The 72089-nt window shown below is 39.2% G+C and overlaps 2 protein-coding genes across 2 annotated transcripts; both read right to left on the bottom strand.

Annotated features, from left to right (window-relative positions):
* Nucleotides 1-23961: 23961 nt before the first annotated feature.
* Nucleotides 23962-25666, bottom strand: LOC121950294 (N-acetyltransferase 8-like). Its single transcript, XM_042496242.1, has 2 exons — nucleotides 25578-25666; nucleotides 23962-24810 (listed from the first exon to the last, which is right to left on the bottom strand). The coding sequence occupies exon 2, from the start codon at nucleotides 24796-24798 to the stop codon at nucleotides 24127-24129; it is 672 nt and encodes a 223-aa protein (XP_042352176.1). The 5' UTR covers nucleotides 24799-24810; nucleotides 25578-25666; the 3' UTR covers nucleotides 23962-24126.
* Nucleotides 25667-28214: 2548 nt separating this feature from the next.
* Nucleotides 28215-71772, bottom strand: LOC121958228 (voltage-dependent calcium channel subunit alpha-2/delta-3-like). Its single transcript, XM_042507103.1, has 40 exons — nucleotides 71642-71772; nucleotides 69000-69081; nucleotides 65301-65528; nucleotides 63741-63857; nucleotides 59906-59965; nucleotides 56812-56926; nucleotides 54399-54560; nucleotides 53688-53819; nucleotides 51893-51953; nucleotides 51612-51762; nucleotides 51330-51404; nucleotides 51144-51233; nucleotides 47025-47138; nucleotides 45706-45784; nucleotides 43253-43386; nucleotides 42851-42868; nucleotides 39532-39603; nucleotides 39106-39186; nucleotides 38930-39004; nucleotides 37942-38025; nucleotides 35740-35811; nucleotides 35563-35624; nucleotides 35396-35463; nucleotides 35199-35244; nucleotides 34990-35087; nucleotides 34745-34838; nucleotides 33228-33323; nucleotides 32984-33105; nucleotides 32293-32370; nucleotides 32146-32207; nucleotides 32014-32058; nucleotides 31861-31923; nucleotides 31062-31132; nucleotides 30858-30933; nucleotides 30652-30692; nucleotides 29685-29740; nucleotides 29440-29557; nucleotides 29175-29287; nucleotides 28896-28978; nucleotides 28215-28375 (listed from the first exon to the last, which is right to left on the bottom strand). The coding sequence occupies exons 1-40, from the start codon at nucleotides 71770-71772 to the stop codon at nucleotides 28283-28285; spliced, it is 3618 nt and encodes a 1205-aa protein (XP_042363037.1). The 3' UTR covers nucleotides 28215-28282.
* Nucleotides 71773-72089: the final 317 nt, after the last annotated feature.

The raw sequence follows: 72089 nt of genomic DNA, 5'->3' as shown, positions 1-72089 counted from the left end.
TTGTTTTTAATTGGTTTGAATCAGATCTTACTGACAAAATTTTCATGTAAGTATGGGTGAATACTCATCTAGATTTTATGAAATGAAATGTGGTGTTCTCCAGAGTTCAATTTTAGATCCTAGACTTTTTAATCTTTATATGTTACCGCTCGGAAATGTCATCAGGAGGCACAGAATCAATTTCCATAGCTATGCTGATGATACACAACTCTACATCGCAGTGTGTCCTGATGACACAGGGCCTACTGATTCCCTTTTTAACCGGATGGCAGATAACTTTTTACAGCTCTAAGACAAAATTTAGGCTTTAGTTATTGGTACAGGCACTCAGAGAGAGAAACTGGACAGCAGACTCCAAGCACTTTCTTTTAATCCTTGTGAGAAAGTTAAAAATCTATGCGTAATGTTTGATCCAGACCTCAATTTTGATGTTACACAACAGGCATTTTATAATTTAAAGACCATTGCCAGAGTGCATCCTTCTCTCTCTCAAGCCAATGCAGAGACACTTATTCATGGTCTTATTACCAGCAGAATAAATTATTGCAATGCGCTTCTTTCCGGTCTACCTAAAAAGAATATTTCACAGCAACAACAACTCCAAAATCCAGCTGCATGAATGCTTACAAAGACCAGAAAGAGAGCTCACATTACGCTGATTTTAAAATCTGCATTGGCTATACCTGTTTCTTTTAGAATTGATTTTAAGATACTTTTATTGGTTTATAAAGCTCTTAATGGTCTCTCTCCCTCTTTTTTAACTTTTACCTTTTTTTTTTAAAACTAATTTGCTTTTACCATACGAGCAAAGCAGAGCCCTCAGGTCCTCTGGAAGTGGTCTTTTATTAGTACCCAAAGTCAGGACTAAAACTTACAATGAGGGGCGGCCTCTAGGTCAGAGAGTAGAGCGTGCGCCCTATGTAGGCTGAGTCCTTAGCAGCAGCCCGGGTTCGATTCTGGCTTGTGGCCCTCTGCTGTGTGTCATCCCCGTCCTCTCTCCCCCTTTTCCATCACTCGCTGATTGCATTATAATAAAGGCATGAAAAGCCAAAAAAAAAAAATCTAAATAAAAAAAAAGTGGTGTGAGGCATCTTTTTATTACTACGGCCCCCCTTTGTGTCACACCTTACCTGAAGATCTGAGGGCAGCACGTAATGTTGATATTCTTTAAAGCAAACTCAAGACCTACTTGTATAATCTGGCATTTAACTGAATTTTATTTTATTCTTAGTCTGTTTTACTGATTTATATATTATCTTATTCTATTTTAGTTTCAGAATTACCGATAGCGCATATCTTATACCAACACCAACAAATACCAACAAAAAACATTTATGCTCTATACTTATATCCATTGGCTGCATGAAAGAGAGAATAAATAAGTAAACAAAATAAGCAAACAGAATTGTAAGCATTATCAAGTTATTGCACTTTTGGCAGATTTTTCTTTTTCAGATTCACATCTCTAGTGCTACATGTGCCATTCTTTAATGCTAATGACTTGATGATTTATTTAACCCTCTAAAACGTAGTTGGACATCAGTTTTCTTGTGCTGCCTTCAGATGCCTTTCACAAGCTTAACCCTTTTAAAACCTGAGCAAATGGGTTTGATTTCTTTCAAAAACATGGAGAAAATGCAATGTCTAACTTGGCAAGAAATGTCACACAAATCGCAAGAAATTAGCCAAAGGTGATGAAGGAAGTGACTTGAAAATTAACTGAAATTTAGTTTTAAAAAAAGAGGCAATTATTAAAAAATTATATACATATTAAAAAAATATGGAAAAATGTCAGCAAACTATATTTATATATATTTATATCTTATTATCTAATTTCTTGTTTGCTTTTGCTTTTTTACTTCCATGTGTTGTTAAATTGCTCACTGCCTTCTTCCCATGTTTTTGTAAGAAATCAAACCAATTTGCTCAGGTTCCAAAGGTTAAAAATGAAACTGAAGCCTCCAAAATTGATTTAAATTCAGATTCTTGACCTACTGAGCGCTTTCGTCATCTCGTTAGCTTTGCGAATTCTCTGTTTCTTACACTAAAAAATCAGTGAGGGCTTTGTAGTCGGGACAACAGCGGCAGAGATAAGTGATGAACTGAGATACGGGGGGCAGCTGACCTTCTGATGCAGCAGCGGAGTCATCAGCACACAGGGCAGGCAAACCTGATGACTCAAACTGTCCAAATTGACTGACAGGTCAGTGGGTTCGGTGATCAGGTTTGAAGTGGAGGCTGCAGGTGGGGGGATGCAGGCACATGCAAAAAAAGGAGAAACACAGGCACACAAAGATGCACATTCATACAAAAGAAAATACGTTGTAAAATAATGTAGGAGGGCTCAGAAGTTAGCTGTGGATCTATAATAGAGATGGAAAAGCTCTGTACAGTCACATCAGCCCAAGCGCTCACATAATGCCTGACCTAGAATGTGAGGTGCCCCCTTACACTAAGGAAGAAAATATTTACAACAGAGCACGAGTGGAGTTAAAAGCATAAGCACCCCACCACCTCTACCCTCCAGCAGCGTGTTTTTGCCCTACATCACACCAGCTCCTGCAGCAGTGAGGCTCTCACAGAGCTCACAGCGACGCTCTTAAACAGTCTCGACAGTGAAACAACAAAAAAAATCTCCTAATCACAACTTTTATCTGCCATTCAACAATGTTTCAAAGCATCCCGATTCGCTGCACATTCTGTTTGGTGTTGATTGAGCATTAAAATTCTTGACATAAAGCCAAAAATCAGAAAACATAAATATTTGTGTTGCTGACAAACAAGGGTTTTATTTATTTGATGGGGGTCTAACAAAAGCCTATAGATTATTGACTCTGGCCAGAAAGTAGGTCATTCCTATTGATAGAGATGATGGGGAATAACTGGAGCTGCTAGTAAGGAAGGAGATCTCCGTGAACTTGCTGACCTCGTCCCTACACACACTGAGGCTGCTGTTGCCTGGAGAATCTGGGTCAGGATTCCCTGGATGGAGAAGGGCCTCACTCCCTCCTCTCTGACAGCAACATGCTGAAGGAATGGAAATTGTTGGACTAGAAGTGAAGCTTGTTCCTTGGAGAGGGGAATGTCAATAGGCAGTACATAAATGAAAGGGTCATAAATTTGTCACAGTTAAATGTTTCCTCACAACAACCAGTATTGTTGACCGCCCCCCCCCCCCAAAAAAAACCCAAAAAGTTGTGTATTGGTGATTTTAGTGTTGCATTGCTCCTCTTGTAGAGATTAGTGAGTTGAAGCAGGGGTGACTGAGGTGAACTGCTGCTAGTGAGCATGCAGAGTTCACTGAGAGAGTACAGTTAACAAAGGTCTGTGAACTAAATGAACTACGTGTCCTGGAAAACTCACGCTAGCACTCTGTAGAAAATTAGGACAGCATCTCAGACTCAAAATATCATCTCAGCAGAAAATTCTGATTTCTTTAAAAATGTTATTGATGGCTAAAAGGATAATATGTACAGAATTATAATTTAAAAAAAAAAAAATTATTTAATTTTTTTTTGAGTATTACTTTTCTGAGCTTACTTTTCTGTCAATAAATTTATAAAAAAAAAACCACAAGCCTTGCAAAAGGCATCGTCACTATCCAGGTGGCTGGCAGATATAAATGCACTGAACAGTCCAACCTGAAAAAATGCCTAAATTTCTTTCAAAAACATGGGATGAAGGCAAAAGCAACAAAAGAAGAAATGACCCCAAAAATGCCAAACTCGAGGATTTAAAACAGAAGTCCACAAACCAATGGATGACATCACAGTAGCTACACCCTTCATTTATGCAGTCTATGGTTAATATTATATGTAGTTTGTGGACTGTGTGTAGACTGTGCTTCATAGACGATCTAGCAACTTGAGTGATATAAAACTTGTATGTAAGACGAAAATTGTCTTATGTATGATGATTATTCATAATAAAGTTGGAGGGCCCTGTAAATCAGGAGAGTTTCCCAGCAGAAACAACAGAGGAGTGCTGGGAGATTGCCTTGAAATACCATCACGTTCTCAACCCAACTTGTCGAGTGTTGCAGCGTTGTCACTGGACATAAATATATTACACTCTAGGTATCCTTCTGCATCTTCTTTTTACATTCAGGGATGCTGCTACCGTGATGTCAACAAATGCACATATTGGGATGACATGGCAATTTGTTATGTTTAGGCAACAACAGCACATAGCAACCAATGCTGTAACAACAACAAACGCACATGCTGGCACAGATACTTTAGGGTAAGGGTTATTCACACCCAGACGGGAGGCAAACACTAGACTCTTAAAAAAAGTCTGTTGTTTGTGGGACCCATCCACAACCCCAACCGCCCTATTGGCACTCTTGCACTTCTTTTAATATGTTGTTAATGTTCTCGAGTGACACTACCTGTGCCAAAAACACTGACAAAGCAGCGCTCTTATACGAGTTTGGAAAGAGAACAGGCTGGAAACGCGGGACAAACCCTCAAAAATTGGAGTGCTGGCAGGAATGTGCCCCCTGTGTGTGATGGCCTTTAGTGTTGTTTTAAGATACCTGAAAAATGTTGTGCATATCAATTGTCTAGCTGCACTAAAAAGTCTTTGTGCAGTTTTACTCTGAATTTGAAAAGTAATCCAACAATCCTGAAATAGATCCAGGCATGAAGGAGCATCCCTGTACATATTTCTGTGTTTCAGTGTATCTTACTTATTCTTTTCTGTGTGTGTATGGATTATATATTTAAAAGGGAAAATGGGTCATCCCTGAGAGGAGCTTTAACAGTCATTGGCTGATTGATCCACTGATGCTCCTTAAAAGAACAAAGAATATCTGACCAAAGGTGGCAGGTATTTTGATCCGTTATGCAACGGAGGACACTGACTTACTGTATGGGCTGCTCTACTTTCTGCAGCCAATAGGTTAACAGGTGTGTTCGTCTGAAGATTTTGAAGAGCAGTTAGTGAAGAAGTGCAACAAGTTCAGTATTTAACAAGGTCACCTGTTACGATGAAGCACTTTTTATGTGGTGTTTGTTATCGGTGAAGTTACTTCTGTTCAGCGAAGTGTTACAGTGAAATCCATTAAAATCCATCTGATCATAGGACACATCTGCAGGCCCTGTAATGGGATTTTTGATGATTACGATGCCAAAAACATCTTTGGTATTCATGTTTATTCAAGTGGTATAGTAGTATGCTTCTCGTGCTGCTATTAATGTTGACCATTTCAAGACAGACCACTGCAGCCGGTGCTATAAACCCTTCTCAAAAACTGCAAACAAATAAACAGTTCTTACTCACCTATGTGTTATTGTGATGGAAAAATCCATAATTGTTGTCATTTTATCCGACAGAATGGCTGCACATAAACTCCTAAACGTCCAGATGGTCTAAATCCAGTGAAATATTTGGTCCAAACCCATTATTACATCCATAGTTTTCCAAGAACTGCTGTTGCATCGTTTCAATGATTCAGCTTTTCCTAAATTACATTCTTTACTTTTCTCCTGTTTGATTTAGACAGCAGACCTCACCGTCGTCTTAGAAAGCTGCCCATAAGCTTCCAACAGAGCGCCTACAGAGTCTACAGGAGCTTCGAATGAGGTACCAGTTGACCTAAAGCCAGTCATGGCAGGAGTTGAAGAGCACAAGTTCCTGTAGTTTTAAGGCAGATGTCTATGAGAAAAGCTACAGGAGCTGCATTACATGCACACTTTTTCTCAGTCTGATTGAAATTAATCTGATTGACGATTTCGGGACAACTGTTTACATGGGGTGCCCTCTAAAACCATCTGGTGTTTACACGTGCATGTGAACGAAGCAGCTAATACCCCCTAGTTCTGGTCATCTTCAGCATCTTATTTTTTCATGAAAATATTTAGGTGAACATGAAAAAACATTGTGTTTCAGTGTGTTCAAGCTGATATAACTCAATGACAGACATAATTACAGTGATTTTGTTTGAGAATAAACTTCGTAATTTTATCTTTTAAATAAGCCCATGCAAGCACATGTTCAAAAAGGAAACAAGAACTGCAGTCAGTTTATTTTGGGTAAGGAGGATAGGAGTTTTAAGTGAATTTTACAGAATTTAATTAAAGTCTTCTCCAAATACAGTAATAATGAGCGAAAGTGATAATGTACATATGAAACTATGATTTCTTTGCTGCAGTTATGTCACAACAGCAGCCATGGCCCCAAATCAACTCGTTGATTACATCGTTGGCACACTCCGTCACACTTTGACCTCTCCACTAACCTGAGCCTCAGAGGTAAATTTGTCAAAGTTTTGACCCCCAGATACAGGGTACCCCCATGGCCGCATCAACTCATTGCCCTGCCTCTGTTATCTTATCATTATAAACAGGAGCTCTTTGGATGTCATCATGCACCAATGTCCTGTCAACCTGCCTGCTGGTGGGCTTTCAAAGGAGACCGTGCAAGGCAGAGCACAGATAGGTTTGCATGACAAAATTCGCCTCAAATTGCCTCATTTGAGCTTCATGGTGGTTAGGCCAAAGAAACCATTATTCAACTGGTAATCACTGCCACTGAGCAAAACAATGAACCTATGACAGCTCCACAAGCTGTAGCTGAGTTTTTATGGGGGGGAACAAAGAGTGAATTTAACTGTAAATTAACCAGTGATCGCGATGCCATAAAGGTCTGTATATATTGTGTTATTTTTTATTTAAGTGCATTAATCGCCGGACCGACATTCCTGTCTTTAAGAGGCTGAGTTTTAAAAGCTCCAGAGATGATACTGGTATCATATGAGTCTAGAAACTGAAACTATGGTACCAGCTATTATGCAATGCCAGCTTCTCAGAAAGGAGGTTGAATAGCGCTCCAAATTTTTTTGTAATGCAAAATAATGGAGCTGAAAATATGCAGTTAAAAAATGCAGTTAATCACAATTGACTATGAAAGTTCTGTGAAAGAACCCTACTATTAAATAATCTAAACTAACTTGTATGTTAAATTAATTCATTCAATATATCAGTTGTTACCTAACTTGTTTTTGGACTAACAGCCCACAGCAACATGCCAAAGTGCATTGACAATACATGGATTTTTCAGCTGAAACTGCTTTATTTGGGTTTTGCTTTGTTTAAATCTCCACTTCTGCTTGTTTTGGAAAGATAGAGACCTCTATGGATAATTCGGCTTAATGTAAAAAAAAAACAACAACCAAAAACCGAACATCTGGATCAGAAATAGGTGAGCACACAACGACTTATGAGAGCAAAGGGCTGAGCATGCTGTGGACTCGCAGCCCGTCTCTGAAATGCCAAACCGCATTTCACTGATTTGTTATGTGAAACTACTTTCTTCAGTGTTTACAGCTGTTTTAATCGCCTACTTTGTTTGTTTTGGGGAAGACGAAGCCTCTATGGATGAATCAGATCCCAATAAAGACCCTTCTGAATAATGAAAACTGAGGAAATTCTGGCTGGAAAAAGTTTAAGCTGGTTGCAATCTACAGGTCACCGCTTGACGCCACTAAATCCTCCTAAATTTTACAAACTTTACCTTTAAAGAACAAGAAGCATTCAACAACTGAGCCAAAACTGTCAAAAACATGTAAAATGAATAGGAAAAAGACCAAACCAGGGTTTCCTTTCTCTTTGACTAATGCTGGTTTGGGTCTTATGCTAGTTTATGGTCAAGCGTCGCAGAGATAACTGATTCTAATGTGGTTTTGGGGGTGAAGAGTTTACTGTACTATCATCTCTCCCCAATCTCTTCTTGTTTACAGGGAGTGACGAGGTCAATGCCTAGATGGCAAAAACCTTCTCTGTATAAAGTGTACATACAAATAAGTCTGTTCCACATGATGGATGAGTGATCACACACTAAGAGAGACGGAGTAACATCTTCAGATATTGTTGTGAGTGAATGTTAAGAGATAAAACACAAAAACATAACTGTGTTGGATAACAGTGTTGTTTACTACGGTTCTGCACTCATTCAACATCTGCTACTACAATCACCAGAGCACTGGGCTGCAGAGAAATACCCAAACGTACACTTCCAGGAAATGTTATGCATTCATTCTTGCATGACATGTGGCATGTGTTACTTCTCATTCATAAAGAGAGAGTGAGCAAACAGCGGAGCCTCAAAGGAGGCTTTTCAGGAACGAGCAAAGAGATGTGAACACACCCTGCCTCTCACCGGGTTGAAAAACATTCCTGAGCCTACAGTCACAATATCAGGTTTCATTGGGAACAGAACTATATTGCTCAATGACGTAGTAAACGCGAGGAGAGAAACTCGGAAACGGGGATAAAACCATCAAAACAAGCATGTTGAGACACTCCAGTAACTCAAACTAAACTCCCTCTTAGTAGAAAAGTTTGTTTGTGTCTTTTGTTAGTGGGTGGTGATCACATGTGGGCAGAGATGAAGGCAGAACAAGTTAATACAACTACTTTTTCCACTGAAGAAATTAGTTGCGCAAGCCATGTTTTGATCACTCTTCATGAAGATTTATTGTCCTTATTAGGCTTAATGCCAGGGCCAGAAAATAAAAAACAACGTATCCATACTTGCTCATTACGTAGGCTATTGATGATGTTTACTTGCGTTTCCTGCTGCTCAGACCACCTAGAAAGCAACTTTCAAAGCTCAGACTGAGGCACATTTTCAGACCAAGGAAAAAACAATACTTTCAGTCGAATTTGACAGGTTTACGAATCATTTTTACCAATGATGTCAGGCACAATTGCAAAAAAAGCTTTTCATCTGTTAAATACCAACAGGGATAAGCAGCACTAATGTGTGTGTTGCATCTGATTTCCAGATGTTGCGGCACCATGGGTGGCAATGTCGGCCTGTTGGTCGTAATATCTCAACAACTGCTGGATGAATTGCCATGAAATTTAATTCTGACATTTATGATGTCCAGAAGCTGAAAGCTGCTGACTTTGGGGCCACCAGTACATTCACATTTGAGGTTTTGGGTGCAATGTCTCGACAACTGGTGGATGGATTGCCATTAAATTTGGTTCAAACTTTTATGTTCCCTTAAAGATACAACACAATAAATCCGATCATCTCTTAACTTTCCATCCAGCTCCATCGACTGCTCAAAATTTGGCCAGTTCTCTGATTTGTAAGCAAATACCTGCATTCCCATCAGCCTCAGCTATACTTTGTGGCGCCCAATGTACAGAGGATGTGTCCTTGCCACAGCAGCCGCAGGTTCGATTCCGGCCTCGGCCCTTTGCTACACGTCACCCCCTCTCTCTCCCCCTTTCATACGATCACTGTCCTATCACCAATAAAGGAAAAAAAGGCAAAAAAATAATCTTAAAACCCCCCTCCCAAAAAAAAAAACGTAAGCAATATTTTCTAAATTTCAATAAAACACATTTTCAAGAGGATTTTGTTTCCATTGAGTGATCTCTCACGATGCTGCGCAACTTTCCTCTCACAATAACACTCCATGAAGCACAGCGATGGATGTTCAAAGCATTGGCAGGGTTATTTCTTTTGAAGCCACTAATATCGCCGCAACTTGTTTGTCTAGTATAAGAGGTAAGAAGATCTCACATCTCTCACACACACCGCGCCATGTTTAACAGAATGTCATGTGACTTTGTTGTACTTCTCATCCTTCTTCTCGTCCTTGTTCCCAGGGAACCCTGGGAGGTACAAGAACATGAAGAAATCTTGGCCCCACTACTGTGGAAAAGGGGGGAAAACTAGTGGAGCTGCAGCGTGAACCAAGAAACTGTGTATTGGCATGTTTATGATCCAACAACCAGCACTTGAGAAATCCTAATTTTTGAAACGATTCGCCCCTTTTATTCCCACAGTTTCCTCCTACTAAAATAGCGTAGCTAACCAACAGTGGCTTGTCAGAGTTGAGGTGACAAAATCCAAAATGTGAAGTTTGCAGATAGACATAATTTATCTTTATGGATTATACTGATCATACAGTGTAACGACAAAAACAAGAGTTATGTACTGATATCATTGGTCTAAAAAAAAAAAACGCACATTAACAAAATGTCAAACTTTAAGTGTTCTTAAAATATGAGTTCATCATGATGATCAAATCATATGAAAAAAATCTTGAAAAGGTTCAATTTTTCAGCACTAATATGTCTACTTTTTTTTAATTTGTTGTAGTTTTTTCATTATTTCTGTGACACCTATTCTTGAAAAGTAAGATGCAGAAGAATCACAAATGCACGTTCTAACGTGCAGGTGAGGTGACCTGTGCGTGACTTCTGGATGTGATTTTGCACCATTCCCAGGCTTTCTCCTCTTGTTTTTTCCATGTGCCTGTTTTTTTCTCTATCATCTTCATTTGTGTTTACAAAGTCTGATGTGGTTTCAACCAGATCATCACTCACGCTGGTTGTTACAACATCTGTCTGGCTTTTGGTGCCAGGGCGCAAGCCGTGCCGACGTGTGTATGTGTGTGTGTGTGTGTTGTCGTCGTAGAGAAACGCAGCCCCGAGGTCATCCAGCCTGATCAAAAGAGGGTTTTTAAATGCTGTTCAGTACGCTGGGCAGGGCTAACCCAGTTGTTTTGGAAAACACGGCAGTATATTAACCTGTTTTTTATGTGTGTGAGTGTGTGTGTGTGTGTGTGTGTGTGTGTGTGTGCGAGGTAAGGAGGGCACGGACACTCTGCTCTGTTATGAGATGTGCAACTGAGGTGAGATATTCGTTGGAAAGGAGCCAACTTGTTGAGTTCAGAGGGGTCCTTGTGTACCCTGCTCTGAACTCTTACAACCTCAGTGTATGTGTGTGTGTGTGTGTGTGTAAGGGGTGAAAGGGGTGGTAAGTAAATGAGTGAATGAGCTAAAAAACATGCACTGGTCGACCTCGCCTGTGCCAACAGGGTGGAAAGTGATGCCCCCCCCAACCCCCCCCCCCCCTCCAGCACTTGCGTGGATGTGACAGTGATAACATGCAGTGCCTCCCGCTTTGAAACACCTCTTACCCTCAATAAACTCACAGAGCACATATGTCTGAGTTATCATGTTTCCCGTAGAAACAAACAACACCCAAAGCTGTTTTTGCAAGCAGCTTATTACGACCAAAGACTGTAAAATAATGGACGTAGCTACCATGACATCACTCATTTGTTTGTGGACTCCAGTTTTGAGGCCTTGAGTTTGAAATTTTGGCTGTTGCCATGTTGGATTTTTTGGAGCCTCATGTGACCATATTTGGGCGTGAGGCTGGAGCTGTGGAGGACTGAGGGGTGGATCTGACTGAGAAGCTCAGGATACGATCTGCAGCCAGCCTGTAATTCAAACTGGCCTCGCCCTTGGTTATGTGTGACTTTCAGGCTTAATAAAATGTAAATAGGTGAGTTATATAAAAATTCAACGCTCGTAGAGTTTTCATGAAATTAGCTAAAGAGACCTGAACCATTTTTTGCTCCAGGCTGTAAACATGTTCATTTCTCCTGTAAAATTATACATTGTAACATGGGTGTCTATGGGGATTGACTCTGTTTTGGAGCCAGCCTCTGGCGGCCGTTCAAAGAGCGGCAGCTTTTTGGACTTCAAGTTGGCTTCATTTCAGCCCTGGAGGTTGTCGCTTGATTATCACCTATATTTACATTTAGTGGAGGCAGTAACCTCTGGTGACAGGAGCAATTATGACAGGACAAAAAGAGGAAGTCAAGACATGTAGTGAAGAGCAACAAATGCCGTGAAGGGAGACGATCTGGTTGGTGGACAGTTCAAGCACTTTCACTTTCCTCATTTATTTCAGGTCTCTCATCACACATGAGCAGACAACATAACCACCACCTAAGAGTTGAAAGTCTTCTCATGTGGATGTCCGTCAGAAGAGTGTAGACACTGTATGCTCAACTCTTGTGTATCACAACAAAACAAAGGTAAGGCACCACCTTGTGGCGCTATTCAACATTGCTTTAATACTAGAACTCTGGCTGTTACAAACTGCAAAATTAAAAAACTTGGTCAACCGTTTCGACTAGGGCAGCCAGTTTGCAAACGTTCTCATTTTACAGATAAACAGTACACTAAAATATGTTTTTGACAGCATTTGAGGTGAGAAATGACAAATGCAGGAACACAGCCTTGATTTATATTTGTTCAGTGTTGCCTCGTTTGTAACATTTCCACAATGAAACATCTAAAAATGACTATACCTATCTTATATATATTTTTCGAGTTGTGCACTTATGTTATCACAAATGCTTCCGACCATGTTTGAATCTTTATATTGAAGACATGACATTTGGTCACCTGTCAATGCCCCCCTTCCTACCTCCTCTAACCTCTTAGTCTATTTGCCAGCCTATGGAGCCTTATTGTGAACGAATCATGAGCACCCCAAAGTTGTATGTTACAAAGGTATAGTATGGGTCCCCAACATTAAGAAACTGCCAGATGCTAACTTGTATATGTTGGGCAATTATGCATAATTTAATTTGCATACTTTTTAAAATGTAATTGCATATCTTGACAGTACCTCAGCAACTGCTTGGCCAATTTGGCCATTATCTCTGTGGTTTAGGGGGTTATTGCAGATGCTGAATCCATTTCTGATATTTTCAAAATTCAAAATTGATTTTTTAAACCAGTGGTCTGCATAGCTTAACTGCAATTGGGCTGATTTTGATTAATTTGTATTTAATTTAGATGTTTCAGAGGAAACTGAATTGAATGAATTGACTACAAAGGTAACTTACTCTTTTGATCTATTTTATCTTGTTGAAATAATTGAAATGACTTCAAATCAGTTAGAAACCCTATAATTCAGAAATGGATTCAGCATTCTCAATAACCTCCAAAACCACTGAGATAATGTCCAAATTAGTCAAGAAGTTACTTGAAGTACTGCCAGTATATGCAATTATGCAAATTATTAAATCATGCAAGTTGGCCAACATACACAAGCTAGCATCCGACAATTTCTTAATGCTGGGGACCCATACTATACATTTATACAATAAAACTGTAGGGTACTTAACATTTCCAGGCTGACTTTGCTGGCTAATAACTTATCTGGGTAACCACAGGAAACATCAGACGATTCAGCAGCAGGACTGGGTCTAACCTGTGTAACAGCAGCAACAGAAAGTTTGCTGATCCAATGGGGAGTCAGGGCTGTTTGGTCCCATGGGGTTGGGGTTTTCATTGCCTGGATGTTGGCTGCTACAGCAGCTAAATGAAGGTCCGTGCCTGTAAAGAACGTTGAGATGACACACTGTGATTTGAGGCTCTAGCTAAAGGTTTGGATTTTTGGAGTGGAGTTGTATCAGGTACTTATCCACAGTTAATGTGTTACTCACTGTAGATGTCAGGCTGCACGTGCCCAGATTGGAAAAGCAGGCTTGGGTCGAACATGGAAGCTCAGCGTTGTACTGTGTTATGGGTCCCAGAATCAGATCCACAGCAACAATAAAGAAATCCTGTAAAATACAGACAGAATGAAGTGCTCAGTTCGTCATCCAGATCACATCAACTCAAAATTCACAGACAACATACTCAATGCAAAACATTTCCCTTCAGTCCATAAATCCAGACGTCCCATGATATCTCGCATTCCTTGTGTACTTACTGTATTCTACTTCAAGAAACATCCTGTCACCCTTATATCAGTGAGTCACAACCACTATAATAATAATATAGTGCAACTTACAGCAATACTCCATTTTACTAAACACATACAGTGTCTACTCTGCAATTATTCTGGACTTACACACTTTGCAAAATAACAATCATTCAGAAGAATATAAAACATTTTCAATAAACCCCTAAAAGCATCAACTGAACATCACATAGACTTTACCTTTAAAATGCATACGTCACAATATTAAACCTTTGAAACCTGAGATCATCACTTTCCTTGTACTGCTTTCAGGTGCCTTTCTCAAGTATTTAAAACCTTTGAACCCCGGGCAAAATGCAGCATTTTTTTCCCGAAAAACATGGAAAAAGGGGCATTAAGAAACTTGGTAAGAAATGTTCTACAAATTGCAGAATTATTTTAAACTGTTTTTTAAAGCTAGGGAAAATGTCTATGGAAAAGAAAAATAAAACAATTCTGATAATTAAATATTTAAAATTATGTTATAAAATCATCATATTTTCATAAACCTTTTTTCCAAGTCTTGTTTAACTTGTATTTTAAACTAATTTTCTCTCGAATTTTGACAGTCTTCTTCCCATGATTTTGTAAGAAATGACAAGGAAATCAAGGCAATTTGGTCAGGTTTCAAAGGTTTAACCGCTGCAGGCACCTCTGTCTGTGCTATGTTCATTTGTAACCTGGGAGTGTTGGCTTTTGACCTGTTTCACTGAGCTAAATTATGCCACAGTAACATGCATGTAGCTACTGATTTACCCAGTGAAATGTTAACCCTTAAACCTGGACAAATTGGCTCAATTAAAAATAAAAAATAAAAAAAATACGGGAAGAAGGCAATAAGCAATTTAAGAGGAAATTAGCCACACACAATGGCCGTATTTTAAAGTTTTAAAGAAACTGGTAAATTACACCTACTACTGACCTGTAAAATACAGACAGCGTGCAGCAGCATTGGAGGTATGAGGCGCTCAGTTCGTCATCCAGGTCGCATTTTTGGTGCGGGCGGAAGTTTTCCCCACAAGACAAACCGGGGCGCACCGCTCCCATAACCTAAGTTCCACCTGGGTGCTGATACAGTTATTATTTTTCTCCACATTGCACACGGAAAATAACGTGATTGTCTCGCACATTATCACAGATAATATCACAATAATATTAGGCTCTGCAAATAACAGAAAATCACTGTCCAACTAAATAAAAAAACAACAACACAAAAGTTGTTGCACAGTTTTGAGGTGTGGGCTATCACATGTGGATGGGGTCAGCAGTCATTAAAAAATATATATATTTTGCCACCCAAAACAATCACTATCAGTTTAAGTGTATGCTACATTGAAAGACATTAATATACACAACTGTTATCGCCACCTACGTAAACTATAATATTTGCATTTAATAGTCGTTTACATGCTATCATGAATTGCATTTATTAATTTTTATGTCTCTTACTATTGTTATATGATATATTACTTTTACTAATGTTGTTGCTGTGCATCTCTCCCTCTTTCTCTCTCTTCCTCCCTCTTTTTTTCTCTCTCTCTCTCTCACTTTCTTTCCTATGTATCATTTTGTCATCTACTCTAATCTAATTGTTGCTTATGACATATATTGTATGCCTGTCCATCCTGAAAGAGTGATCCCTCCTCAGTAACTCTTCCTGAGGTTTCTACCATTTTTTTCCCTGTTATAGGGTTGGGTTTTTTTTTGGAGTTTTCCCTTAGTCGAGTGAGGGTCTAAGGACAGTGGGATATCATATGCTGTAAAACCCTCTGAGGCAAACTGTGATTTGTGATAATGTATTATACTGAAAAATAAATTAAAGAGGATGAATATTGGAAAAATGCTCCTTCTTTGTCTTTGGCAAATCTTTGAACAACAAAAAACAAGCTACATGTGCACAGTGTATGCGTGTCTGCGGCCTCACTCTGCGTCCACGTCGGATGATTTTTCGGGGGCCAGCAGGGCCACAGAGTGACTGACCTCTCCTCAGATGTTATTACACATTGATGAGGCCACCCATCTGATCAATAACTCCTCACTGCGTAATCACACTAACATATGTGTGTGTGCATGTGTTTGCCCTCTCTCTGTCTCCATCTGTCTTTCCAAACTCTGTTTTTGCGACTGTATTTCATTTAACCGGATCGATCTCTCCATGAACCACCTCCTCAAGGTCTCCTGCCCGAGGACTCTGATCTGTAGCTGTAAACTTGTTGTGTTCGAACTGTGGACAGAAATTTAAGAAAAACAAGCTGGAGTTTCACGTCTCTGTGGTCTGAACTTTCTGTAATCACAAGAACATTTTGAGCAGTTCAGCTGCTAGTAAAAGTTTCTTGTAAAAGTTGTGAGGTGTAGTTACTCTTAATAATGAATCAGTAACAGTTTATTGGGTGGTAAATATTATTTCACCACAGCGGAAGTCATTTTCTCTGAAAGAGTGCCGTAAAATTTTAATTGCCTCTGTTCAGCATTAAGTTAAGCCTCTGTGGGATTTAACTGCTGTCTTTCGTGCTTAGTTACAGTAGCTGACAGTACTGAACAAATCTGTTAAAGAGTTAATTTTTTATTTTTTTTTTAAATGTGGGTCTTTAAGAAAAGAAAACCAGGAGTTCAGGTAAAAAATGTCTACATTCATTGAAAAACACACTCAGTTCTAGGTCTTTTGACTGTATCACTGCATGGTCTTCATCCACACATGAGTTTGCTGAAAGCTGAAAAGAAACTGTATCTCATCTCATTCATGTTGGCTTAAAATTGAAAGTCAGATTTGCTCAGAAAAACATTAAGCTTAAACATCTAAAGATTGGTGATATCCCCAGAAATTTTTCGATAGGGGTGGCTAAATGGGTCTCCTTAAAATTTTGGGGTGACACATCAAAACCAAAAGCCATGACTGAATTTCAGGAACTCTGTTATGCTGCTGTAGTAGTAGTAAATAGGGTAGTTTAAAACTGTCAATATTTAAAGTTTAGAAATCGCATACAGATACAGTACGGAGGGCAAAGATCCACCACAAGTGAGCAAACTGCAACAGCTGATGAAGACTGTATGATGTGTTAAAAAGCTCCAGAACAAGGCAAGTTTAACTGTATGCTACCTTTGAAGAACAACGCGATTTTAAATACTTTACATAAGACAAGATAGAAAGAGACATATAAGTAAGTGGACCTTGAGTTTAGATTTTTGTTTGTTGTTTCCAAAGTCGCAAATCAACTGTGAAGCTCAAGAATTTTATTTTTTGTTGTTGTTGTTGTTCTAGATATTTGTGAGATTGTAAAATTAAATTCAGAATACAATAAAATCCATGTATTTTTTTCAATCATAATAGTGTAAATCGTAATTTCCTGTCTCTTGCAAATTGAGTTAAAACAACAAAATCAACAGTCTTAACTGAGTGCATCTATGAATAAACAGTGGCTTCAGAGATATCAAACCAACTTTTTGCACACTTAATTGGCTAAAGAAGACATTTAGAATAAACTAAATGTAATGTTTTGGCAATTAAATCCCCAAGCAATATTCCATGATGACAATCATTATCTGATGTTTAAAAAATGTTGTGATGTTTTTTTTTTTTGTGGCAAATTTGTAAAAATAAATAAATAAATAAATAAAATCCCAAATAATTTTTTTTCCCCAATTTGTTACTGCACACTAAAGTTCAGATTCACCCTGTTTACTCTGATGACCTTTTATTATGTATCAAACAAGATTTTTTATTTATTTACTAATTTTTTTAGCATGTCTTTGCCTTGTCATTATGAGTTACCCACGGTAAAATGAACAGAGCAATTTTTAAAGTTTTTATTTCAGAGAATCAGTGTCTTTCATCTCTACAGAAACTGCGTAAAACTTGTTTAACTGACCTCTTTTTTAAACTGACTAATGCCTTATCGAGCTTTTGGCTCAGAGGGTCACAGGGTCAGAAAAACATTTTGTTCTTGCCGTCTATTTACGGTAAGAAAAAAAAACCCCACAAATGATAAACGTGGTGATGGGAGGTTTGTGTGCGTCGTCAGTAGCATGTTTATTTGTTTGACCCAAGCCGTGTTCTCCATTAATGGCCTGCAGCGGAAGTCAGGGCCCTGCGGTCTGCTGCGTCCCGGGGAGCACAGAGGAGATGTCCATCTGTTTATCATTAAAGGGTCAATCTGTCAACATGACCTGATCAAATTACTGCTACACATTTTGGCAGCTGTATGTGTGTGTGTGTGTACCTGGGCATTCGTCCTCCGGTTTTGTGCAATTGGAGACTTTTAGCCAGGACAACCAGCAGCTTCTTGTGAACCCGCTGTTCCATTTGTTGAACACGTGCACATGTGTGTCTGTGCATGTTTACCTGTTGTGTAAGATCATGCTACAGCTGCATTACACTGATCAAAATGGCAGATTCAAACTTATGAGGCTGTTTTCCCAATCCTTTCAATCATGGGATTACCACATTTCATCTAAATGAATTGTTTTTTTGCGTGTCTTTGTTTTCTGCCAACCTGCAGACATTAGATGATGATGAAGCAACTGCATCCCTGCCAGGTCTATTAAAGGGGACCTACTCTGCTTTTACACATTCTGTGTCTCATATAATGTAGCAATATTGGATGTTCATATTAAATGTGGCCAAAGTCCATTGACAAGGCTGTGGTATATGACAACTTGGGATGACAGCATGCTGGCATTACTTGCACAGAGGCAGAAAGAAAGAAGCACTCTCTTCTAAAGAAAATTAGTAATCGACGTATTAATTATCTCCTCCATCTGAGGGATGTTAATAAAAAACTAGAAGGGATGTTTATTCTGCCACAGGATGTTTAAGAAAAGGAGTGCTAGTTTGCTGGATATGTCTGTTAATATTAATATTGCCTCCTGATCCTTGAGTGAGTCAGTGGTCACAAAAAACTTCCAAACATAAGTAAACTTTGAGTCAAGTGTCGAGCATTGACGAAAGTCATGATGAAAACTATTTCTACTGAAAATCATCTGTCACAAATAATAAAACGTAGCTGTCATCCAAAGGTTTTACATTAGGACTGAATCACATCATGATCAGTTGAAACTATTATTATTATTATGATTGTATTCAATGTTGCATGTGCATCATTATATTAAAACATGCAAGATGAAAGCTTTTATTATGCTGACAATATGAAATAAACTACTTAAGATTATTTTAATAAAACATGTTCTGTCAGTAAAAGAGGAATATAAATTCATATTTGATTGCCTCAAAATGAAACATTTACCTTCTTGAAAACATAAGTTTTGTTTCATTAACTTCTGTCTTTTACTTCTGTGTCAAATATTTAAACATGTGTATCATTTATCAAATGAAAACAACTGACATCTAATATCAAATTTCATCCACAGCAAACAAATGACAAACAACGACAAATTAAAGAGCATAATCATTTGCATTATTATATTATTCACAAGCACAAACATCATTTGCCATGTTTATGTTAAGGCTACAACCATCATTGCTTCTTCTTGTGTTCCTGATTTTATGTTTCTGTTTAAGATTAAATTAGTTTTTACTCATTCAGGTGTCTTCTTAATTAGATTTTTTAAATTTAGAGTAACCTGTTTGTATTTTCAAATATTTTAGTAAACATGCCATTTAAAGATCAGAAGCTGGGTATTTCTAACGCATCTGTAAATGCACAGCATGTACAGTTTGCTCTTCTTTAGATAATATCACACAGTGCACACATGCTGTGTGTTGACTCACATGCGAGGCTTTTTAACAGTACAAACCTTGATATGTTTGTCCCCTCAGCCTCTCCAACGACTGACACAGATTAAATATTGCCATCTTGTTTGTCTTTTTTCATAAGTGTTGAACTCAAAGCCTTTCACGGACAGATAGAGCACACAAAAACACTGCCAAGTGTTATAACACAGGCAGGAGTAACTTTACCTCTGGTTTCTCAATCTCACTCTTTGCTTTGGAAAGCTGCCAAGTGTCATTCACCTGAAATGTGTGTGGAGGTGAACTCAAAACAAGTGTCATGTGTTAACTTTGTGGGTACATGGATGTGGAGAAGAGGGGATTCGGAAGATCAGAGAGATGAACTGAAGATGCGCTGAGAGAAAAGGACTTAAATAATCAATTATCTTTATGAAGGTGACGATTTCTGCTGTGTGCCCAAGAGGAGAAAGTGGACTAAAAACTCTTTTGATCATTTATTCATTTACTATTTCTATAAAGCACATAAAACTGGTTTAAAAAACATAAATTACAGACATTTATAAAGACTTCTATTAAATATTCATACAGAAATTCTTTGAATAAAGTACTAAAATTTGAATGGGCCTTGCATTCTTTATTTCATTTAAAGGTACAATTGAATGTCTTAGGAAATATGCCTATGCTAAACATAAAATTGCAGCATGCAATTTCTGACAATATCTACAAAAAATGAAAATTATACACCCAGATTAGATTTTAAGGGTAGATTTTATGTTAGAGCTGCTGTATTGAATTGCATTTGATTGTTTAGGTGTACCTAATAAAGGGGCCACTGAGTGCACATACATCACTCTCATGCCTCTATGGCAAACATGAAGTACAGCTGAAGCATCTGGTTAGCTTAGCACAGCACGAGTGCAAACAAGGGGAAACAGCTAGCCTGGTTCTGGTTCACATTTTAAAACCACAATATGTTGTTTTAACACATTCGTCTTTATATTTTTTAAACAAACAAGACATAACGTGTTCATTTCATTAGGTGGAGGAAACATGTATAATCAAACAAGTAAACAAGAATAATCAGGAACATTTACTTGAAGTATTAAAGGTAAAAGTACCCAATGGTGAAAAAAAACATCCCAAAACTCAAATTTATTCAAAATAATCAGAAAACAACTTACATGTTTATCAAAACTAGCTGACGATTAATTTTCTGCTAATTTATTAATCAACTTTTATAAATGGTTGGGTGGTTTAATTTATAACAAAACATCATATTGTGGTGACCCACATTATTGAGACTTTATAGAGACATTTACCAGAGACTGCTGCTCCTTTAAGAAGCAGAGTTCAGAGTTGACAGAAGGGGATTCTGGGAGATGGAGTTTGAGGGCTTTGTCGTAGCCTTCCTGCTGGTTGACTGGGAGCTTGTCCTGAGCATGTGTTGCTGCTGTTTTGAAGTGAGAGTAAACAGACTCAACTTGACTCAGTCTCTTCATCTCGACATTCCTGCACTTCCAAATTCGTGACCCCGAATGTTGACAATAATGCTGACCGACAACAAAAGCATCAACAACTTTAGTGGTGTGGGTGTTAGTGGATGGACAGTGCTTCCTGCAACGCCAAGGCTGCACTGGCCAACCTTGCCTTGCTGGCTCACCTGTCCCCTACTACTCCGGTTGCCCTAACAATGCATGCCTCTGACTATGCTGTAGGGGCAGTGTGGGAGCAGTGGGTGGGTGGAGCCTGGCAGCCTCTTGACTTCTTCAGCAAACAACCTCGTGACTATGAGAGGAAGTACAGAACCTCCGAACGGATGATCCCGGGTCTCTTCCTTGCCACCCACCACTTCAGATCCTGTTGTAAGGCCACTGCTTCACCGTCTTTGTGTATCGCAAGCCCCTGAGGTTTGCCATGGACAAAACCTCCAAGCCATGGTCCGGCCTTCAGCAGCGTCAGCTATCTGCCATCTCCAAGTTCAAAACAGATATCCAGCACATGGCAGGCAAGGACAACTTTGTCACTGACGGCCTATCCCCGGCGGTGGCAGGGTCCATTCAGTTGGGTCTTGACTATGCACCCTTGGCTGCCGACCAGGCCGCTGATGTTCAGGCGTATCGAACAGCTGCTACTGGACTGCATTTGGAGGATGTGGTGTTTGATGTACCAATACCATGCTCCTTTGTGACGCCTCCATGGGACAACCCCAACCTATGGTGCCCACTGGCTGGTGGATGCACTTTTTTGACACAATGAAGAAATTTGCTAAGTTGGTGGGGCCCAGGTTTGTCTGGCCAGGCCTCAGGATGGACGACAAGATCTGGGCTGGCTCCTGTGTGGCTTGCCAGCATTCCAAGATGCACCACAATACAAAAGCTCCCTTAGCACTGTTTCTAGTGTCCAAAAGGCATTTCGACCATATTAACGTGGACCTAGTGGGCCCCCTACCCCCCTCCCGCTGGTTCACTTATCTCCTTACCATGGTGGACAGGACCACCAGGTGGCTAGACACTGTCCCTCTGTCATCTGCTGAGTTGGCCCAGGTAGTCATTGGGTCCTGGGTGGCTCGCAGTTTAACTCTGAGCTCTGGACTGCAGTGGCTGAGGGCCTGGGGGTGAAACTCCACTGTACCACAACACACCACCCACAGGGGAACAGTCTTTGTGAGCGGTTTCATTGCTCCACAAAGGCCAGTTGAGTCAGCTCAGCAGCTCCACCGAGTGTTTGATAGTGACTTTAATTTTAAGTCAATATATATATCAGAGTTCCGAAAAACTTGCTCCCGTCTATGTGTAGATGCAGAGCTGAATGTGTACAAGGACTGCAGTAAATCAAAATATTGTCCCACCTCGGGACTGCTGGCCTCTATGCTGTTTATGCTTTGTTTTTGCTTTATGCCTGTCCACCATGGCAATAACACAATCTGCCAAATTTTGTCCTGTATGGCTCTGAATTGGCTCAAAAGCCAGAAAACGCTCCACTGTTGTACCTTGCTTGCTAACAAATTGAAAGATAAATGTTAAGTGATCGACATGAGATAGGTCGGGAATTGAATCAACAATAACAGACGAATATTTCGCATCATGAAGCTCTCAAGCCATTACTTGCCTTGTTTTCTCTCCCATCAACTCAATGAGCTCTTCGCACGTTGTTGAGGATAAGTACGAGACGCTCACTCTGCCTCTCTGACCATATGTTTTGATGCGTTCTCCCACAAAGGGGTCAAATTGGGAAATTAATTCTAAAATCCCCAAATAGTTCTCAGTGTGCGGCAAGTCCAGAAGCTCGTCTTTTCCTCTACATGCCAGTCCTCTTTCTCCTAAAAACTTTATCACCACCACAACACATCGTAGAAAATCCCTCCAATATTGCCTTACATCTAAAGTTTGCTTTTTTATTATTAGCTTTATGGCAGCCTAAGCTCAGGGTGGGGTACAAATAAACTAAACTAATATTCTGTCAGACTAAAGCACCAATTAAATCTTATATAATAATAGTTTCCATAATTCAGCCATTCTGCTGCTACATATGGACTTGACCATCATTTTTAACTCACTGAATGCTTTAACACTTACTACAGTAATATGACAGAGTTTGTAAAGGACACATAATCATGTGCTGTAAATACTGCAAATATAAAATTCTGCAACCAGAGTTTCATTACAGACACTTCAGTGTTAGTTGGATAAATGGCTCCCTCTGCTGTCTATTACATCCATCTACCTTCTTGTTGTATGAGAGGTTAGTATGAGAGAATATGGATCAGATATGATTGTTTTATCAACTTGTTGTCACGACTCATACGAGATTACGGAACAAAACTGTAATGTAAAAACTGATTTTTTTAAAATCATCGTCTGTACCATAAACGATAATTCCTTGTTATTGACAGTGTGAGAAGACAAGAACGGGCTGCTGCATTTTAGCTGCAGATTTCAAAACTGAACACAACACTTTTTTTCCAAATTTCTCATTTTGTATGTGTAATTAGATTGTTATAAGACACGTCACCAGTGGTGAATTATAATACTGTACTACCTTTTTATGCTGCTTTATACTTCTGCTCTACTTCATTATTGCACTTTTTGTATATATTGTACTTCTTACAGATTAAGAATGTTAACATATAATGTAAACCAACTAATAAATCATGATGTAATATCATGGGTTAGACTATCGACAGTATATAAAGTAGGTGCACCACATTTAACATTAGAACATCACTAATTATAATCCAGCAATATAGTACATGACTTCTCTGCAGAATGAGTGATTTTACTTTTGATACTTTAAGTACCATTTTCAATACAAGACTTTAACTTGTAACAGAGCATTCTCGCAATGCAGTATTAGTACTTTTACTTAAGTAAAGAATCTGAATACTTCTTCCACCACTGGAATAGACTGTGTTTGACCCTCCTCTTACTTTTGTTGCACATGAGATGAACTTACACCTTTTTAATTGTTATTGCTTTAAGTTTGGCGTCCTCTTGTGTGATAGCACCTTATACAATACCTGTGTGTGTGTACAGGCTGCAGTCAGTGCAGGTGAGTGTTGGAAAACATACAGCAGCGTAAAACCTTCAGGGTGGTTTTATTTCTTGCATGTTTTTGTGAAAAAAATACAATTAAAAGTAATCAATCATTTGTGTAAAAAAAATAGTTGAAACTAGTTTTCATTTAAAAAAAACTTACTGCAATCAACGATCAGAAGAGCAGCAGTGTGTTGTGTATAAAAAATTAAGACAAGTTGCTCTTACAGAACAAAAAAAAGGCTCCTGATATTTGCTCTACCTGAAACTTAGTGTTTTTGTACATAGCTAAAACAGTGACTGTAGTTATGAGAAAAGGCTATTATTTCATGACTACAGGTGTTTTTCCATGATTAAAATCTTCACCCTGGTCAGGGTTACCATCCAAAAAGGGGCATGCGTTTTGGTGTGTGAGAGGACGTGGCTGAATCCGAGTTTCTCGTAGAGGGCCACAGCAGCAACCTGAGTAGAGCTAGTTTCCAGCACCACATTGGAGAAGCCTCGTTCCTTACAAAAGTCGACCACAGTCTGAGCCAACCTGAAGCCCAGGCCCATCCGTCTGTACGATGGTGAGATGATCATTCTGAACAGTTCAGCGTGTCTTTCTTTCCCACTTTGTTTGGCCACTACAGCCACCATACCCATGATCTGGGCCCTCCCATCAACCTCAGCCTCCGCCACCCAGAAACAGTCATCTGGTCTGCTTAGATAGTTTGCAGGGATGTCTTGCATGTCTGTACGGAGTCTCTCCTTGACAAAACTAGCATATAGGTTATGGCAGCAGTAGTATAGGAGGCCCACCCAGGCTCCTGGTAACACCACAGCCCCTAACACGGAGCTGAGCAGACAGCCAGTGACACACAGAGCCAGGGAGATGGCGAGGTAGAGAGGACTGGTCATGGCGTTGTAAAAACATGGACGGATGTGCTCCTGGATCCCGATGCTGAACAGGGTGAGCACCGCGTCCTTGTCTGAGGGACGATATCGGCGGATCACAAGCTGCATGACCAAGAGGAGCTAGAGGAAAATAAAAAAGAGAATTCACTTCTAAAATCTCACAATAGGTTTACTGAGTGTGTTAATTTATTTATGTGTAAATATTATATTTTTGAATCAAGCTGAGATTGAGTCTAAATCTTTGGATATGTACACTGAAAACTGAAATGGACACTGTTTATTTTATTTGTTTGTTTGTTTTTTTGTTTTTACTATTTTCTGGCATTAAACAATCTAAACAGCATTTCTAAAATAGCAAATACACAAACATGTCATTATAATCGGATGTTTCCGGCAGCAGTTTTGCTTCCTGCCGGTCAAGCATTTAACTGTGACAACCGTGTGATGCATTTAAGGCACTAGCTCACTTTTTCACGTGCTGTTTTCAGCAACACCTAAATAGACTCACTGCCACTGTTGTTATTAACAGAGGAAACTACAGTTTCTGAGCTGTTCTGTAGTATATTAAACAGTCTGCAGCGCTAACCTAAACTGTAAAATCACGACATGAATCACAACCAGATGACGTTATCAACCAATGCAATCAATTACAGATAATCCGCTACCCGATATGCTAGTTTTATACCGTGAAACTAATAGTACACGTGATTTAAAGCTAACTTTGCAGAGCTACAGGCATGCTGTTAACTAACAGCTCAGAGTGCAGAAAAACCCTCCTGTTGTACTCGTCGCAAAACACACTTAAATGACACTTCGCGTGACTTCACTGTTTGCCAGCTATAACATCACAAATTCACATTGTAATTAAAAAAATGTAGTGCTGTTACATGTTGAGCCGAAGCTTTTGAGCGTCTGTTGAGGTCGAAAAGTCCGGAGGTCAATGCATCTGAAGATCATTTCCCTGGGTTGTATAGTGACGTCGTCGATAGCGCCGGGTGTGGATCATGGATCTATAGCTGCAGTATGGGGGTCATTTCAAAACTGGATATCTGAAAACCACTCAGATTCCCCAAAACTGAATTATGAGCTCATTAAATGTGGTGTTTTACTGGAGGACAAAAAATGGAACATATGTATAACGCTATATTTAACAAACAATATATTCACAGATGTCGATTTATGAAAATCAGACCAATATTTCTTGTCTGAAATATATTAGAACTAAACAAGCCTTGCACATAAATAGTTTGATTCATATCTTAATTCCTGACTAGATCTCTGACTATTTTTATTTTCTCCTTTTTAAAAAAAATGTATTTCTTTTGATACTTGTGTGTTTTTGTTGTTTATTTTATGAAATGACGTTTAGTCTGTAATTTTACTTGATGCTCCTAGTCATGAATGTAAAAGCCAGTTTTTGATTACGAATAAAATTTAAAGGAGGAAAAATAATCTATAGCTGCAGGATCCTATAGCTGCTGGGCTGCAGTAGAGGAGGCTGCACATTCAGAACTGCAGTTTTTCGCCACAGCGCCACCTACCGACTTGGACAACCCTTTCGGAGATTAGGGAGTACGACCGAGTACCACGGACAACAAATAAGTATGAGTAAAACTATTTGAAACCACGTCTTTGTATTTGAAATTTTAATTATGCATTTCCATATAGAAACGTAGTTTATTTATTTTATTTTCAGCCCCTTCAAGAGTAAACTGTCTGTGTTTCATGTATACTTGATTTCATTTTGTAAGTCTTATTTGTTTCTGTATTGTATTATTGTGTATTTGTTGAATCTGATATGTTTTTGTATCAAATGCGTACACTGTTTCGTATGCAGAATTGTCTACTGGAGTTTGTTCAATAAAGTTAAAAAAATAAATAAAAGTGTGAGTACTGAACGTGAATAAAGATTTATTTGTTTATTTATTTATTTGTTTGACGTTATAAACAAGTTTGTTGACTGGAACAGTTGGGATTCTTTTTTTCCGCCAGTAGGACACATGCCGTTTGTACCTCACCATCGCTGAGGAACCTCAGACCTGGAGGGTGTAATGTACACACACTTAAACTGTTTTGTACGATATAGCCAAAATAGCTGATTCTGAAATCTATACTTTGTGTTTGAAGTTGACTGGTATAAGTTTTAGAACTATTATGTATTTTTCTCAAATCAATTAAATTGCTGTCTAAGATTAAACCTAAAGTTAAACTTAAAGCTTTCCAAGGTTTACAGCTAGGGGCAATTTTGAAATTGAGGTTCTTGATGTACAAAACACAAACATGGGTTTCAAACTGCATTATAATTTAGCTGTTTTCCTTAAGAATTGGGCATTTACTTAGTTTTACACACATTTGTAGCAAAAAAAAATCACTTGACTCCTGTTTTTATATACATATATTTTTTATTTCATTTTATAATGTGTTTTCTGTTTAATGGTAGTAATATATATTTGTTGTAACTAGATTTATTTCTTCTGAGACTTCTGTGATTTTGCATTGTAAATAAACTATTTGCATTTACAACGTACAGGTACTGTATAAACACTGTATGTGTATGTATGTTTGTTTACATGCCCTCCCAATAATACCATACTTTGTACTGTTTTGTATTTGAGTTTTTCAGTTAGGTTCTTTTAGTCTCAATAATCGTTGTTTGTCAGATACTACACATACTGTACCAGCATCATCACACCCACACTTAAAAAATAACACATGGGATAAAAAAAGGAAGTAAAATATGTCTTTGCATTTATTCATCTGCTTTCTCAAACATGATGTTGCGAGTATGTGTTCCACTCGACAAATTATGGCTGAATACATGAATGTAACACTCTGATCTTCTTTTTCATGCATCTTTAGCTCATCTGAAATGAAATGCCTTTTGCTTTAAAACAAGGAGAAACTGGCAGAATAAAGCAAGTTCTTATTTACTGTTGTCTCTCACTTATTATCTTAAATGATCCATATTGTCACAGACACTGAAATTATTTCAATTACAAAATAAAATATTTAAAGAAAGAAAACTATGACGGCACTGTCCACTGTTTTTAGCAATTAACTGCCAAAAATATAGACCGCTCTGCATTCTTTTCACACATGACAAAAGTGCATTTTACATTCCACAGACGTTTACATTAGCCTTCTTTTTTTTTTTCTTCACAACAAAGACAAACACATTTGATGTCTCAATATCATCCTGCACGCAAAGGACTTGTTTTACACTTTGAGAGGAATTACCTGTACTCTTCGGCATTTGAATTTTACTTTTCACACACTGTATTTCTTTCACGTATTTAATTCAGCACACATTCAGGACAATATGGCAAACTGTCAGTGATGTGATCTGCAATGCTTTGTGCAAAATCACCAAGCACTCCCATTATTCTCATTTTCTCTCGCTACACCACATCGCTTATGTTTTCTGCATTAATGGATGTGAGTCTCAGTGCTACAGATAAAGATTTTTTTCTTATTAGAGTGCTGCCTGTTGCAGAGGAATGAGCAAATTCATTTCTGATCTGTTCTCTATGTGTTTATACGTATCTTCTTGTTGATATAGTCCTTACTGATCCTTCAGTTCTGCTGCTGTCGGTCACCTGCTGATGGTCGCTGCTATCAGAGGGAGCAGAGCTGCTGTTAGGGGACCGTAGAGGCACGTTGCTGAACCACACTCCATGGCATTTTCCTGCAGAAGAGACAGACATTTGTGATACATGTGGAGCTATTCAGGATAGTTTAAATATTAACAGGGTGGAGTTACTGTATTGTTTTATACTAACATCCCCCTTTTTTTAATCCATATATGCTATGCTATATGAAAATGTGGTTATTTGCATTTTGATGAGAGTTAGATGTGAAGGTTAATACCACTCTCACCTTTTTACAGTAAATGTGAGGCTAAAGCAGCTAGTTAGTTAAGCTTAGCATAAAGAATGGAAACAGAGGTAAACAGCTAGCCTGGCTCTGCTTAAGGCTGAAAAAACAGCCTATAAGCAACTCAAATCAGTTAACATGTTAACAACACTTTTAAGTTGCAGTTCTATGGGGTTTATGTGCTGGACTATTCTTTAGCAGTGACCTGTTGGAGCTTTGCCGTCACCATGAGGTTGCCAGGCAACCAGTGAAAACTCCATGAAGTCAAGAAATACTCTGACAGGTAAACCAGACTGTTTCTTTTGTATGCAAACAAACACGCGTCTTCATACCTCAGGGTGGAATGGATGACATGATTCAGGCTTCTTTCTGTCCTTCTGAAACTTCAGTCTGTCGCACTTTAGAGACTCGTTGTGTTCAAAGGCGTCAAGGATGCAGTTTAATTAACAGAACACATCTATATCTTCAGAGCTTCACCAACATACGCACAACTAAATTTACCTTGAAGATGCAATTATACAATTCTCGCAGTCATTTATCCATGCATAGTTTTATGATCTACTTTGTGATTCCACATATCAAACATCTTTTTTTTCTCCTAGAAAGGATATACATGATCTCGATGGGATCCATGGTTACTGGAGGAGAACTGCTGCAGTCACACTTATTGTCCACAACAACCATGAAGAGGTTGCTGCTGGGAATCTGCTGTATGACAAAAGATCTGCAGCCCAAACAAACACAGAGTGGAATTAAACATTTATGATAATAATAGTATTGACTAAATATCTCTTGTTTAATATGGATAGGTAGTGTTAGGAAAGGCGGTGATTGTTGGATGATTCACTGTGTTTCTAAGTGGGGCTGCAGCATTACCTGACACAGCCATCACAGTCAATGTTGCCCGTTGTTTCTTTGATGGTGCGTTCAGAGACGAAAGCAGGGTACTCTGTATCACATGGCACCATCGTCGTTTTACCCCGAGATCTCTGAGCTGAATGTGTGACAAAGCAAAGTTAACCGAACTGCAAAAGTTAACAAAACCACACATAAGGTTTCCAATTCTCCTGCTCACACACTCTCACACATGCACGCCTGCAATGATCAACAACGACAGTTACCTTTGACGGAGAGATCCACGTTCCACCAGCTGTACAGGTTAAATTCTAGCAGGAAACTTGAGAGAGAAACATAAAAATCACATTAAAACAAATGTTTCCAATGGCAGTTATGGGAAGATATTCATTTAATATCAATTAAAACAAAAATAAGCATCACTTATTATTGTATACATTAATTATCTAATGCCATTTAAGCACAAAAATATAAGTATTAAGTAACAGTTAACCAATGTATCTTGTTAATGGCTGACATGCTGAGTAACAAAGTAATGTTAGTGCATAGCTGAGAGGATGAAATATGAAAATGCCTCCTGCCAGTCGCCAGAGTAATGTTAGCATTGTTGTTTCTGCAAACCACAGATATTTTGCATCTGAATTCTGTTGCAGATACATTGAAACTTTACATTTCTTAATGTTTAAAAACACTCTGAGTAATGTATTAATAGGTTCAAGCACAAAAAACAATTTGTTACAGTAAGTAAAAGATCATGTTTAGTCTTTAAAATACCGGTTTTGGTGGTACAATCCAAGCAGAAAAAGCAGCAATGAGTCTAAAAAACACTCACTTTTCATGGCACTATCCCTAATGGAAAAACAGCGATGGGTTGCCTGTAAACACCCACATTTGGTGCCTAAAAAGCTGCTGGAGAAACTGCAACGACTCACTAAAAAACAACCAGTTTTGTTGTTTTCAAACAGAGGTCTGCAGCTCAGCAGGCGTCTCATCCAGGTGTCATGCCATCAATCATCCCCTCCACGTTACTGATAACAGTCACCTCATAAAATGTCAGTTTAGAAACATTTTATATGTTGAAATGTGCAACATACATGTGGTTTGCAGGAACATATGCAAAATATTATTAATCAATATAATCTCAAGAGTTACTACATTGTGTACAGCATATCATTTAATTCATGGGCCTATGTGACGTACACTTTTTAAATGTTTTTTTTGTGTTATTCTTACATGACAAGTTCAGTCAGGAGCCACTTAATGACAGTGAAGGGCTGAAAGAGATTGAAAAGAATAAAATGTTAGTTCATTTTGGGACGGTACTCTGTGCTGATGTTCCACCAGAGTGAAAACTCTGTGTCACACACATGAAGATACACAGTTGTTAAAATGTTGCTTCTAAAGTCTCTATTTTAAAAACTACCAGCTGATTGTCTTACATCTGACAGAGTGCGTGCACTGTCGCTGCTCCCAGAGTACTCTCTGCAGAGGGCCTGGTAATCGTACAGCGTGATCCTGCAACACAAACGGAGCAGCGGAGGTTGTAATAACCATCAAATATGACATTTATAAGAACACGTTTATAAAGTCAGGTTAAATGGTTTATTTGAGAGCTCAGGGAAACGTAAGGTTGAGTCTCAGACCTTTTGAAGGAGCCCATTTGAAGAAGTTTGCTCATAACAGCACCTTCCACCTCTCCAAAGAAGAGCCCTGTCTGAGAGAGAAGTTATGTCAAAGCACACCAGCACATGGCTTAACATATACACTGAGTGGACAAAATAATAGAAACATCCAATAAAAACAGATTAATTCTGGTAACTAAGGAGGCTGCAATTAAAAATTATTTTCTCGTTTTTAAAACTTTACAGACAAATTGCATCAACGGAGAAACTGATATTTATTTCAGGGCTGCAAATAGTCAAGTCGTGAATTTTATTTATATAACCCGATAGCCGAAATTTGCCTTAAGGGCAAAGCATGCAAAATTAAATGAGATAAATAAAATAAAAATATAAGTAAGAAAACAACACCAGAATACCCAGCGGACATATTCAGTTAACAAAAGGTGTGTCACGTCGGAAAGGAGTAGGAGGAAGTGAATACTTATCAAGTCCTACCCCTCTTTTGAAACGTTATCAAAAAACTAAAATTAATATATTAATCATGAATATTCTCTCTTTCAGCCCCAGTATTCAACATACACACCTCGATTAAATATAACAAAAATGAAACATTTATTACAAAACAATAATAGATCAATCTGAATAAAACACATACACATCTTTACAATCTGTACAACATACAACAGCCTCTGTCCTGTGCCCTCACTTTGGATAAGGAAAAACTCTCCCAAAAAAATCCAGTTATGGAAATGGGAGATATGTGTTTGAGTGTTTCTGTTAGTATTTTATAGATGTAAATGTGTAAATATACACACAGTACCTGGGATTGCTCCTCTGTGACAAGAATGAAGCCATTGTTGTCAATGAGATAACAGTTTATATCCTGTCAGAAGAGTAAATAAAAAGATTATGTCAACAAAACAACCTGAGGGGGAAAAAAAATCAAAAGCCAGAGTTATGTGATTGCTCTTACCGCGTTATCACAGCTAATGCTACATTTTCCATCCAGAGCCGTACACTGAGAAACAAAACGCACATAGTTAAGCTTCACACCTGATCAGGGAGCGCATTTAAGCTGTCTTAGTAGTTGCTGTCGTGTCGTTACCTGTCTGCAGGCGGTCCAGAACTTCCTCTGAAAGAACTCGAGCTTCATCTGGATCCCTACAGCTGAGACCAAAAACATGAGAGACTGCTGAAAAACAATCATTAGCATGAAGACAGTAATGATAAAAAAGACTTCAGAGGTTGGTACCTGCAACTATTGGAGACTTTCTGTCATCGAGTAGCTGAATTGCTGTACTGGCCAAAACCACGCTCTTATTTTCTAAAGCTAGAGAGGAAGAGAGTTGAGATTACATGTTTGCTCACTAGGTGGTGCCCTTTACTCAGCAGCCCCAGCTGACAGGTTTAAAAGAGACCGCAGTACTGGTCTATTACATTATAGTAATGTCCAGTCAGAGCTTCTTCGAAAGCAGGATGACTGTGATGTTTCAGAAATGGGAGCCATGATGGGACATTTCAGGTTATGAGAGGATGCAGTCACCATTAACAGAGAAAAGGTGGTAAATGTCCCGGAGAGAGAAGCTGAACTCAGGCTAGCAGACAGAGCGTGAGCCACATTAACTGCATAAAAGCTGTAAGGGAGGTGAGCTGTGCTGCACATCCTATCAGTGGAAACCAGTAAAAACCACACTCCAGAACAGAAAGAGGGACATAGAGGAAGACTGATTAAGATGTTAAAATGCTGAATGACTGGAGCAACAAGATGAATTTCCATAAAGTAATTTACATAATGCTGCAGTCGATAATTGAAAGTATAATAGGAATGACTTAAATAACGTAAAGTGCAGATTATTTAACAGAAAAAGAAAGATTATGTGCTGAATCAAGGAACCTTTACTTTGCACACTTGAGCTGTCTCTTATCTTTTTTGTTCTGCGTACCTGTGCTGAAGGGGATGGAGTAGACAAATGTGCCGGGGACCTGCTCTGCAGCTCTCTTGTACCACAGAGGGAAGTGATCAGCATTAAATACACCCTCCTTGTCCTCCGCTGTCAGGAAATCTCTGAGGAAGCACGCAGAATGAAAGAGAGGCGAGGAGCGCAGGATTAGATTCATCAAGCACAATCACAGCCTCGCCTCGTGCTGTAAGTAATGATTAGAGAGATGTTGAGCAGCGGGACTCACTGATTGGAGAGCTGATCGGCGGGCACAAACAGGTTGGTCCTCGACAGGCCGGTGCGTGTACCCAGGAAAGCAATCTCCACTCCTTTGTCCGAGTTCCTGTTAGTTTAATATAGTAAGAACTCTGTAATCTGTACATGATTTCCCTGAGTGCTGTCCCCGAACATCCCTGACTGATGTCTACACACAATCATACAAAGTCACATGTAATTTAGCTTTTTCTTTAAAATGTATCATGCAGGACATTTATCAGTTTATTTATGAAGCATAGCTTAAATCGACTGTCGATGAAGTTTAAGTTGAACAGAGAAAAGTTCCTGACGCAGCTGATGTAACTGTTCTTCAGAGGATTACAGTTTAAAACAATATTTTATAGGCGAAATTATTAATGAATTGATAACGCAAATAAATTACTCTGAAATGAGAGTATTCACAGGCTCCCTGTTGAGTACAGAAACCGGTTCAAAAATTCTCATTCTCGTTTACAGAGCACTACACGGTCAGACTCCCAAATTCTTCAGCTTGTTCTCTTGATCATATAAACAACATTAGCTGTCTGTTCCTCACACCCATCTAAAGACCCCTGGTGACTGAGCTTTTGATGTTGTAGCACCTAAATTTTGTAATGCTCTCCCTGCACCATAACTGTCTGCTGACTCTGTGGTTTCTTTTAAAACTCAGCTAAAATCACACCTGTTTATGCAGGAGTTTGGTTAATATGTATGCACTTCCTCTGTATTTTCTTGGTGTTTTCATGTGCTCTTGTTGTGTATTGTATTTTTTTATGAACTGTGCAAAATAGTTTTGAATTTTTAACACCATGGACACATAATCTTCTATGCTTTCTTTCTCATTTTCTGTATATTTCCCTTGTGAAGAAATAAGTGATCTATGTCAGAGAAGTGCTATAAAACTAAAATTTTCTTACTTACTTACTATTCATTAGTTGCAAAGCCTTACATGACATGCACATGTTCAACACTCATTTTAAGACAGAGAACATCACATCAACATGTACATCAGGACATTAAAATAAGATTTTAAGTGAGCTTTAAAGGATAACTTTACATTTTTAAAGTTTGTCTTAAACTAGTACTCACATGTTGATATGTAAATTCAAATTGTTTTTGATCGCTGTGATTTTTCCTCCAACTTATAATGGCTGTGATATACACCTCTTCATAACATCATTTTATTGTAAGTGATGGAGGACAAACGCAGCCCTCATTATGTGCAAAAAATGCATTATAAAGTTACAACTAATATGAGGCTTTAGCAGTTTGATTTAACAAATCAGGTGTTTATCTACCAAAGATACAGTTTAAGTACAAAATTCATACCGAAAAGTATGATGGCATTTTGGGTTTCCATGCAGACTGATATCTACTGCATGTAAAACACAATCCCTCTTCAAAAAATCTGAACTATCCCTTTAATAGACACCCTTCATTAATGATTAAATAACAATTGCAACTGTGGCCTTGAAAGGAGACTATAAAGTGGTGCCAAAATGTTCTTACTCTGACTTGTTGAGGGCCAGTCCGGTCCAGTAGGCCTCCAGTGGAGCGGTGACCACAGCATCAAATAACACCTCCTGGATCAGCTCTCTGTCACCTGCAGTCGTTTAAAGACCCAAAACATCCATCTTTTTGTAAAAATCATTTTGTGCTTATTATATTCACCCTTCTTTTACTGTTATTTAATAACAGATAAAACGGGCTCCATGTAGTCTAATTTATTCAGGTCAGGCTCATATGTGTCTTACATTTGAGGTGTGGTCTGTGGCCCGTCATGAAGAGCTTGATGGCTTGAATCTGGGTCAGGTGACGGTGCTCGTGCTGCTCCTCTGTGTTGCAATAAGTCCTGTGGTCCAAACAGAGCCACAACGGTTACATCACAGGCCTCCACATCCCCGAACACAGAGAGATAACCTACATAACGCATGAACGCCCGCTCCCACAACCCCAGCGTTACCATTCATCTGCCAGGGCGACATCTGGCTGTTCCAGATCACGGAGCCCTGAAAAACACAAGTCAGTAACGCTTCAGCAATGCCAGCCTGGGTGGACTGATACAATAAGCCCTCCCACACAGGCAAGTCAGAGTGACATGCATCTCACTGTATTCAGGCTTCTGTTAACAGAGAAGATAAAAGTGTTGGAGTGACATACCGGCCTCGACTGATACATTTCCTCTGAAGAAGTACTTTCCGTGACCTCTGGAGAGAGCCACTCCGACACTGCAGACACAAGCAGAGGAGAGAGTCAACTCTTAACTATAATCGAGCCATAAACTGACAGAAAGTCGTTTTAGGAATGTAATGAAACCTTTCTTCCACCTGAATGGTGTTCCTTTGATGTCAGTGTAGTAATAGTCATTGTGCATCTTCAGGACACGCCTCTGAAAGAGCAGAAGAAAAAGGGCAGATTAGATTTACTCCACGAGTCCAGAGAAAACAGAGAGAACAACTCTCATCTGATAGGGAGACACTGAACGTCTTTATCTGCAGCCTCACCCCTCTATCCACTGTCTTCTTCACCTCCATGGAGAAAGTCCCCGTCCTCCTGTTCACCATAGCGTTACGCAGCTGAAAGATAAAGCACGCAGTGAGGCACGGAGAGCAGAGAGGTCGAGGTAGGGTCACAGCAACCTGTTTGTGGCTGCCATTTTACTGGGACACTGAAAACAGAGTCACACCTTAATCATTAATCAATGAATTGATATGAAATAATTGATCATTTACTCGACTCTAAAGACAACAGACCACTGGACAAACTAATGAACACCCAGTTCAGTTCGAATGTGAAATCCAGGCATTGAGTGAGTTGCAATCGCATAACGTTGCATTCAAGTGGAAGCCCCTGGGGCTGAAAAATGAAACCAGCACGGCAGTGCTGCCATAAACTGCAGTCCTTGCATGGCCACTTGAGGCTGGCTGCAAATGCAATTCAATCCCCATAGGCCCTCCATGTTAAAGTCTCCAACTTTACAGCAGAAATAAACATGTTTACAGTCTGGTAGAAAAATGGTTTTCTTTCTATAGCTAACTTCCTCTTTTATGACAACTGTACAAGGACTGCATTTTTACATAACTCACTTGTTTAAATGTTATTATTGATTAAAGCTCTACATAATTACAGCTGTGGCTGCTAGTAATGACAGGTGGGTGTGGTACTTTCACAAGTCATTGTCACAGCATTGTTTGGGTAATGTAGCCATGGCGTAACCTCAGATTCACAGTTATAATCTTAGTTGTAGTTGTCATTATTTCAGCTTTTCAATTAATTAAAATTAATTGATACAAAAATTGTAACCTTAAAAAGCCTTGCTCAGCCTCTAGTTACACTAAAAGACCCTCCAAGGAGTTCGGTATTTAGTTTTTCTGTTGGTACAATTTGTTTTAATGGTTTTAAGCATGTTTCTTTGCTGGCAAAAAAAAGCATTAGCATTTTCACAATCAACCATCACTTTAAATGCACCATGCTACAGATTTGTTGGCTTTTTTTTCGATGAGAGTAACTAGTACTAGAAGATCACGTCAGGTCACTGCTCATTATTGGAAGCAGTAGATTTCACAGAAAAATCCTGAACAAAACATTTGAATGGAATGAGAGCTATGACACTGATAGTGCACCACTTCTTGTGGATTTAAATCCAGGGTGTGAGAGAATCAACGTAACCGTAGAAACTCACAACAACTTAACTCCCACTGTCTATGGCGTCTCATCTCCTGCCTATCCACACGCTGCACGGCGCAGGACGAGAGAGAGGAAGAGCCCAGCTCTGATGGCAGAAGAGCTGAGAACTGTGATTACTCTGAGCAGCATGTATGGAAATTAATTATACTACAATATATTTCTCCCTCTTTTTTTTGATTGATGAGGAAGTTTGTTGTTGGTCATTTTTTAGAAATAAAGTTTCTCAGAGGGTCTGAAAAGTAATTGTAGCAAAGCTAGCAGCTAGCAATACAGTGGGAACACATTGTATGTGTGAGCAGCACATGATGGAAACCTCACCAAACTGCTGCATCTTGCACTCTTGTGTTGCTGCAACACTATTACAGAACTGCCTGCATCAACAATGCAGTCGAGCAAATATTTCACAATAAAAAACCTTGTGTGATCGACTTATGGGATTCTGTCGACAGAAACACCGTCAGAGGGCTTTTATTTTGAAACAGAAACAGGAAAGGTTGAGTAAAGACGATACATGTGTATTTTATCATGTCTGTGACCGATAAAGATGTTGAAACTGTAGTAAAATGTGGTAAATGGTCAATGTAATTATCAAAACACCATTTCTATTTCTGCGGACAACCGTGCGCAAGCCATCGTTTCTCTACATCGGCCACAGCTGAGCGGCAGCTGAGATGCACCTGAGCAGCCTTACTCACGCAGGCAGTGTGGCTGCTCTAACTTGTTAACATGGGTGTCGAAAAAAGAACAACAGGTTCTGCCACGCTCACAAACTGCTCACGCATGCAGTGAGTCACGAGCGTTAGGGTTACATCCACCATCTCATCCTTATGTGATCAATTCTTACTGTCCAAAACTCAAAAAGGGAGTCTGCAAACCAATGGGTGATGTCACAGTGGCTCAGTCTATAACTTATACAGCCTATGGTTGCATGTAGACCAAAGTACATCAAGCGTTTCATTTTGAACAATAAAGTATGACTGTTTTCCTATAACACTGGTTTTTAGGAGTTTAAGACGTACGGCATCGTCCTTGTCCTCCCACTCCACCTCAGAGAGATCGACGCTGCTGTAGTTGGGCTTCCTCCTCTTCTGTCCATCCTGATACTGCAGAGGAACACAGTATTCACAATTTAATGATCCAATTTGTGTCGTGTTGTTTTATTTCTACTAACCACGATCTAAACATGTCAGCTACTCTAGCCTGATCCAACTGTGAAATCAAGTAACACATAATTGTTTTAATTTATGAGCTTCATATGACAGAAATAAATCTATTTAGAAAAGCTTCACTGTTATCAGTCTTTTGTGTTTCAATGTCACATAAGGACTCACTGTATGCTCTTATTTATCAGGCCTTGTTAAGGAGATTTTGCTGTGTAATTATTTAACAAATCGTGTGTGAAATTAACACTGTCGGGTAAATGAAAAACGATTAATATGATTGATAGGAAACCCACGCTCAAACAAGCTGATGCATTAAACTGTACATGTCAAACTCGGCTACTGTATGTCGCGTGGTCCACAAGAAACAACAAGTCAATGAGTACAACCACAGCACAGTTTGAGCCACAGAGAGACACTCACAAAAAAACCAACACAGACCAGCACACACGCACAGTTGCACAGAGAGGAATAGCACTAACACTGGCACACACAGATCCACTAGCACAGCCATAGCTCCTGAGGAACCAGCGGTCCCAGGGCGAGCGGCTGTGGTCTCTGCCACCGAGTGTTAAGTTACCTCTGGGAAATCTCAGGCCAGCCAGCCCTATGAGTGGCCTTTATCCCTGCATGCATACATCAAAGGAAAAGGTGGGGATTACAGACTATACGAGCCCATTTAGCTTCCTAACAGGATAACACATTTGTCTCTGTGTGCCTCAGTTCATAATTTCCGTTATGTACACAATTGCATGGACAAAAAAAAAAAAGAAGGAAAAACAGGGTAAAGTCAGGGAATGCTGTGAGACTGTTGTGGTATAAAAGTAATGTTAAGAAACTGAGTTACCAAAGGCCTGAGGTCCGGGTGTGTCAGAATGTAGCCGTTGTTTGTGATAGCGAATGCGTAGCCATGGATTCCTAACTGGAGACACAGAATAAAATACACAAGGAAAAACTTTTTTTTTTAAAAAAATGCATACTAATACATTCATTTATTCAAAGTGCAAGAACAGCTGACTGTACCATATGTTTAGGGATGAGCTTCATCAGCTCCTGCAGAGGGATGTCTGTTCCTACGACCCCCAACAGAATACCCTGGTTCTTCTGCATGAAGAGATTCAAAACACAGCTTTACATAAAATCTGCATAGTGGTGGAAGGATTATTTAGGTCCTAGTAAAAGTGCCAACACCAAAACATAAAAGTACTTTACACCAGTGAAAGTTAGGTCAAAGTAAAGTATTATCAGTAGGGCTGTCAGCGTTACCACGTTAATCAGAATGGCTGCCATTGAAGTATTGAATTTAATAAACATCTTTTTTTTCCCAGTAAAATCCTAATCTGAAACATAGTAACTATGGGTGTCAAATAAATGTTGAGGAATAAAAAGTATATCAAAACTACACTGAAGAACAATACTAATGTGAGCAAATGACTGTCACTCACTCACCGTTTCATTCTTTGTGCTGAAGACAGGCATGGCGACTGTAGTCATCAGACTTGGGCCCGCTTTATCATTCAGCTGAAAAAAAAAAAAAAGTGTTGATTGCTGCCAAGTAACCCTACTGAGAGGAGAGTCAGTAAGTTCTCCAATCAGGTTTGTCCGTATCGGTCAAAAAATGAACAGAGAAAGAAACACAATTAAAGTGTATTTCTATGCCGATATTCTTAAAGGTTTACCCAACATTTCTTAATCAGTACAACTTGTATATTCAGAGCAATAGCAAACACAGTTAGACATCTATTACACTGCATATGTTCTGCGTTGACAAACTGAGATTCCAAAGATAAAGTCTTTTGTCCTTCTATTGCTGCAACTGCAGAAAAAGAGCTGCTGATGATGTTAAATCAATAATTTTTTGCAAAAGAAAACCTAAAAAAAAATCAACAGAATAATATAAAGATGTGATTTTAAAGAAAAAGAACAGCTGCCGTGGAAATATTAATCCATAACTGGTGAAAACACCTTTTTGTTTATTCACACAGTACAGTAGCTAATTACCAGTCAAGAGGCAGCCGAATTGACATGAAGTTCAATTAAAATTTCCAGATAGAAAAGAGAGGAGCGTGAGTTATTCGGCGGGGAACAGCCTCAGGTCCGGACAATAACTGAGCAAAGGTAGCTACAAAATTAAGAAACAGGGAACACATAATAAGGTCTCACTAGATCAGGATACCACTTGACACTTAATTAATTACAAGCAGCATCTGAATCAATCCCTGCAAAAACATAAAGGATCCAGGTCGCAGCCTTTCTGTCATTAAACCTGAACCATGTGAGTGTCACGTGAGGCTCAAAGGAGGAGGCGAGGTCAGTTCAGTAGGATGAGGGCTGACATAATGAAGCACATGAGCGCTGTTAAAGTAGGTCTGCTATTCCCTCACCCCATGAGTCGACACAGCTGAGTGTGCCTTTGTCCCTGTGTGTGCTTGTGTCTGTGTCTGTGTCTGTGTCTGTGTGTGTGTGTGTGTGTGTGTGCGCGCGCGCGTGCGTGCGTGCGTGCGTGCGTGCGTGCGTGCGTTTGGTTGATGTTCATTTGTGTACGTGCATGCATGAGGCAACCGAGCTGTGAACTGCAGTGTGTACTATCTTGCTTGACAAAATGAAGAATGGCGGGTCCTTAAATTCATCACAACACACAATGGAAGTGGAGACTGGACTGCTTTGGTCTACACACAAACACGCACGCACACGCACACGCGCGCACACACACACACACACACACACACACACACACACACACACACACACACACACACACACACACACACACACACAGGTAAAGCCACAGACGCCTAACCACCTCCCCCTTCTCTCTCCCTTTTCTCTCCCTCTTTCTTGGTCTCCCCTCCAATGTCAGTTTTATTATGGGCTTTAGGAGATAAAATGCAATGATCCACAGAATGATGAATGGTGTGTCTGAGGCTGAGATACAAGAGCACACACTCCAGAGGACAATCTCCTAACCCTTCTGCGTGTGTGCGTGTATGTGTGTGTGTGTGTGCTCATCGTCTCCATACTGGAGAGAAGTACAATAAATGTTCCTCTATTGCGCCTGTCCCTCAGAGGGAAGAACCTCTCCGAGTTCAGACTTCCTGGGAAATATAAAAGCATAATGTTGAAAAATAGGTACTATAAGCAGCTTTCTCACCCTCTCGATGTGCACCAAACAAATCACAGATTGTACGTGCCACCATTTTCTCCAAGTGAACAAAGACAAAACTGGAGTAGTTGTTTTTGGAGCCAATGAGGAATGAACGAAGTCGGCGCTCAGGCTCAGTCGGCAATGATAATAACCACAGACCAAGTCAGAAATTTTTGCTAGCTAGACTCTACTTATGGAACGTACCAGTATCACCCTGTGAAAATACTCTGTTAAAAGTCAAAGTCCTGCATTGAAAATGTTACGGTAAGTAAGCACAATTAGGAAAATGTACTTAAAGTATTAAAAGTTAAAGTACCCAATGCAGCAAAATTATTAGAAAAAAACCCTATCCCAAATAATTTTAAAAAAGGAGAGAAAAAACATTAAAAAAAAGGAAAAACCTTGAAATTATGAACAAAATTGGAAATAGCCTTACCCAAAGCTTAAAATTATTTAAAAATAGAAATAAACTCCAATGTTTATCAAAATAATTGACTTACTTCTGTGTACTGACTGATTGATCAATCATCCATTGTTGCAGCTGTACATGTATAAACTCTTTGGTAATTTCATTATAACACTACATCATATTTTATAAACTCTTATTATGTTTTTATGCAATGCATGTAAAGTAGCTAAAGCTGTGTGATAAATATATTGAAGTAAAAAGTATAATATTTATAATATAATGTGGAGTAAATGTATAAAGTGACTTGAAAAGAAAACACTTAAATAAAGTACAAGTACCTCAAATTCCCACATAAGCACAGTACTTGAGTTAATGTACTATGTTACATTCCACAACTGCGTGAAGTACACCTTCAAAAATCTATCAAGGATTAAAGGACTTATGTCTCAATAAGATTTGGAAAAACTTGTCCATGCATTTATCTTCTGTGGACCAACTACTGTAACTGTGTTTTTTAGGTTCTCCCTAAAAATATCGATCGGACAGCTGCAGCTGATTCAGTGCACTGCTGCTCGAGTCCTCACTAAGACTAAGAAAGTGGATCACATCGCTCCATTTCTGAGGTCTTCCTGTCTGTCAGAGACAGAGTTGATTTCTGAATACAACTGCTGATTTATAAAGCACTGAACTGTTTAGGGGCAAATTACATTTCTGATGAACACATATCCAGACGTCCCAGGTCATCTGGGACAGGTCTGCTTTGTGTCCCCAGAGTCAAATCTAAACATGGAGAAGCAGCATTTAGTTTCTATGCACCACTTTTATTCTATTTTGGCATGTTTTTATTTTCTGTCTCTTGGTTCTTTAATGACTCTTTTAATTCTATTTAAATGTTCTTTTATAGTGTGTTTCTTCTGCACTCTGTGAGTAAAGCACTTTGAAATTCCCTGTTGCTGAAATGCGCCGTATAAGTAAACTTGCCTTGCCTCGGGTCACTCCAACTTTATTCAAATTGACTCAAAATTGCTGCATCCCAGTGGAAACCTTTTATTACCTGCCCATGATCTCCTTTCTGATGCTAGTTTAAAACTACTTCCCATCTGGTTGTTTCTTTTATGATAACAAAACAAAAAGGTTGTTTTTTGTTGTTTTTTTAAAAAAATCTGATTATACGTATAGATACTGTAAAGATCAGATCACGTGTATATATTTACCTTATGAGCCTGAGAAAGCTGAAATGAAAGAAGAGACGCATAAAGATTGAATCGTCCAGTGAATTAAAGCCTTCACACTGTGCATTGACTTTGTGGACGCAGATGTAGGACGGGGGGGAGATCCATGCAGATTAATGAAGCTCCTAATGATGAATCATTCGAGCAGCATGAAGACTAATGATGAGAAAGCAGACACACACATGTGCACATTTAGTGCTCGGTACGGAGACGGACAAAATAACATGAACTGCAGGCTGCAGAAGAGGAACCAAAGCATGTTGCCGCACTGTACAAACTGTCTCACTCACATGCAAATGCAAATTGAGAATGAGGACTAATAACAAACACAAGAAAATATGATTATGCTTCATCCCAAGAAGTAAATCACTGTAACATACTCACAGCACTGTCCACGTAAGCTTCAGTCCACACGGTGTCGTGCTCGTGGTCAATGACCTTCGGCCGGCTCATGACATGAAGATACCTCATCACGTTCTCCTGAACGTCTGCTAAGGTGGAGATCTGAGTGAAATATCCTGCAATTAAACACACACAAGTATTAAAGTGGAAACGCACATGTTTTTGCTTTAACTTATTAAATGAAGTAAATGTTGATTGCACAATGTAATGACTACAGAATAGGATTTATTTAGATTTAGTATGGCTCCCTCGGCCTCACTTTTACCATGCAAGTCTGTCTGCCACTGGGTAGTATCTCCCGGGAAAATGAAGGCTTGATTTATGGCACAAAGGAAGTGCATCAACCACAGCGTGAACAGTTAGCTATCAGGAGCTATCCCCAATAAGAGTATTAATGTATGTTAAAAACCCCAAATTGCTGTGTAATAAATTTGCCTGTCTATTGCATTAAAAGCTCGTTTCATTTGTTGTGAAAGATTTTTTTTTGTCTCAACTAAACAAGATTTTGCCTCAGTTTTATTTTTTTGGAATTTAAAAAAAAAATTGAAATTACTTTTCCTCTCATGTTTTTCCTCCATTCACTCCTACGTTTATAATTGAAACCAAAATGTAAGTTTTTTGCAGCCTAGTTGCCAGAAAAAAAATGTTGCCATTGTTTCTGCAAAGCACAGCTTCACATTTGCACATATACATATCATATCAACATTTTTGTGGTGACGTAAAGTGCCTTAATGTTTACATAGACTTGTCATCACTCACTCCATACTGACACAAAAAGCTTCTGATGCCAATCACAGCTTTTCCAGCTGGGATTGTGCCACTAAAACCAGGTATTTTAAGCTAACACACGATCTTTTCCTAATCATAACCAAGGTGTTTTTGTGCCTAAACCTCAACCTCAGTGTTGTTGAAACATAAAGTTTCAGCATATGTGTTACCTAACAAGATGTAAATGTAATGTTATGGTTTGCAGAAGTGTGCAATGACAATGTTTTTTTCTGGTGACTGGGTTGCTATTTGCTCAGCTCTGAGGAAAACAGAGAGCGATTCTGTAGTCTTTGCACCATGGGTGCCAGAAATAAAAACCACTTGGAAACACTAGGTACTAACTACACATAAAAGTATCAAAACTGATATCCAGTGGTGGAAAAATATCACATGAGCAATGATTAATCCTGCATCTAAAACTTAAATAAAAGTAATATCAGCAAAAAGTCGGACTGCCCCTTTAAAGTCAAAGATTTGCATCATTAGTCAGAGAGCCCTCAGTCTACTGAGACTGATTCAAGTAGAGCAGTCTTTTTTTGCTAGTCAGTGTGCTGTGCAGTGCACTTCTAGGGACATTATAGTCTCCAGATTTTGCTGCAAAGTGAGTGCTCCTGACTTTCATGCTACTCTTTGACTCAAACAGCTGCGGCATGGAGGAGATCCTTGGCACAGATGGAGAGAGAGGCTGCTCTTCTGCTTAGAAGAAGTGAGATTACAGCAAACAGCAAGCTGATATCCTGCAGCGTCTGACTTTTGTTTGATATCTAGTGTTGGCAAACCTGTTGTTGCACTCTGCCGTCGTTAGTGCCATTAGTTTGTTTACTATATAACGTGAATTCTGCTGTCACACTGAACGTCCCATTGAGCCCTGTTCAAATTTTAAAACTTAATACGCAAAACAAATCCTCAAATATTCCTATTGAACTGCCAAATCTGATTTGACTGAGTCGGGTATAGCCCTACCAAAAAAGGGCAATAGCTAGATTTTTTAGTCACGTTCTAAACTTTATCCAGTGCTCTTCTTACAAAATGTTGTAATTTGCTGCTGATGTCCCTGACATTACTGCACTGTACTGAACCACTCTGGAAACAGGTTTCCAGTCGTTCAGCTTACAGTGACACATGAGCCATTTGACTGGTGTGAGCTCCTGCTGTTGCTGACAATGCTTCACATTAGACATGTAAGGTTATTCCTCAGCAGGGGTCTGTATGGGGAAGGATGTTTGGGGCTCGTCTCCCCACAATCCTTCTGTGGGATCTGTTTTCCTAGCTGTGACTTTCCCTTCCAGAGGGCACTCATCCAGAGCGTTGACACGTGGGAGCCATCAGCAGCGAGCAGCCAAGGGGGAGACACTCTGACAGGAAGAGGGATTAGAGCGGATTGACCTCTGACCCCCCCAAGTGCCACTTCATTGCCTCTTGGCAGAAAGAATCTGAGCCAGCACACACACACACACACACACACACACACACACACACACACACACACACACACACACACACACACACACGCATACTACACATGCAAAAAACACAAAAGGCCAAACCACACGGATACCCACACATCCTCCACCGACATCGCACTTCTCCGCAGAAACACCACATCAGCCCGCACTCAACACTCTGACACCAAGCTGTCTTAAGACGTTTATCAAAAAGTCCCAAACCTTTGTTGGCACAAGCCATCCATTTGAGGTTATCAGCGAAAGCAGACTCTCGTCCAATCAGGTACGGGAATATGCGCACCTGTGCAGAGGACACATAGATGTCGACGGTTTCAGAGATGGAAGGATTAAAAAAAACATGCAAAGTGAAGTGTCTCCTCAGTACTTTATCTTCCCGTCCTGATTCTATCAGGCTCTGGAGCAAGACGGAGCTGCATGTTTTTACATCCTCATGAGGAAACACTGAGCATTGAGTTGCTCTTTTTTCATTCTTTACATTTTTTTCAGTCCATCTTTGTCCGGTTGTTAACACTAAGTATTTTTTCAGTTCACCTTTGTCACTTTTTAACAATTCTTTTTTTCAATCCACTTCTGTCAGCTTTTAACTGTAAGGTTTTTTTTCAGTCTACCTTTGTCACTTTGTTGACTGTAAGTTGTTTTTTGAATTCCACCTTTATCAGTTTTTAATGGTGATGATTTTTTTTTTTTATTTCATCTTTGTCAGTTTTTAACAATAAATATGTTTTTTCAGTTTGCAATCTGCAGTTAAATTTAGCTGATTTTCTTGTGTTGGGGGGTTTAGCATGAGGGCATGTACCACTGTCCTTTTGAAAGAACGCTGTGTGACACTTTGCCAAACCTGCACGGCTCATTGGCTCCAGATGCTTTGCTAAGCATGAAGCATATAGGAAACACTGAATGGCTGCCATATAGCGGCCCTGAGGGTGTATGAAGGGGGGGTGGGGTAGCCTGCCAAACACTGCCCTGTACTCTGCCAAACACTGCCAACACACATATGCTTGATAGGACTGAACAAAGCCCCTGAGCTGTTGTTTTTATTGCTTTGTGAGGGGCACAGCAGTCCATTTCATTTCAGTTGCATTTAGGTCTTACAAACGGAGGCTAACAAAAGATTTTAAACCCATCGTTGAGTCCGGGAAGAAATGTGGGGATGGAGAACAGCAGCGAGGGAACGAGGAGCAGCGCCTCTGAGACTGAGCTGCTTGTATTGAGCTAAAAGCAGTTAATTTCCCACGTTTTATTCCTCATGGGGAGAAAAAAAAGCGCTGTAATAAGTCAAAACCTTGAAAAACATCATATTGACATGGACTTTACATTTCAGAGTTATGAGTGGTAATGAAGTTGAAAAACAATCCTTCAAAAGTCAAGACAGGAGCCTCTAGCTGGCATAAAGTATTATAATGTACATCTATCCCCGCTGGAAGAAAAGTGCAGAGCAAGCAGGAAAAGTGAATGAATAACATTGAAAATTAGACACCGTGAGGAATAGAGGAGAGAGTGAGAGAAAGAGACAGACTCACCTTTCTCTCTGGCCAATTGTACTTCTCAAAAACGTCGTCATACATTTCAGTCGCTCCATCAGTCACGAGCATAATAGCCTGGCTGCACAAACTGCCATGTCCAGTGTGATTAAACTGCCAAAAGAGAGAAAACACAAACAGAATTTACATTAAAAACCTAGTTAATATATGCTCTGTTATTTATTTCTTTATTTATTTAACCAGGAAGAATGTCATCGAGATTAAACAAGTGTCCTAGACAAGACAAGTAGCAGTACATTTAAGTTTCAGACATACTGTGTAAAACAAACAGAGCTGTCTGCTCCCACTGTACATGATGATGATGTCTGATATGGCAGTTGCGAAGCCATCAGTAAATAAAACACAGATGATGCCTCTTGGTAAATAAACCTGAGGAGCGTGCTACACTTTATTCTGATGCCAGAAGATGCATCGCAGTAATTAAGCGGTTTATTGACCTGTAACAGAGTGAATGTGGAGAGAAAGAGGAGGATGTAGTGACACGATCACAGGATGAAAACTGCTGAGCTCTGCTACTCTCACATCACACAGGCCGAGCGTCGGGAGGCCTTCACAACTCTCTTTCTGTTAAGAAGTTACGTTCACACCTGACAATTAACTCACTATAACATAATTTATGATTATTTGGTGTCTCAAAAGTCTGTATTGGCTCAGCACTTGTTTCCTCATTACATGATTAATTATATAAAAAAAAAAGTTTGTCTAATATTAGACAATGTTTGTAATTTTTTTTTCATGCTCAGTTATAGTAGTGTTCCCCAACTGGTGGCTCGTGGTTCAAAAGTGGTTCATAGGTCTTTCCTAAATGGAATACAATTGACTTACAATGGTTGTCTGTATTTTGTTTTTTGGTATTTTTTGACGCTCCCCAAACCTACAAATATTTTTTTTCTTTTAAACCCCTTCGTGACTCTTGGGAACTGCATAAAAGGTTTGTCCCATATGATTGTTTGACTGTGATAAATGGTGTCATTTTGATGATTTTTATTCCAGTGGGTCTGCGGTACGGAAGACATGTTTTCTTCAAATATTGTCAAAATTTTAAAATAAGCCAAAGTTTTGGAAGAAAAAAACAATCACCAATATTATTTTAAAGAAAACACATCTGAAGTCTCTAAAAAATGTATGCGATATTTTTTTCCTACAAAGGTCTGGGCTAAGCCCCTAATGTCTTCAAATGCTAGTAACCCCCCTGGTTTTAACTAATTGCACTTTATTCTTGAAATGTATTTTATTTCATTGTGTTTTAAGCCCACATGTTATTTACATTTTGTCAAAAAAAAGAATATGTGGCAATTTCTCTTATGTGCGAACCTTGAACTAATGACTAAGGAGAAATCTGGGTCCGATAGCTGGACCTGTTGGGATATGTTTGTACCAGGTTGTAAACATGTAGATTTCTACTGTAAAGTTAGGGGTCTATGGATATTTACCCTGTTTTGGAGCCTGTCTCAGGTGGCCATTAGAGGAACTGCAGTTCTTGGCAGCTTTTATGCGTCTTGAAAAAGCCAGTTGCTAACGTGGATAAATGAGACAACAGAATATCATAATACCGAAACGCACTGAACCCTGCTTTACAGCCTTGTAGTGGTGGCAACGCTACTATACTGTAGTTTGTTTTACCTTAGCAACAGCTTTTATTTCTGGCGATAACATTTATTCCTAAAAGTGGTGGTGATTTGTGAAGATTATGTTGCTAAATAAAATGTCTAAGTACCATAAATGTTTGTTTACCACAGAGCTTATTTTCTGCAATGATCCAAACTCCAATGGAAAAATCCCAAAGGCTTTTTCTTGAGGGAACCAGGATGATGTAAACTTCTGGGTTGGCCTACAAAAAAACATCATCCCTGGGGTGCTCTATTTGTTAAGCTACAGAGGTTACCTCTTGGCCTAAAGTTGTGCTAGGTTACCAAATTCCAACGTCTTCCAAATATCTCGCCGCGAACATCTTGACATAGAATGACAACATTTTGTCGTGAGATATGGAGACCAAAACCCAACATCAGAAAAATGTCACAATGTAAATGTCCACACAAAATGAAATTCTTACATCCGTAGACATTTAAAATATGGCCAGATTCCATTCAAAATTTACTGTCTGTCCACTGTAAGAGTCCAACATCTCTGGTGTCATTTTGACCTCCAGTACCAGCTAAGATTAATGACATTGGAGGGTCAACAGCTCATCTTTTTGCCAATTTCCAATATGCCTATTTAAAAAAGACTCATTTGGCAGATAACCAATACCGATATCAACATGTCACCTTTTTTCCACACCTAATTTTACTGATCATCATCTCCTCTGTAGTGGAATCAACATCATATAATGCATACTCTTATTGTAATGACCCACCAGCAGATGGAGACTTAAAATACAGTGTTTTTTAGTGTACGTGATATTCATTCACTGTGTAAAAAAAACTAAAAAACCAACTTAGAGTTGTTAGAATTGTGCATCCCTATACTTTAAATGTATATTAAGCCATTTCTCTCAGTTTTGTATGTTAATAAGAAGTGGTTAATTTAAATGTTAATGATAAAAGGCATAATCAATGAGAGGGATCATTAAGTAATTGATGCTGATAAAATCTAATCAATTCCAAGTCTTGCTCGTTTGAGAGGTAAGTCAATGATTTTGCTTTAAAATTCACCAAGGGAATGGGTTATAAATTTCGTATTATAAAATATTTTACTAAATGCTCGCTGTTTTATGATTCTGTTACATCAATGGCCTGTGAGGAGGCGTCTTTGCTCTTTTGTATTTCTATGCTGCTCTTGTGAAAACGGTGTGAGGCTCTTCAAGTGAAGCGAGTTTCCTTTTGATTCACTCAACGATAGGCTTTATTTTGACTTCATTCACTGGGCGGTGTGTGCAACATTGAATTTCAGTAGTGGGCTACTGGCTACCTGATTACCATATTCATTGCAGGGCTTTAATTAATCTGACAAATGCAGAAGTAAAAGCTGCAGTCCCTCAGCTTCAGCCTCGCAGCCAAAGCTCGCCTGAAAACAGGGAGATAAAAGGAGGGCGGCGTGGCTCCTGGCCTTATCTGCTTTGTGTTCCAATCAGCCACGTTATTAATCATCGACATTAATTAGAGCCATTAATCACGATTCAGAATAGATGTGTCTGTGTTTGGAGGGCGGAACAGGGATACCGCTGGAGCGTTTCGACAGGCGACACACCTCCCAAACGCTCAAATATATCTGACTGGAGTGTGCTGCTTCTTTTGATTAGCTGAGAACATGCAGAGGGTTGTACTCCAACACTTCCTGTCACTGAAAACAAATGTGGCTTGTAAAATTGAAGTTTTCCTGATGTTGTAGTCAAGTGGAGTCCTTCAGTTGAATGAAAACAAAGTGCATCCGTGATATATGAAAAATTCATTATATTTATGTCAAATTAATCAGTGAATAATTAATCATTTGATGAAAACTTATGAATACTCTACAGCATTGTCACACAATCAGTAAATAGTAAAAACAAAGTTGGTTCATCTGCTTTGTTGTACATGTGGAGGGATTACTGGGGCCCAAAGCTTCAGTGGACCCCTTGATCTTTACCCACAAAATGTCATTCAAATGAACCGGTGCCGACCAAGAAGAGATTCAAAAAGACCACAAAGAGATGCAGAGGAACTGCAATGAGACTCAAAATCACTACAATAAAAGGAGGCACAAAAATGATTCAAAGAGACGCAAAATGTCCTCAGAAAAACTAAATAACTACAAAGAGACACACAATTACCCCAGAGAGTCACAAAATGACTACAAAGAGACACAAAATTACCTCAGAGAGTCACAAAATGACTACAAAGCGATACAAATTGACCAGAGGGGACTCAAATGATCTCAAAGAGCAACAAAATAACTACAAAACCACTACAAAGTCTGCGTGTCTTGATTCTTTGTAGGAAATGTGGTGACCCTTTTGCATATATGTGCCCAGGAGCCTGATGAACCGTAGTCCGCCCATGGTTACACATTATTTCGGTAGAATATAGACCAGGAGGATTTGTGTTTGCACAGCATTCCTATTATACTGACAGCTACAGAGCCGGCTGCTGAAGAGTGGTTTACTGTACTGGAACTTACATCATTTAGGATTGTAAACGCTTCGGCCAGAGCATCACCCAGCAGCCCGATCCCTTTGGCAAACAGCTTGTCCAGATGTTCGCGGAAATGCTAACAGATAAAGAGAGAAGCGGAAAAGAAATACTTAAAACATTAATCACTCAAACGCATCCTGATATGATCCATGTCAGATTAAACTCGACTCACATCTTTATTGGTTCTGTCGGCTCGGACCAGCGTGCCGTTCAAACAAGGCTCCACATAGTGGATCTCCTGATTATACTGAGGAGATATAACATTAACACAGATTAGTGTTCTCCGTGGAGGACTGAGCTCCAGTTATCTGGAACAGTTAACAGAAATGTCTTTGTTTGAAACTATTTTGTTAAGGTAAAAGACAGCAATAGACTAAGATTACGGTGGAGCACAAACATATTAACAAAAAAAAGTCACAAACAGAAAAAAAGGTGACAGTTTAGTTTAAATTACTGCAATGATGTTGAAGAAGTCGTCATCTCCGAGTGTGTCTAATATGGAGGAGACAGTCTGCCTGGCGATGGTCAGCCTCAGTCCTTTCATGCTTCCACTGACGTCAACCAAGATAACAACATCTTTAGGAGACGTAGCTGCCTGAATGTACCTGAAACATGGAGTTAAATTTGTACAACATGTTGAGAACTTGTTCCCGTAATGAGGAAAGAAATAACACTTCATTTCAATATGATGCAGCAACAAGAGCAGCACATTTTGTCTGCTATGTCGAGACTTACCACTTCCTGTTTCTGCAGTCAAAGCCAATGACGCCATGTTCATCTGGATGCCACTTTACTCCTGTCACACAGAGCAGGAAGTCAATATGGAGAAAATATTAGAGAAGATAACAGAAAAAAACATTTTGCAGACACAAGCAAACTAAAACCTATATATTATGTTGTACATGCTCTTGTAAGAAGGTGGCTGCAGGCAATTAAAATCAACACAAACAATTTACACACTCACAAGAGTTACCAAAAATGCTTTATGTTTAAAAGGCTTTGACTTTGTAAGCTGGTGATCGATATTTTAGTTTTGATTTTTTAAACCCTATAATTAATGTTGGAAGAAGTAATCACATCCTTCATTTAGGTGAAAGTAATAATAACATGCTATAAATGTACTCCACTGTATGTAAATGTCCTGCTCTTAAAGTTTTACTTAAAAGTATCAAAGTATCAATAGTAAAGAAGTTGCACAGAAATCCTCTGTCAGATCTGTATTATTATTACCTTCTTGCTTATGTTTTGGTTTGGTTTGTACATTTGTCAGCACAAATACAGCAAAACTACAGGGCCGGTTTTCATGAAACTTGAAGCAAAGCCCGAGGAAGAACCCTTAAATTTTGGAGCTGGTCTGACTCATGGGGTAAATACACAAAGTTGTTTTTTTTTACTTTTGTTATCATTGCAACATGGAGCAGTTGGCCTTGGTGAATGTCTGTTCTCTGGGTGCCCTCTTAGTTATATTATTGGATCATATATATGCAATTAAATGCATTTTTCTCTCAGTACCCCTTTTTAAAGATAAATGCTGTCCTATTTGAAGACAAACCTGAGAGATTTCTTTGTTTTGTCTTTTGTTTCTCACTGGTTTGAAGTGGGCAGGGTTCAGGTACATGTGGTGTACTTCTGAGCTCCAACCAGGATTTAGTAAAGACTGAATATAAATATGATAACAGCTGATAACAGTAGGTTGACTTAACTGACCAAGATGCGTCATATTTAATAATGTCACTGTATATTTTTTATGTTAAATCTGAAAGGTAACTGGAAAAAGTATAAAAGTGAGATATTTCGCTTTCAAATTAAATGGGGTAAAAGCATCAAAAAATAAAAGTACTCATAAAAAAAGAGCACCTCAAAATGGTACTTAATGTATGTACTTAATGTACTTTTTCACCACTGCCTAGTATAAGCAAAATATTGAGAACTATATTGTTTTTTTCGCTCTTTGGGTATTTGTAGGACGTAAGCTAAAGGATAAAAAGAGCGCAGTCGAGTGTGATTTTCAAATAACATTTAAATGATGAATATGTTAGTAAAAGTGTCTTGTAAAGCTTGAATGACACATTAAACGCACAAAGTCTATATCTGTGAATCATCAGCTGTATCTTAACTCTGCAGCACTGCAGTTTCACATCATTGGGACGGGTGATGAGTTCGGTTGGATCCAGCAGACATGCACTGTTCCTCAGTGCGACTGTCGACCCACACGGGCAAATTCTGATTAATTACAGTCTGTATATATGCATCCTCTCTGATGGTCTGTAAAATACAACATTAACCAAATTACCCTTTTAGTAATTCTAAATCATTTGTTCTGATCTGTTTTTTTTTTTCCCTGCACTGACGGCTGATGGCTCCCTTGAGACAAGCCTTTCTTTTCCCACAGAGAGAGAGAGAGAGAGAGAGACAGAGACACACACACACACACGCACACGCACACGCACACGCACACACACTCTCTCTCTCTCTCTCTCTCTCTCTCACAGGAACAGACAGTAAAATAGGACTTAAGTCTGACACTCACCAGGGTACTGCCTGAAGAAACCCTTGGCGCTCCCAAAGTACTGCCAGATTAGTGTTGGGTCTCTTTCAAAATTATCTACAAACACTTTATTCAGTGCCTCGGACCAGTAAACTCCGTTCACTATGTCGGGGTCTGAGGAGGACGAGGGCAAACACACACAGCGAGGGAAGAGAGAGAAACAAGTAAATTAAATGGTGATAATAGTAATCATCCTGGTCACCATCACTGAGAGCACAGTTGACCTTTTGTCCCTTATTGACCCCCCTGAAGGAGATACAAAGCCTGTGACTAAATCATCCCCTCCCCTCCTCCTGCTGGACGAGCCTCCCTTTGTGCTGTGAACACAGAGTTATGGGGAGTCCATTATAGCCAAACAAAAGCAGCCCTGGCGATACGCAGGCAGAGGTGACACACTCTGTTAAAAAACAAGAAGCGACTGAACAGCTAGCGTATGACAAACATCTTTCCCACCCTCCCCCTCTCTGCACTCTTTCTTTGGGAGCTCTGCAGTTTCTTTCCCTTTATGTCTGGACTGCCATCGATCCCCCAACTCCACTTCTCCCGGCCCGTGACACTGATACAGCTCCACCATTTCTCACTTTCACCGCTTACTTTCCCTCCTCCTTTTCTCCTCCCCGTTCATCAGCTCGCAGAAGGTAAATAACGCTAACATAATCCTGACTGTGTGCCGGCTGCTGGCTGAGCTCTCACCTTTGTTGTACATGTTGGTGGGTACCTGCACCACGCTGAGGCTCAGGTTGACGGACAGGTTATTGAAGTGGTCGTTGGGCTCCAGGAGGAACTCTCCTCCCAGCTCTACGTTATTGCCCTCCTCATCCACTTCATTGATCAGCACGGCGTTGAAGTACCGTACTATGGAAAAGAGGGAATGTGGCAAATGTTAACTGGAATAAAACTGTAATAGCAGTGTTGACATTAACTGTTTGATTCACATTTTCACAAGTTTATCTAAAAACAATATTCCCCACATGCATATTGAAAGAACCTGGTCTCACTCGCAACTTGTCAAGTACCAGTCTCAGACACTGATGCAAAGACGCAACCTTTAGCAGCAGTATGAGGAAACCAAGGCGGCGGCATTTGTTTATGCTCCGGGCAGCATGAGGTAGAGCATGAGGCTGATGCAGGAGGAGATGTCGATGAGTCACACAAACTCTAGATTTTCACCAAGGAGCGCACTGTTCTTGTCCCAAGTGAAACCAAAAGTCAATTGAGTTTTATTAATAATGACGCGGTGTGCTGGTTATTGTTGTATGCTATGCTGGTAATGTATGCCATATGATGTTCCATTTTGTTAGTCCAAAGCGTACATCTTTTAAGGCAAACCATGATGTTTTTATCATACCTAACCACTTTTTTTATTGGTTAAAGTTTAATTTGCTTAGTTTGAGGAGGTGATACTTATAACAAGCGCAGATTAACGTGCTGTCCCTGAACGTCCAAAACTGATGCAGGAAGGATACACATTGAGTGTCCTATTTTTTTCATGGCAGGCCACTGACCAATCATCGGTAGAACAGTTTTTTATCTTAATGTGATCATTTGCCCTGTCAATACTGGCCATCAGGAGATCTCTTCATAATGTGAATTCAATGAAAGTGATGGGGGAGAAAATCCTTGGTACGTGCAAAAAGTGTACTCTAAAGTTCAGTCTAAACAGTCTGAATGTCCTCCAAAGTTACCGTCTTTTTAGTATAAATTCTCTCTTTGTGTTTCCCCTGACAGTGTTACTGCAGCAGAGGGATAATAAAGCAAAGATGGAATTCAGGACTGACTTTGTCCCCCATCTTTTCACAGCCAAATTTAAAGTTTATTTGCCATATGCACAATCATACAAGTATAATGCGTACTGAAACGCTTATGTACCTGTTCAGAAGCCAGTAAGTACTGGAAGAACAATTACAGCAACAAAAAACTGTATGCACATATAAATCTAAATATTGTTTTAAATTAACCAAACCCCTCAAGGGGTTAAATAAATGTCCCTCATGTAAGTTATGTCTTTCAAAAATCTTTAAAACTGCTAACACCAAAGTAAAATAGACAGAATGAAGTCATGCAAAGTGTCACAATAAAACCAGAAAAAAAAAATGTGCAAATTGATCAAATATAAAGACAGGAGGGCTTCTACAAGGTCTGAATATCAAGTTACATTATTACATTACATTTATTAGGAAAAGGCTTTTTATTTCCACCACATGCACATGCCACACGGCAAGGGTAGGTTTCATTTCAACACTGTGGGACACATATGAAATGGGAGGCAGGAGGATGTCCTACCCCAGGACATTTTGAGAATATAACTCTTAATTTTCCTAATTTTGGTAAATTTGTATGTACCAATTTGTGCTTTCCTGCAGATGGAGATGTCAATAATATGGGGTTTATTGCCTGTGCTTTGCTTTCTTTGTCAAAGCACTTTATAAACTGTAAACTGTGTTTTTAAGGGTGCTTTCTAAATTAAGTTACTATTATTAATTATATAGTCAAAATAAAAGACCTTCACTGCTGTCATGTTTTGTTCTTAATATTGAGGGGGTGTATCCCCTGTGCCCCCCCAAACATCTACGCCATTGCTGTTTGGGAGAAATTTGGGGGTTAAATATCTGCACAAGAGTACTTTGAAACATGGACAGGAGGAAGCGAGGATAAATTAATCTGCTCTACCACCTGAGTCACAGCGACTCAAAATTAACATCCAGTCCAGTAAATATACTGTCAAGTATCCAGATTTTATCTTAATTTCTGTTTGGTTATTGCAGTTCTAAATGTTCCCAGTGTGTGAAAATGTGCACTAACTACAGCAGCTGTTATCGTCAATGGTCACCGAGGTCTAAGAACGTGCAAAATAGGACTTCATGACTGCCAGTGAAAGGTCTGGTCTCTCTAAAGTGAAACCCAACAGTTTGTCTGTCCTGTCCTTCACTGCCTGCCGCTGCAAAAGAAAGACTACCTCATCCTGTCTGAGCGGCCTCTCTGTGGCCTGTGGTCCTTATTGTCTGCACTGAGAGAGAGAGAGAGAGAGAGAGAGAGAGAGAGAGAGAGAGAGAGAGAGAGAGAGAGAGAGAGAGAGATGGAGGGGTGATGGACTCTACAGCATCACACTCGGGGGAGGCCGCGCGGGCATCACCATCAAGCAGCCCCTGACAGCTCATACCACGCCTGAGCAGCTCTCTGACGAGCTGCGGCAGGGCGGGCGGGGTGGTGGTGGGGTGTTGCTGCAGAGGGGGAGCAGCAGGGGAGAGAAACGTGCACTCTCAGCAGAACTGATAGTGCTGTAGAGAGGCACGTTAACCACCAGGGTTATTACTGTAGAGCAGGCCGTGAGACACTGCAGCTCTCTGAGACGCCCCACTGACTCTTACACTACTGCAGTTAGCTGGAGGCCCGACTGCAGAGATCTGCCCTCCATTACAGGCTGCCGGGCCTCACTGCGCGCACACACACGACAGCATCTGGAGATGGTGGTGGAGAAGCTTTATTCTATACACTGAGGGTTAAACAGGCCCAGACTCTTACCTAACAGCTTCATAGAGTCGAAACTCATTCGTTCAGAAGCTGCACACTTCCTTGATGTTACGGATCACATTGTTCAAGGGTTTGTGTTGTTTAAGACGTTAAGTTATATATATGATCAAAAAATAAAACATACAACAAATTAGCAAACTACACCAGTGATACTCAACTTGCACTGGTCAGTTGTAAACAAACATTCATTATATTTAGTAGTACATAAATTAATTTCCTGTTTTAAATCTTCTGGCGTTTGCTGTCATCACTCATGTTTGCTAAGACACAAATTAATTTAGAGCAGTGCTGCACAGGTCAGATGTACGCAGGGGCGTTTCAAGGATTTGAGAAGATTCAGGGGTCAGTGTCCCTTGATCCCCCTGACAGAGGTCCTCCACTGGCACTTTTAAAAAAAATCAACAAGCTCTATTTTGATCATTTTTAAATGCATTCTGGCACCTTATATAAATTACAAAAAAATCCCAGTGTGAGTGGATTTATTTTCGTGTGAATTAGAAGAATTCATCTATCATCCTATGCTGGCCTGATTTGGACTTATCTTGAGTATCACTGCTGTACACTTTATTCTACAAATCATTTACAGCATTATTCTGAAGCATCATTTAGTTATTGGTCATTTTTTTAATTTTAAAATGTTTAAACATCCTTTCATTGTTATTTTTTATTTTCTAATAATATAAGAATTGCAGAATACAGAATAAACAAAGATTCCTAAATTACAGGAACTTTTTTTTTACTCTTAAGCTTCAAATATTTCAGGGGCAATCACAAAAGCTGAAGTTTAGGCCTTTATCTTGACAAGCTTTTTGCAGAAAGATTAAAGATAGCGTTAAAACGCACAAACAACATTTAATAAAAACTGTCTTCATTGTTTTAACTCTGATTATTTTTTAAGATGTTCCTGAATTTAAAGATCAGTTGGAGGCTTTTTCTAGGCCCACATAAAGCAAAATCTCTGTTAGCACTAAAACACTAAACCAAAGAAACATTACACTTAATAAAAAAGTCTGAACTAAGAGCCAAGTTTCTGTTGTTTCATCAGCCCTGATCTGCACACCCTTGAACTGGCGACGAGGCTTGGGTCAATGCAAAACACCCGGCTGTCCTGACACGAAACAGCTGAGATAAGAGCCGCCGGCTTATCTCATTGTGGTCAGTGAAATGGTGCGTGAAAAATGTGCGGTGTCAGGGGAGGCGAGGCTGGCTAAATGATGCCATGAGGAATAATATCATGACATTGCATCATTATCGCAGGTGGATATTGAATTTTCCTTATTATTTTTTATGGCCTCTGAGATGAAATGTGTGATAGGCCTGTGCTTTATGTCAAAGGCTTGAATAAAAATATACAAACAGCTTAAACTTAAAGTATACTTTTTTAATGCAAAGTTTACTGGAAAAAAACCAATAAGATGTTGCAGCAAAAATATTAAAACAATTTAATGAATTCTGGTATTCTTATATAATCGTGGAGTCCAAATATATATTGTTTGATTTAATATTTACTGATTTAAAAGATGCCAAACTCTTTATGAATTATGGAGAAAAAGGAAACCTTGTTTTCTTACAGAAATAGTAGGGACAGTTCAATGTAGGTAAATTAAAAAGTACAGAGCAAACAAGTCCCACAGATACTTAAACCCATCTGCTTCAGGGGTGCGAAGCTATACTGTAGATATGTAGATGTGTAAATGTATAAGTAAAATATTTTCAAGGTTAATGGTGAAAACAAAACAATATTTGCATTATCATTTGTTAAAAATTGCAATCTTTTTTTTTGTTAAAGGTGTTTAAAGGTACAATCCTTTAAACACCTTTAGTAGTTGTGGCCCTGTGAGCAGCAGAGAAACGGGCAAAGAACAAGGTGACTCAAATGTATTCCTATGATGTAAATGCTACTATTAACTGTAAAGTGCTGCCGTTATTTCACTGTTTTTTTGCTCGGCTGGGTTTCCAATCTAGAGCCATGAAAGTGAAACAATGCGCCGCGCAAAAGAGTTTCATTTATCTTTGTCCACTGGACAGAGAGAGAGAGAGAGAGAGAGAGAGAGAGAGCTAATAAACGACAGAAATACTGCATTCCCTCTGCAGACTCTGAGGAAGCTCAGTGCGCTCTGGAAATCCGCAATGAGAGACGTTAAATAATGTCCTGAACAGAGTTTGAGCACACGAGCACGTCCTGTGAAATAATATTAAAATTAAAAAAGAGTCCAATACCTCTTGAGAAATGTTACTGGTTTAATCGAAATATTTTATCATGCAGCCCAGCCTTTAGTTCTGCATGCAACATCCGGACACATAACATCTCCAACACTGTATTACTCGGTTACTGTAGTGAACTTAAAGGCGCTGCAGAAGCACACACCTGCCCTAAAAACAGTCGCTGTGACTTATGACAGCATGGCGCTGCAGCCTTCAATATGTGCGACATTGCTTATCAAAAAAGCATTATGTATCGAAGCGCTGACAGGACATCAGTGTGAAGGGCGATGCCAGCGCAATTAAAGACGTTCAGGGCCTATTACCCTTCTCTCACCTTGCAGGCGCTCCTGCCCAACCCCAACTCAAAATGATTTATTCACAATCACACACCACATTTTTAATAATAATTTCCCACTTTCTTTTTTTCCCTTTTCTTTTTTTCTTTTGTTCGGGACAAAGCTCACCTGCAGGTCGGGATTATCCTCATGCTGATGGTGCGCTTCCTCTGCTGCCTCCACCAGCCGCTGCGAGGAGGGAAAACGGTGGTTATTAATGAGCGAAGCAATAAAAATATATGCAAACGACCAAATCCTTAGATAAAACGTGCAAATTTAGGCCTACTTTATAAAATACCCAGCTAGCAGGGAACGTTCCCACAACACTGGCTAACGTTACCTACAAGTTGCAATAATGTTTTAAAGAAAACATTTTAATCTAATGTTCAAAAAACGTTTTAAGGATGCTTTTTTTAAACTATTTTTTTTCCAAAAGAACGTTGAAATACACTTAAACACTGCAGAACATACAGTTGATCACCTTGTATTTATACACTGATGGATATGCAAGTCTGCTCATATGGTAATTACTCAGTGATCATCTTGTGAGGTCACATACACAGTCCATGTTTCCCAGTACTGCAGGAATTTATCAGTCCATAAATTTAATAACAAAGTTATTATTTCGATCCGTTGAATAGTAGTAACAACATGTATCCAGTCTGTCTTTGTTGGAGGTTCGGCCTGTAACCATTTTGTTTTAAGGATGTTTATCATTTCAAATAATGTCCCTTTAAGGTTAAATGCAGACAAAGACTTAATGTTTTAACTGCAACATTCTGAGGATGTTTTGGTGACTAAAACTTGCTAGCTGGGTACACGCTGCTCTTTAAAACTTCTCAGGTTTCCAGTACGTCCATTAATTCTCAGAAGTTTGTTCACAATCTGCTGCGCTCTGTATTTGTCAGACTTGCTGTTTACACATCGCTCTGCCACTCTGTTACTTTCAAACCTCGACAAATGTCATTCCACTGAAGAGGAACATGATGGAGGACCCCTGCTCAGATTAATCTTTGGATGAAATCCATATCCAGGTTTTGTTTTAAGGGACTGTACTTTATTTATCAGAGTAGCAGTTGGCTGGGGTGTGATTTCGGGGTTGTTTTTATATCATACCCCTCCCCAGAGCTACAGATATTTTTCCTTGAGCCTCCCTGAGTGACTGGAGGAAAATGCATGACCCTCCCTCCACCATAAATATGTCACTGTTTCTGGCTATGATAAATGGTGTGATTTTGGAAATTCTTAAGGAAAACATGCTTTTCACACAAACTTGCAGGTTTTGGGCTCCTGAAGATATTTAAAATAAATATAAAATATGACTATTTAAAAGATGAAAATCCCTCCCTCCCCAGTGCTTAAAAGGTATTTGAAGTGCCTCCCCAGTTGCACATCCTCCTCACCTCTTATAACTAATATACATTATGGTTTCATTTACTTTATACCTATTTTATATCCAGAGGTGAGCAAGCTTTTGTTGCTCTGTAACTCTGGAGCAGCTCTTCCTCTGTAATCAGAAGTGCAGGATCTGTGTCTTGCTTTAAGCAGCTCCTGAAAACTCATTTCTATAGATTGGCCTTTTAAATAAAATCATCCCTGTGCCTATGTATTGTCCTTATATATATGTATGTATGTGTTTATATATGTATATGTGTGAGTGTGCTTGAATTTGTATGTGTATATTTTATCTAAATGTGAAGCAGTTTGCAACTGTGAGTTTCAAAAAGTGCTAAATAAATAAAACATTTTTTCTTATCAATTTAATCATTATTATTATCATTAAGGTCATTAATTAATGATGCTAGTACTGTGAGTCTCTCCCTCCTTGGCAATCCTCATAGTATTTTTTTAAGGGAGAAAATATGCATAAAATGTGGGGCACTACTGTGGAGTGGTGCTGTGAGATGATTGATGGAGGGAGGTTGGAGCAGGATTTCACGCCGTGTACCAAAGCAGCGGTCGCCTCTGTAATAACTCGATTCTGGAAAATGTGCTTGGCTCTGTGTTTCCGGGGGAAATGCCACCTAAACGATACAGTCGCTCTCGCCTTCGGAGCCAAGCAGGTAATTAACGTCTGTCACAAATGTGTCAAAATAACTGCTATATAAACACAACTGAGGCGGTGGTGGCCAAATTCAATTGACCTCACGGTGAGATCACATGTCATCAGCAGTTGGCAAATAAAAGAAAAAAACATCTTGAAATAAATTTAATGTTTTCTGATTTATAAGAAAGAGTACTCTAAGTAGGCCTGTGCATAATTTTACTTCTGCAGACAGCCGACCTCCACTGCTTTATTGAGGTCACTGCCTCCTTTTTAAACTCACTTTTCAATTTGGAGCAAAGTGATGATGTCATCATATCGGGATTTATCACTGTGGCAGTGCGGGCTATTTTTTCTTTCCTGTGTGTAGTGTTTTACATAATTAAAAAAAAAAACAAAACCAAAACAAATATTATAATATCTTGATGCATCTCCGGGTGTAAGAGCATGTTTATTAAATTAAGCGTGTAATTTATAGGCTGAACTGTCATGAATTGTTGTGCACGTGGGATCAGGTTGCGGGAGATAAACGTTATCATTTCCCAGCAGTCCCTGCGAGGTGCAGCATTAAAATGGTTACAAGCTCCTCTGCACAGAGGTCGCACTCAGGCTGCAGCTGCGTCGCTGACAACAGATCAGGCCTGCACTGTAATCAATTACATGAAAGCATTTTCCAGACAAACCTTTTACATTAAGTACAGATTTAGCCTTTGAACATTATAGGCAACAGTAGTTTGAATTCTACAAAACTGATATGTGGAATTAGGGGGGTGTGCGAAAATTAGGCCTATTGTGTTGGCAAGGGGGGTTTTGTTTGACTTAGAAAACAAACAAGACCCTCTCCATATTTATAAACAATAACTAATATCTCAAAAAAATATAAGTGTTCTCCTAAATAAAGTCCCAGTGAAACAGAAGATGGAACAACTCTAGCTTCTGCGCTGAGACGAATTTCCCAGTAAAAGGAAATATTTTAACGTTGTACAAGAGCCATTTGAAATCGAATCCTTCGCTTTTGACTGGATTGCTAAAAGTGGGCATGCTCAGATTTTAGTGCGATATGGAGCAACAGTGGCTCCACACCTCCCTCACAGTTAGATCAGCAGGAGGATGAAGGAGAGATGAATGTGTTAGATCTGCGCCATATTGTTTTTGGAAACGACAACAGAGGTTTTGCCCTCTGATAACCAAAAGCACATCTCTTCCTATATCTCTGTTAGCAAAAGCTACGGTCGGTGACGTGCAGTTCCATATGTGCAGGGTCGCTAGCTCATTGCCCAAACTCTCATTTGATTTGATGGATTTTTTAAACGGCCCTGAGGGCACAGTGAGATTTGAAACCTTTTCCCCTGGTTTTACGGAAAGAGAAACCACAAAGATTTTGATGTAAAAAGTAAAAATTCACATTTTTTAACATATATTTGGCATATAACAAGAGATCAATGATCAGTTGGGAACAGGATTAATACTGGTAAAATGTATTTTTCTTTTCATGTGGACTTTAAACCTTAATTTGTTAACAATAACAAAAATTCACATTCACATAGCTACTGAATTGCCCATTAGAGGAAGAGTTTGCGATTGCAAAAATGCTGTCGAACTCAGCAAAATAATGCAGAATTCAATCAGTGATTATCAGTCATCACTCATGTGCAATATCAGTATATAACAAAATGTGCAATTTCTATACTTCTTATGGGCTTTAAAATGGATTCAGCCAATTTATTATATTTTGCTTATATACTGTTCACTTATTGTAGTGCTTTGTGTTTTTGCGCTGCTTTTTTTTCATAACTGATGCTTGTTATTTGCACTACCCCCTTTGCTGCTGGGACAAATAAAAGATCTTATCTTATCTTAGAAATATGCATACAGAATAAAATGCTTTTTTCAAACACATATTTAACATTGTATACCTACCCTGGTGGCCTCTGCTTTTTTCCGAAACACTTCCTCCATCTTCACAGCCAGGTTTTTGACCAGTTTCACACCATCAATTTCTTCCACTCTGACTGACTTTTCGGGTTCTTTATATTTCTGAAACCAGAGAAAAAAGTGTGGCATTTACAGGGGAGACGAACGTAAATCTTTGAACACTGCATGTGAGAAAACATACTACAATCTCACTGAGCACATGTGGCTGATAAACTCATTGGGAGTGTCTTAAATGTCTACTTATTAGACAAAAAAAAAAAAACATTAAGATAATCATCTTTATCTGTGCAACGTTTTAGAGCACTTTTGTTTCACTGCGTCCCACTCCAGAGAGATGGGAATTGTTAAACAAGGCTTATAAGGCTTCACATGTTGGCTGACAAGCTGCATGCAGCCAGTCTCAGATGAACGCTTGATAAAACCCTCCCTGCAACACAGAATGATTGATAGTCTTTATCCCGTCTCAGTCATTGGCTGCACGTGCTGCTTCTCTCTCTCTGATTGGCTGGAGATGGTCATGTTGGGTGGCCGGGGGGAGGAGGCGGGGCTGGATCTGAAGGCTATGCATGGTAAGAGGGTAATTGAAATGGAGTCAAAGCACAGGAGAAAGATAATAACGTGTCAAGCTTGGGCGATTCTGGGTAATGAACTACACCTCACATAATGCTGATTCTGCTGTATGCACAGGACCTCCAGTGATACAGAACAAAGCCCGCCACAGCTCAGAGGAATATAACATTACATAATCCCACACCTGCCTGGGCAAACACACACACACACACACACACACACACACATAGATGCCAAATAAAAACAAAAACCCTGATCCTCTAATGCTGTCCAGCCAGCTACATCACACACACTTCCAGAAACCTTATCTAAAAATAAACACAGGCCACGTCGGGCTCACAGCACATATTCTAACACATTACACATTGTGTGGACACAAAAAAAACACACACACCAGTACATGAGGCGACAAATTACCTACTGAAAGGAAGAGTGTGGGCTCGCAGTGGAGCAGAACAGTTCATTTCACGCCTGTCCTCCTCGCCTCAGCACCCCGAGTCCCCCGCTCGCCCTCCTCCTCCTCCCTCACACTCCTCCAGTCATCAGGAGGTTAAGCCCCATCTATCAAAAGCTCTGATCATGATTATTGATTAGAGTAATGGCCAACGCAGGAGTGAAGCCGGGAGCCTGAAGAGCCCTGGTGTTCCCCCTTTTGCAGAAATCTTAGTAAAATCGGGTAATTCACCATAAAAGCATCTAATGATCAGCCTTAATGACCAGCCCCTAACGACCCGTCAGCTCGCTCACAGCTCACTGCTTTGTGCTGACTGGCTCGGCACAGCTCTCTCCAGACATGCCTCCATGAACAGGAGCACAAGCAAAGTGCTTACATACACACAAAAACAGGGGACAAATCTTGCAGGGCATATTGCAAAAAATGTTTTTGTGCAAAGATCAAATGAATATTTGGTAACAAACGGAAGAACAATGCTTCAGCTTCCACCGCAGTTTGAATCTCATCTTATATTTAATCACCTCAGGGCAAGGAGGTCCCAGGTTTGGACCCAGGAGCCGCTTCCTGAACGCAGTCTGAATGCTCTCCCCATATTTGCGTGGACTTCCTCTGGTGGTTCCTCCGCTCTCGTCCCACGCTCCAGGACATGCAGCGTTTTTAGAGTTAATCCTGCTGCTGCCCTTGACTGTGGCGCCGGCCTCAGAGCTGGAGTTGGTCCCCGGACGCGGCGCTGTGATTGCCCACAGCTCCTGAAACAGTGAGGATGGAATAAAAGCAGACGATTAACAAGTTAGACTGACAGGAAGGTCCCAATTGGATCGGAGGGATCGGTATCGGGCCCGATCAACGCATTGATCAGGATCAATTATATTGAGTATGCGCCCCACCTGATCCTTTGTTTACGTCTGCTGTCACACAGGTGTCTTAAACACAAGAGCAGCAGATATTCAGGTTTTATTTTTATGCTGCTAATCCAATTAGTAGAGACTGATTTTTTTTCATTTTCAACTGGAGCTGCTACACCACTTTGAGTGTAACTGAAATTTTCAATGAACTAGTTTTATTATGATGCTGCAATAAGCGGAACTGTAACCGATTATATTTGTTGTGATGGTAATGTTAAAGTTCAGCTATAACAGTACTCTGAAGTGGGATAATCATTGTATGACTAATTAATGGCGTTCTGTACTTTTATTACGATACTACGCCAAGTGGATGTGAGAGCAATTTCCGAAGAGACATTTTAGTTTGTTTAATTTATTATTTTGTTGAAAAACCAAAACAAATGCTGCAATATGTGGAATTGTGATAAGAGCCATATAAAAATATTTTTAGTTTGTTTATTTTGTCATTTGTAAAAAATAAAATAAAACCCTTTACGGAACTGTTCAGATGCAAACATTTTTCCTGTGCTGCATTGCAGAGCTGATAAACTGTCAAGTATATACATTGCATTGATTTTAATAACTTTGAAGTACTTGAAGCATGCATTGTGCAGCTGTATTATCCAGGTGAATACAAGTATCAGATTGGGACTCTATCGACAGATACTCAATATCAAATGACTCGGATCAGGATGGGGGGCAAAACTAAAACTTAATTGGGACATTTGTAATGACTGATCCCTGTGTCTATAGCAGCTATTTACTTTGCTTCTGTAGGTTCAGTTACTCAGTGTCACAGCTGAAAACAGTCTCCGCAAGATTTATAGCATATATAGTGTCAATGTATGCCATGTTCACCGAGTGACCAGAAAAACAGGAAACCACTGAGCAGTCCAAATACAACTCTGAAAATTAAACTCAGTCGTCACAGAGACATTGATTCAGTTTTGTTGTCATTCTTGACGTTGAAATTTGTAATGTTCTTGAATTAAAACGCATAATTGTAGGCCGCCTCTAATATTTCTGATCTTCCATACTGTAAGTCAGTGGTTCTTAACCTTTTTTTCCTTAAGGGAGTAAACTGACGGCGCATAACTAAGTGACATATCTTATTGATATTTCATATTTTACTCTAAACAACGACAGTACAGAACAACTACTAAACTACACGATTAGCCCAAATAGTGAACACAATAGCTTTTGTGGAAAATGAGTGATTTAGATGCATTTTTGAGCAGATTATTTCATGTACATTTTACATCAGACATGATTCTGATTTGGGTACAGTCCTAGTATGTCTAAAAATTGCATCAAATTTTAAAATAACAATTTCATTTCATTTTCTTCAAAGAGATTAAGAAATGTTAACCTACTGTATTTAAGTTTCCTCAAATTCCTTAAAATCATAAAGGGATATTGACCTCTAAGTGAAGCTTTTGGGACCCCTAGGGGGGTCCACACCCCCAGGTTGGGAACCAGTGATGTCAGTCATTCATATAGCACTGAAAACATCTTTCACAACAATGCAGTAAATTCAACTCTACACCACAAACTACCTCACAACAAATGGAATTTGGGAATAAACATGCATAAAGCTGAAATAGAAAATTAAAACGGGATATTTAAGGTTTTATTTACTTCATGACGACTTTACTGTAGTTTGTTTTACAACACCCAGGATATAAACCCAGCATGCATTATGTGCAACCTGATGAGAAAATAAAGTTTACACTGCTGATTAGACAGAAAAGAAACCTGAGACATCAGAGTCTATAACCTTAAAAAGACATTATTTCCTTTGGCTATAACCTAAAGTGCTGGTAACCTCCTGTACATGTTTGAGGTGTGATAGATAGACGTGCAGGTATATAACCCTTCATCAGGGTTTAACTGAGCTTCCTGTGCATCCTCCATCACACACTCTAGCTTTAATCAGACTCAACCTTGGAACTTTAATGTTAATTTAATTTATTGTGCAGATCCCAGTTTTTAAATATACTACATTATAATATAAAATAGCCAGGCTGCATTTTATAGCAGCACATATAAAATAATGCAAAAGATTTACACACACATAGTGTGCTGGGTTTGAATATTTCACAAATTATCATATAATCTGTTGAAACGAGTAGATAAATATTTTTTTTAAAAACTGCCGCAGAGAGTGTTTATACTTTTTCTAAATGTAAAACTTCGTAACTATGAAATAACTTTTTATTTTTGTGGCTTTTGCAATCTGTGTGCATAGTTTTACTGTCCACTCTGTCTCTCTGCATTTTCTCTCTTTTCTCTTATTTTGTAAAGTGAAAATTTCCTGAATTATTAACAAAGGCATAGGTTTAGTTTCAACATTTGGGAGGATACACATGAGATGGAGGGTTCTGGGGTCCTGCACCAGAAAATTTGAGCATCAAACACTTAATGTCCTGCATTTTGGTTAATTTTTTATGCACTGTTTTGTGACTGTTCTGCATGAATTTAAGGTGTAAATATCTTTAATTTATTAAAAATAAAAGTCCCCTGCTACTTTCATGTTTTTAATGGGGGGCATGTGCACATGTTTTAAATGTTGAGGAGGAAGTGTCTACTGCGTCCCTCCTCAAATCTACACTTGTGCTTATTAAGGGGAAATTTAAGGCTAATGATTTAAATGCCATGAATGTAAAGCGTGTTTAACAAATCACCTTTTATCTACATAAAAAAAATCTAACATGGCTAAACGACACTTAAAACACATTATCAGCGTGCCGATAAACTGCTCACTGTTCATCCACCTGACTCACTGGAGGCCTGTAAACACCACAGAGCCCACCTTTACCATCCAGTGTCAGAGGGTTAAATCTACGGCACTGGGTCATCACTCAATTCTCTGCTTTCACTCATCATATCAACATATCAAACGCACACACACACTTATTCAATTTGTCTCCTTGTCGCATTCATATCCAGAGGTTGAAACTCTTGACTCCAGAGAGTTAACTGGAGAGATGAGATGAGAGAGGAATCACAGCCGTGGTTAATGGGCCGTGTCAGGTACACACACACACACACACACACACACACACACACACACACACACACACACACACACACACACACACACACACACACACACACACACACACACACACACACACAGCTCTGTCCCTTCCAAACACACCTGAGTCTCCTCTAAAATAACGCATCAGCATTCAGCTGAGAAACATGAATGTCTCTGCAGCCATCAGAGAGGGAATACAGCATTACATCGCACAATATGTGTAACTACATGACCATCTGACAAAAGGGGAACAAATGCATCTGTGTTCAAACAAGACTGGAAAATAAGATGAATACCTTTTGCAGCAGCTGGGATCCAGAATATTTTGCAGAAATGGATTTAATTTCTCCACCAAATGCTGAAGCCCAGAGTTTTACGCTACAACACAAAACAGACACAAAAAAACAGTTAAGCCAACAGTATTGGGGAATAATGTGCATAAAAATGTGAAAAGAAATACATAAGTACAGAAATACAGAAAGGTAAGATAGAAGATTAATAGGGAATCACAAAAAATCTGCACTGTAACACATTTTCCTGTAAAATTACAGATAAGCACTGGCAGCTGTGGTTGCCAACATCCTACCGTTCTTTATGGGGTCAATATTGTAAGTTTTTTCAGCGCCATATTATCATTAAATTTATTATAGTATTTCACAGTAGAATGTGACGTTTACAGTGTAATATTGGCTCCACAAAGAATCAAGATTTACAGTGTTATACTGTATTTTTAAATAAAATGTTGCCGTATTTTTACAGCAGTTTAGTACAGTGTAGATTTGTGCTGAATGACATGTACTTGTCAGGATTCTTGGCGTTACTTTAAAGTGTCAAAATTGTACATTACTGTTAGAATTTGCCTCCAAAAAGCATCAAGATTTATAGGGTTTTACTGTATTTTGCTGCTAGAATTTACAGAAATTTGTTACAGTGCACATTTGAAACAATTTATGACAAACTATATGAGGTTCAAGTCTGAGCATCAGTCATGGACGCAGCTTTAATCTCGTGTTTCCTCCTCCCCACTGAATACTCTCTGTCCTTTTCTCACCCCAGCTCCTTCAATCTCTCCTCAGCTGTCATTTTCTTTCAGCTTTTTTTTTTTCACACCATCAGTCAAAAGATTATCGTCATGGCCCGGTGTCCCTGACCTTCACTCTCCTGACAGATGATCCCTTGTAATTTTTATGATCTATACTGTAGTTACTGGAGCTCTTTCTATGAAACTGTACAAGACTCTGGCTGAGTGTAGCAGTAAAATCCTGCACCTAAAGTGTCGAACAAAGTTGAATGTAACTGTCCTACGGGAGACGTAGATGCTGCTTCAGGAATGTGGCCTGTTTTAAGGATTCAGAAATTAAGGAAAACTACATAAATAAACAAAAATAATTATAAAGACTTGTAGTTATGTGCGGTGGTTAAACTGCAGGACCAACTTTTCAAAAACTCAAAAACAGCTCAGAGGTATTTTTATAAGCACAACCTTTTCCCAAACACTTTCCTCCCAAATATGTAATAATTTAACCTCACTTTTTTCCATCTGATGTTTTTTACTAAACTAACCATTTAAAGACCAAACAGGAAAATGTTCCGGCAAGGTTGTTTTTTTTTTCTTTTAGAAGTGCGCAGTCTAGCAGTTTTTGAGTTTGTACACACAATTAAAAATAAATAACTCTGTTATGACTGTTACTTGGGGATGAAGTAAACTTTTGAATATGCATTTCCATTTTATTTTATTGTGGATTTTCCACAGTCTTGTGTTTAAACTGTTTAAGGTAGAAAAAGGAAACAATTCTGACCCGGATAGCAAACATTCTGCAAAGGAGGTTCCTCAAACAAAAGGTTTTGCACTTAAAAAAAAACAAAACCACCTTATCTTTTGCAGATACAATCTGACATATAAAGAAAACTGTGACACATCATCCCTTCATTATTGTTATGATCTGACAGTTTGAAATGATTTGATTACACTTGCAAATGCCTGCAGCATTGTGAACTGTATCAATGTAAAGTTTTAGGAAAAGTTTGTAAAACTGATTTTTAGAAAAAAGACCTGTGCTTTATTAATGTTTGACTTTATGTGATAGACCTTCATAATTGTTACCATATGTCCGACATTACTTTACAGAACAAAGACTTTACTATGGTTAGGTCGAAGCTCACATAATGTCAATACAGCTATATAAAATAATTATAAAAGATGCATAATTCTAACAGTTAAATTAACCGCTCGAAACCTGGAGCGACGCCACTTTTCTTGTGCTGCATTCAAACGCCTTTCACGAGTATTTAAATCTTTGAACCCTGAGCAAGTTCCTTTGATTTCTTTCAAAAACATGGAAAAAAGGTAATTAGCAACTAGGCAAATGTTTTTTTTTTTTTAAAAAAAGCTGGCAAAAAATATCCTGGCATCTATATTTACAGTTATCATGATTTATATATTTGAAATTATTTTACAGAATTATTATAATTTTAGGCAGTTTATTCAGGTAATTTCTTTGCTTTTTTTTTTTTAAACGTTCAAAATTTTGTTTAATTGCAGGGGCAGGGGAGTAATTTTTTGCTGTACTTTTTACTAATTTCTTGTTCATTTTTGGATAATTTCTAATAAGTAGCTCTTTGCCTTCTTCATACGTTTTTGAAAGAAATAAAGCCAATTTGCCCAGGTTTTTAAAGGGTTAAACTCGTCATTTTGGTCGGTTTAAGGCAAACAGCCATTATGACAAACATGATTCAGATGCATTTAGAGATTTTCACCAAAAAAATCCCAATCTTTTCTGCAGCTGTAACCGGTTAAAAACTTCTTAAATGAAATTAAATCTTTGAAAATACCACTAAAAAATGGGTACATCTAATTGCAACATTTCCTGCCTGTAAAAGAGCCACTTAACATGAATTATACATAAAAGAAAAAGTTGCAGAGCTGCTTCTCACTCACACAGACAGAGGGATCCCTTGCTGGGACCCCGTCACCTCCACCACGTTCAAGCCGACGAGGATCCAGAGCAGGAGGAGGCTGCTGCTGCTGCTGCACATGTGCGAGAACAGGATCCTCCACTTCCACAGCATCTTCAGCCGCGCTTTGAAAATATCTGTACAGTAAAAAAAAAAAAAATCCATTAACAGCGGCAGCACCGTGCACAACTGCTGGACCCCGGTGCACCGTCTCCAGCCGCGGCACGTCCCCTACTGTATATGAGAGAGAGAGAGAGAGAGAGAGAGAGAGAGAGAGAGAGAGAGAGAGAGCATCATCACCCCACAGCTGCCTCTCTCTCAAAAGGGAAACCCCCCTTCAGCCAGTCGCCTCTCTGCTGCAGAACATTTTTTATTTGCGGAAACGTGTCTAAACGTGTCTTCTGCGTGTTCGCAATAAAGCATGAAAATCG

The sequence above is a fragment of the Plectropomus leopardus genome, chromosome 2 (assembly GCF_008729295.1).
Source record: "Plectropomus leopardus isolate mb chromosome 2, YSFRI_Pleo_2.0, whole genome shotgun sequence".
Classification (NCBI taxonomy): Eukaryota; Metazoa; Chordata; class Actinopteri; order Perciformes; family Serranidae; genus Plectropomus; species Plectropomus leopardus.
The sequence above is the reverse complement of the archived record's forward strand: the minus strand, read 5'-3'. Positions and strand labels throughout refer to the sequence as shown.

What these genes read in the sequence shown, in the direction of transcription:
- LOC121950294 (XM_042496242.1), bottom strand. Translation starts at nt 24,798, where the DNA reads ATGCAGCTTGTGATCCGCCGATATCGTCCCTCAGACAAGGACGCGGTG.
- LOC121958228 (XM_042507103.1), bottom strand. Translation starts at nt 71,772, where the DNA reads ATGCTGTGGAAGTGGAGGATCCTGTTCTCGCACATGTGCAGCAGCAGC. An exon ending in ACTTCTTCAACATCATTGCA is followed by an intron (nt 51,405 to 51,611) that starts GTAATTTAAACT and finishes ATATCTCCTCAG; the next exon opens with TATAATCAGGAGATCCACTA. An exon ending in GTCGCCCTGGCAGATGAATG is followed by an intron (nt 35,088 to 35,198) that starts GTAACGCTGGGG and finishes TTTGGACCACAG; the next exon opens with GACTTATTGCAACACAGAGG.